The sequence below is a fragment of the Dasypus novemcinctus genome, chromosome 4 (assembly GCF_030445035.2).
Source record: "Dasypus novemcinctus isolate mDasNov1 chromosome 4, mDasNov1.1.hap2, whole genome shotgun sequence".
Classification (NCBI taxonomy): domain Eukaryota; kingdom Metazoa; phylum Chordata; class Mammalia; order Cingulata; family Dasypodidae; genus Dasypus; species Dasypus novemcinctus.
The window spans coordinates 35874057-35946145 of NC_080676.1; the positions used below are offsets into that span (position 1 = coordinate 35874057).

The following is a 72089-nucleotide window of genomic DNA, read 5'->3' on the forward strand; positions in this document are numbered from 1 at the left end:
CTGTTCTCTGTGTCCATTTGCTGCATGTTCTTCTTCATCCGCTTCTGTTGTTGTCAGCAGCACAGGAATCTGTATTTCTTTTTGTTGCATCATCTTGTTGTGTCAGCTCTCCGTGTGTGCAGCTCCATTCTTGGGCAGGCTGCACTTTCTTTCGTCCTGGGTGGCTCTCTTTACGGGGCGCACTCCTTGTGCATGGGGCTCCCCTGCGCATCAGCACTGCACATAGGCCAGCTCCACACAGGTCAAGGAGGCCCAGGGTTTTGAACCGTGGACCTTCCATGTGGTAGATGGATGCCCTATCCATTGGGCCAAGTCCGCTTCCCCCCACTGCCATTTTGTCCTCACTTTTCACCCAGGAACTAAAGCTGTTCACTTTTTGCACCATATGCAAATGATTCCTTTGGGTCAAAGATTATTTTGCAGCTTTATTTTAGCAGTTATTGTTACCTTTTTACACCACCCCCTGCCTTTTGAGTATAAACATACCTGAGAAGAGCAAATGTACATTCTGAAGTTCAGGTATTTATGACTTTTAGAAAAATTCCAAACTTATGCAGCTTATGCAATTTTTTAAACAAAGTTGAAATATTTCCTGGAAGAGTCATTATTACACATAGAAATAAATATCTGGCCATATATGCCACCCATACGTTCCACTTGCCACACTGCCTGTGATTCTGACTCAATCTGCAAAATTATATATATGTTTTTCCATAATCTACATGCTCTCCATTCCTCACCCCTGACATTCACAGCAAATTGTACTATTTTTCTGACAAACATTGGGATTTGTTAGACCTTAAGTTTCATGGACAAAAATTTTTCCTTGAATAATAATTTTTATCATGAATTTCAAATACATCATTATGAAATTTCTTTCATTAAATGTCTACCATTTATATTAAGTGCAGATTACTTAATGTAGCCCTTACAGAAGACCCCCATGTTCAGTTGTATCATTGTGTACCTTAATATGGAATTTGATTGTCATTTATGGCTAAGTTTCCACAAATCTGTCTCCACTACCTGAAAATAACGTAAGAAAGGAGTGGTCACTGGTACAAGTAAAGAAGAAAGCTTAAAACAAATATCATTTTTCCTACCTAACTATAAGTCCTCTCCAGATAATCCTTTATTTATATGACTTAGCTACTGGAGACTTGTTACTTGCTAGACTTGCTAGTGACTTGCTAATCAAAATGCTGCTATGAATGAGCAACCATAGCATCATCAGGGAGTTTTTAGGAAATGCATGTCTCATCCAAGACCTATTTAATTAAAATCTGCATTTTAGTAAAATTGATAGGATATTTTTATGCACTTTAAAGTTTGAGAAACACTAATCTGGTGTAGAAGCACTAGCATAATCATTCACATGCTATTATTACTCATTCAAAATTCAAGGTTTTCTATTTTAAGCAATATATTGCCTGTTCTGTTTCTAAATGACTTTGTCCCTAACTTTTATTTTCTCCTACATTTCACAATACCCTCTGAGATTTACATGTATAATCTAAATTACTTGTTAATAGTATTTGTTATTTATAAATGTCATTGTTTCAATTTAAATCTGGAAAACCTCATTATGGATTTATATTGAACATAATACCACCCGAGTAATTTCCTTCACCATTTCACATTAGTACTTCCAGATTTCCTTCTTTTTCTTAAGTAATTTTTCAAATAAAATATGCTGCATCTTATCAGAGATTCTAATCAAAGAAAATAAGCATAAAATTATCAATATGATCTATTTCACATGTGTTAAAATCTGTATCCATTTCACTCTGAAATATCTTGACTAATTTTTAAGAATTCCTTTGTTCCTTGGACTCCCAGAGTACATAGAAATATATGCATCAGAATTAGACACAACGGGGTGGTGGTTGCCTCAGCTTGAGTATTTTGAAAAGGAAAGAAGGAAAAAGAAGAAAGAAAGAAAGAAGGAAGGAAGGAAGGAAGGAAGGAAGGAAGGAAGGAAGGAAGGAAGGAAGGAAGGAAGGAAGGAAGGAAGGAAGGAAGGAAGGAAGGAAGGAGAGAGAGGGAAGGAGAGAGGGAGGGATGAAACAGAAAATAATCTAATGCTAAAAAAGAAAATTTGTTAAGATCCACACTTTCAAATTAGGACCTAGGAGAGTTCATTTTCTTGTTTTTCTTCTTTAAATCTCCTGGTTTACCTTGCACTTTATTAAGAATTGAAGTATATAATTCATACATAAACATACATAAACAATAAGTGTATAGTAAAAGTTGTGAACTTAACAAAATAAACATGCATAGCATCATACAGGGCTCTCTTACCTCACCTTACCACAACACCTTGCATTGTTGTGGTACATTTGTTACAAACATGCAAGATCATCATCAAAATATTACTACTAACTATAGTCCACATTTTATATTTGGTGTATTTTTCTCCCAATTCACCCTATTTTTTAAACAAATTATTTTATTGATACATATTAATATAACAAAATGTATACAAAGTATATAATCCGTGGCATTTGATATAACACATAGTTGTGCATTCATCATTTCAATCATTATTAAAGCATTTTCTTATTTCAATAATAATAATAAAGAAAGAAAAAAAACAGATAAACAAACAAGAAAATTCCTCCCATCTCAATCTCTCTGTTTCCCCTGCTGTACATAGCTGCTATTTCTGGCTATTCTTGCACAATTATTTATTTGTTTATTAAGCAGCTTTATTGAGATATATTCACATACTACATGATCAATCCAAAGTGTACAATCAATGTTTTTTTAGTTGTTAAAAAGATGTTTATTAAAAAATTGTAAAATAAATTGAAAAATAGTTTGAAAGAAATTACAAATTTTAAAAGAGTGCACAAGACCAGGTTAGATTTAATATAATGGATTACAAGAAATAGAGAGTATAGTAACGAACATTTGTAAATGTAAATAATAATTCTAATATAATAGAAATTATCACATAATTCTAATTTTTATGTTGTACCTCTATCTATTGGACATGATAATCTCTAAGAATGAAATAAATTATTGGTTTAGTTATTTAATTTCCATTTAGGCCATAATTCTTCCTGAATAATCAAATTCCTATTTGGGAATAATTCATACCGTATTGGAATGAATTACAGCAGATAATAATATGCCAACTCATAATTTTATCAGGGAGAAAAACTAAAAATCTTTTTCAACAGTAGTCATGCTAAATCATTATTGATCTAGATGGATTATTTTAATTAACTAGTAGAAAAATAAAATATCCAAAAAAAAAATCTCTTCTCCAGTCGTCCTCAATTAAAAGCAAGTGTTTCTTTTGTTGAAGAAACTTACAGAATACTGACTGACCACAGGAACAATTTGCTAGTTGAACTTCATCATCAGAAATGTATTCAGCTTTGCCCCAGTCTTGGAGTAGTCTTTTGGAGGGAAATGGTGACTGTTTTCTACAGCTCAATGGGTTCTGTTTCTATCCCCTGTTATTGACTTTCATGCCAAATCTTCAGGCTCTCAGTCCTGAATTTTCTGCATTGAACCACAGCCGTCCAGCGTCCAAGTCCCTCCTGCCCATCACTGGCTACCTACCTCATTCTCTACGCTTACCTGTTGTTTGAATCTCCACTGATTTTAGCTACATTTCCCCTAATGCCTGTGTCTCCCTGGTTCTTAGATTTAGCTTGTGTTTTAACTAATTGCCTGGCACACCATCTTTCTCATTTTGCAAAACTAGTTTCTTTATTATAGTATCTACTTTCCATTTTCAAAACCCATCTCTGGCCTACCTCTCAGTAAATGACAGTCATTCTATACCTACTATAAAATGGGCTCTCCCAAATTCCTGTTTTCTCCTTTATCATTTGTGCTTACTCCCCAATTAGCCAGTAAACCCTAGCTTTGAAAATGATAACAAGAGGCATTTCTAGGGGAAGCAGGTAAGGTCTAACATGTAAACATGATGAACCAATTCTACAAATATAAGAAAATGTCTTATCTTGTGTATCACCATTAAAAATGACTCTTTCTCTAGAACAAGGGAACAATACACAAAATACTTCAATTAATGGGAGTTAATAGGCTAATTCACCAAATGTAACTTATTTCAATTTGTTTTCTCTTTGAATTTGCTGTCGTCTCTTCATTATTACTAGGGTGGTCTTGGGTAAATTCATTGTTTCTTTGAGACTCAACTTATCATCTACTATACTGGAATAATAGTAACAAGTAAAAAGGAAAGTTGTGAAGGTTAGTCATAGTTTCCACAATTTTATATTCCAAGAAACCAAAAAATTTCTCAAAAACCTTAAAGGACTATTGTAGAGTTTCTAGATTTTTCCAAGCAAATACAAATAGAAACTCTACTACTACCTTTTTCTATTATATAACAAAATGAAAATATTTTAAGACCATGAGATAAGACCATGAAATAAAAATAAATTCTTTTATGAACTTAACATTTATATCACTGCTTGGTCAAACAGCCTCATGTGAGTGACTTGTGGTGGCTCCAGAAAGTGCACTTAATTGAAGTTGCTTCCTTTTACTATCCAAATTTTATGATTGTTCCCTAGGTCCATATTTTCCTATGAAAAATATAAATTAACTTTATATTTTTTAAAAATAAGATTTACATAATGGTTTTCTCATTTTACTTTCTAATTTTAAACTTTTTTGTCTTGAGCGGTATGTATGTCACATAGTATACATTATAAAACAGGTGCTCAAAGCTTATTAATTCTCCTCCTTTATAATGGAAGAATGATCTAGAAAATTTTAGGAAAAGAAGTATTTTACTTTGGAAAAGATTAAAATTTCTTTAATCACACTTTATACAAGTATACATATAAGCACATTATTATTACTATTGACGACTACTATATTTCTTATACTACATAATGAGACTCAAGGGCGAGTCTTTTATTTTTACCCAGTCTTCTCAAATAAATTTCACTTGAGAAAATATGATTTTCTTTTGAATCTCTATTGCTTGTATTACAAGGAAAAACACAAAGGCTGGAAATCATGACACCTGTGGGATTTCTATGGAACTTTGATATTTGGTGATTATTATTCTTGAATGAAAATGTAGCTTAAAAATTATATAATGACATTTTATTATAGTTTGAACATCTCTTTCAATATGACACATACACTTTTCCTAAATTGTTTCGACATGGACACCTTAAATACTTCGACAAATGACACCCTTGATCTCATTGTAACTGCCTATGAGTCTCTCATTATTTTGCTGCTAGTGTTTTTATTTATAAGAGGTAACCAACTGTTCAATGTTGTCATTCAAAAATACATTCTTATTTTCAGCAACTAAATACTGCATGTTTACTAACAGACTGTGTTCCCTTGGGTAATATAATAATGCACTTCCTTTGATGTATTTATGTTCCCAGCTGTCAATTAACTGAATAGAAACTGCCATAATTTGCAGCATCTTTATATCTATGACTAGAGTTTTAGTGGTTTATCAATTGTCAAATGTCAACAAGAAAAGATATATATTTTTTTAACTTCTGAGAATATTTTCCAGAATTACTATTTTTCATCTGGTATACATTTAAATCAGGTTCTCCTTGAGTAATTTTGTTAGGCCATCAAAACCAAAAGTTCACAAAAAGATGTGAAAAAAAATTTCAGCATATAGAGTTTTTTATTTCCTAGGTAAAACATTTTTATTTAAACAAACAAAAATAAAGCCTGAAGTTTAATTATACAGAAAAAAATTTGCACCTGAAATGGTGACATATAAAAGAATTATACATTTCAAAAGAAAATGAAATAAAACAAAATTACAGAAATTGTCCAACTTACAAATAACTATCTTTGATGGATGGTGTCCCAAAATTATGTAGGTCACTCATTTGTTATCTGAGAAACATTTTTCCATGGCAACAATGTTAGAAATCGTAAGCCAATTTGAAGAATCCAATGTAACTCCAAACAGAGCTATGCATGATATGTTTTTGCAGTTAATTAATGTAATAGAATCTGGTCAAAACTAAATGGAAATATAAAATATAGAGATATTATTAAATGACCATATAAATGAAATACAACTGAATATTTTTAAAAGCTTCTTGAAATCCTATGCCCAAGGAGAAGTGTGCGTTCATGGTGGAAAGAAGAATGAAAAGTGGGAGAGGATTTCAGCTTGTGAGATCTTGCAAGAGTTTTTCTTACTGATGCTACTGGTTCTTACTAATGCTCTCCTTTTTTTCTGATAGAACTACTCCTACCACTATTCAATGGTAAATATGATTAGTAACTTGTAAAGTAAATTAAAAAGAATGAAAAAGGGGAAGCAGCTGTGGCTCAATCAGTTGGGCTCCCGACTACCATATGGGAGGCCCTGGGTTCACATCCAGGGGCCTCCTTGTGAAGGCAGGCTCACCCGCACACTGCAGAGAGCTGCTGGTCCACAAGTGCCGCAGAATGCCACCTGGCGCTTTGTCTGCAAGGGCCATGGAAAGCTGACTCAGCAAGGTGACACAACAAAAAGGGAGACAAGTAAAAACACAGAAGAGCACACAACGAATGGACACAGAGAGCAGACAAGCAAACCACAAAGGAGGGTAAATAAAAAAAAGAATAAAAATGATTTTTCTTTTTCTTTTCCCTGAAAACAGATGAATAAATGGAAAAAAGTAGGGAAGAAGAAACAATGTTAGAGAAGTTTTGTTTTTATGGATATTCATATAGATTCCCTGAATTATAATAAACTGTAAAATTATGTAGAAATGGAGAAGTGCATTAAGAGAAAGTGTGTGTGTGTGTGTGTGTGTGTGTAAAAATACATATATTTCCTTCCATTAGAAAGGAAAGCTGAGTCTGATGTCTGGGTAGTTAACTCTTGAGTCTAGGTTACTAGGAAATTGAATGTAGTTTGAAAACAGGACCTGATGCTTAATGTATGTAGAATGTGGAAATGAGCAGAGTTGATGATAATACGCTATAGTAAATATAATTAACACTGAAGATTTACAGATGTGATTGTGGCTGAAAGGTGTAGCCTGTGGATGTAAAACTTCAACTGAAAGGAAGTTAGAGGATAACGTAGGGACTATATAACATAGTGATTTTGTTGGTGGATGAAGATTGTGATTAATAGTATAAGAATGTTCTTCCTTTACAAAGCGTTGAGTATATGATGATACATGAAAAAATTGCAACTGATGTAAATTATGGATGTAGTTGACAGTAAAATTGTAATATTTTTGCAAAAATAGCAAAGAAGATATATCAATTCTAAGGGACAAGAATTGGAAGGTATAAGGGAGTTTGGGATTTTTCCTTTTGGAGTAATGAAAATGTTCCAAAATTGACTGAGGTGATGAAAGCACAATTCCTTAATGAACATGAGAGGCACTGAGTGTACACTTTATACTAGATTGTATGAACCATGGGACTGTATCACACAATGAATCCTGTCATGGAAGATGGACTGTGGTTAACAGAACTAATATAAGAACATTCTCTTATGAGCTATAACAAATATATGGTACTAATACAAGGTGTCATTTAACAGGTAGGTTGGAGGAAAAATATACCAAGTGTATGATATTGGCTAAAGTTAGTGGCAATGTCTTGATGATGCTTTTTCATAGTTTGTAACAATTGTTTCACAACATGCAAGGTGGTGGTGGTAGAGTAATGTATGGGATCCCTGTGTGATGATATGCATGTTTGTTTTGTTAAGTTCACAACTTATACTATACACTTATTGTTTATGTATGTTCACATATGAATGATACATGACAATAAAAAAGTTTAAGAAGACTCATTTAAAATATGGAAGGGCAAGTGGAAAATTAAAGTATGATAGGAATAGAAAAAACTAAGAGACAGTTTGGAAAGTGAAGGGTTATAGAACTTTCCTAAGAAATAAGAAGGGGAAAAAGACAAAGCCAAAAGATAAATCACTGAATGGAGTTAAAAAAAAAAGTCAGCTCTGCAGTAAACCTAGAAATCATCCCGTTCTGATTGTGCAAGAGGAGTGAGAAGCAGCTCCAGAAAGACATTTGGAGGGGGAGGAAGGGGAAGTGGAAGGCGGGACAACAGAGCAAATAGACAAATGTACTTTTTGCCTAATATTAAAATGTATTGAAAAAGGTATAGGTTTGCTAAAGAGTTTTGGATAAATTAATTATATGTATATTTAGAAAAACTAAAAAAAATTAAATTGGGTCAATTAATAAGCCTAGAAGGAAAAAAAATGTGCAAGATAGAAAATATAATTATGGCACACTATTATTTGATTCAGTTATAGATAATCTTACCTGATTTGGCTTTAACTAAAATTGATGATGCAACTATACTGCAGGTTGAAAGAAAAGTGGGATAAATACACATCTTCTATATAGGATAACAGTAGATAATATAAAAATTGAAAGAAATAGGGAACACCAATATATACTTGTTATTTACAAATATGGAGATATCCAACAGAGTAAAATATAAAATATTGAATTGACATTGGGCATCATAATTTACAAGTCAGTGGAAGTAGGTTTCCTGTTTCTTATTGTAGACTTTGTAGTATAAAGTCTTTCTTTTTCTTTTCTAAGGTATTTGCAATACCAATAGTATATAAATGGGCTATTTATAAAACTCCGGTGGTTTGAAGTTGTACATACCCCTAGAAAAACATACTCTTAAATCTAATCCATACCTGTGGGCATGAACCAATTTTAAGTAGGACTTTTTGATGAGATTGCTTCAATTAAGCTGTGGCCAACATCAATCAAGATGAGTCATAATCCCGTTGCTGGAGTCCTTTACAAGCATAACGAAATTCAAACAGAAAGAAAGGGGAGAAAAGGCCCAAGAAAGCTGGAATACCTGGAAGAGAAGGAAAAGTGCAGAACTGCCTCCATGTGCCTTGCTATGTGACAAGCTAAGAACCAAAAATTGTGAGTAGTCAGCCACAGAACACCACAGTCTTTAGGAAGAAAGCACAGTCTTGATGATTACTTGATTTGGATTTTTCCCAGCCTAAACCCATGAGTGAATAAATTGTTTAGCCCAAACTATTTCATGGTATTTGCTTGAACAGCATAAGAAACGATAACAAAAAAAGCTCCAATAAAATTCTTAGGTATTCTTGACAGTTGTTAGTGTTTGAGAAATGGGTGTTATTAATAGTGTCATAAAAAATGTACATGGAGGAGGAAAAGACCTACCAACTACTAACTGATAATTTGTACAAGATAACCAAATGTAAATATTTGTTTGTAACTTTTATAAATTTATGGAGGGGAATGGATGTAGCTCAAGTGGTTGAGTGCTTGCTTCCCACATACGAGGTCCTAGGTCCCTCCTAACAAAAATAAGGTATGGAATACTACATTTTTAACTCCTTAAATAGATCAAAATATTTTCCATACTACTCATCCAAATCAAATAATTTTTTTTGTTGGGCAACTGAAATAACAGGAGGAATAATACTCAGAAAAATATTGTAGTTAGGTTAGGCATAAATACATTATAATTAATAACCAGAATTATAAAATATATATTATATTTTATTAGTATCCAATTTGACTGCCTGGGATCAAACCCTGATAGTACCAGTTACCATCTGTTTGATCTTATGTAAGTTACTTAACTTCCTCATGGCTCTGTTTTGTTGTTTTTATTTGTTTGTTTAATAAATAAATTTAGAACAATAATAGTATATAGTATGTAGAATTTTGAAAGGATCAAATCAGTTTTTAAATAAAAATTGCTTAGAAAGATATATATATAATAAGAGTTCAAAAGTTTTCACTATCATAAATTATTATTTATTATTACTATATTTTATTTCAATTTAGGAAACTGTTCACACTTAGATAAAAGTCATATGAATTACTTTGAAAAAAATTGTTTTCACAAATATAGGCAACAGTATTATCTACTAGCATTGCTCACTAAACTTGTTGTGGTGGTTTGAAGCTATGTACCTCATATTCTTAAAGTTTATCCATTCCTGTGAATGTGATCCCATTGTAAATAGGAAATTTGATGAGGTCACTTCAGTTACAGTGAGGTCCAGCAAGATGGGTCTTAATCCTATTACTGGAGTCCTTTAAAAGCAGAATGAAATTCAAACAGAGTGACAGCGAGACTTGGGAAGCAAGAAGCTAAAAGTCAACAGAACAAGAAACAGAAAGGAGAAACCAGGAGAGGTTGCCATGCACATTGCTAAATAAAAGAGGAGCCAAAGACCAAGGATCACCAGCAGCCAGCACCATGATGCCAGTCTTGGGGAAGAAAGTGTCATCTTGATGGTGCCTGATGTGAACTTCTTCTAGCCTCAAAACCATGAACCAATAATTTCCCATTATTTAATCCAACTCATTGGATGTTATTTGCTTTGGCAAAGAGATAACTAAAACATTAAAATGTATGAGCAAATAGTACATAAACATTTCTAATGATCCCATAGCTATTATATTTGCATATATCACAATAATAAAAATGAATTTTGCAAACATTTCCCTCCCTGAGATGTCTGTCTCCCTAGTCTGTTTGCTTGTTGTTTTTGCTGGGTGTTTGCACTCAGTGTCTGCTCATTGTTGGTTTTGTTTGTTTTATTTTTTTGCTTGTTGTCAGCTTGTTGTTTGTCTTCTTTAGGAGGCACCTGGACCAAACCTGGGAACTCCCATCTGGGAGGTGGGCATTCAACTACTTGAGCCACATCCAGTCCCCCAAACATTTTAATAGAAAGCATAAGCTCTCATACATATTATTTAAGCTACTACACAATTTTCATAACGTTCTTTTTAAAGATTGATGCTGTTCCAAATAATTGATGATTTAAATTACTTTGTGTTGTTAAGAATTTGTATGATTGAAGATTTGTGTTGTTCTCATTTTTTACATTTATCAATTATACTACTGTGAGCATTGATGTCTACTTTGGCTTAGGTGGTCAGGAAGATTAAGATCTGCCTGAGAACACAATATTTTGGCTAAGACGTGAATAACAAGAGAGATATAGTAATATGAAATTAGCAGAAGCTCATTTCAAAGAGTGGAAATAACTATAGTAAAAGCCTTAAATTGGGAGCCATCTGAGAATTCTTAGGACTGTCAGGCAATGACCAGGGAGCAGATCATGTTGGGCTTTGGAAGAAGTGATAAAGAGTTGGATTTTATGCAAAATGTTAAAGGAAGTCATAGAGATTTTAAGTAGTGCAGAGTGTGGTCAAGTTAATATTTTAAATATTATTCCTGTATTCACTTAGAATGGCTTGTGTAAAAAGTTAAAACCGAGAGGTTAAGTGTGCTTAAGTATGGGAAACGGACTTTGGCCCAGTGGTTAGGGCGTCCGTCTACCACATGGGAGGTCCGCGGTTCAAACCCCGGGCCTCCTTGACCCGGGTGGAGCTGGCCATGCGCAGTGCTGATGCGCGCAAGGAGTGCCGTGCCACGCAAGGGTGTCCCCCGCGTGGGGGAGCCCCACGCGCAAGGAGTGCGCCCGTGAGGAAAGCCGCCCAGCGTGAAAAGAAAGAGCAGCCTGCCTAGGAATGGCGCCACCCACACTTCCCATGCCGCTGACGACAACAGAAGCGGACAAAGAAACAAGACGCAGCAAATAGACACCAAGAACAGACAACCAGGGGAGGGGGGGAAATTAAATAAATAAATAAATCTTTAAAAAAAAAAAAAAAAAAAAAAAAGTGTGCTTAAGTGTGAGGATGAACATGGTTGAAACGGGAAGCTTTGGGCCATGCAAAATGCTAGTAGAAAAGCTAGAGGATAAAACAGGCAACTGTAGAACTCAGTGAAACTTGGGTGGCTGAAGATTGTAGTTAATACAAATATAAGAATGTTCTTTCAGGATCTATAACAAAGGTACATCACTAGTATGGGTGTTGATAGTGGAGTGTTATATGGGGAAAAATGCATCTAAAGCATACTTTTATGGGATATGAATATATTTGTATTGTCATAGGTATGTTTCCTCAATAGATAGAGGGCCACACAGTAGCTAACAAAATATTAATTGTCCATCCTGGGGAAGTCCTGTTACTTTCTCAAATAAAATGGCAAAAATCTAAAAATCTTTGGAATATATAAGCATGACTAAAAAAGAAAACAGGCCAATATGTCATCTTAGATTTTTAAAAAATTATTATTTATTTTTTCTTCCTTTTTTTACTATTTTATTTTTTTGTTTTTTTCTTTTGTTTTGTTTTTTAGTTTTTTAAAAATTTTATTTAAAGCACTAGATCTTATGGCTTGCACTTATGAAGCTTATTCCAGTAAAAATGAAATTCTGCCTAATTATAATTAATGCCTGAAAATCTCATTGTTACTCAAATGTGGCCTCCCTTTAAGCCAAATTTATCAAATAAACTCACTACCTTCTCCCAATATGAGGCATGTCACCCAGAGATAAGTTTCCCTGCCACCAATGGATTATCCTGCAGTACTAACCAGCAAAGCATTTGGAAAAGACCTCTACCAAAGGAAGGAAGCATTAAATAAAAAAGAGTTTTTATAGCTAAGAGAATTCAAAGGGAGTCAGGAGGTTAGTGCAAAAGTTACGCTTAAGCAAGTCTCGGGCAGATTTCACTAACTGCTACAGTAATCAAAGCCTCAAGCAAGAGTGCTCCCAAGGGCCCTAGGTATATCCAGACACAAGATAAAAGGCACACAACCACACAAAATCAACACCCCACCGGCAGGCCCTATATGGGAATATATGACAATCTATTTCCCCAATATAACATTGTTACACTCAATTAAAATTCCTCTATTCATGATTCTTCTACTCCTTTTATGTTAACCTATATTTTTCAATATACTCATTAAACGTATTTCTTAGACACTTAAATCTTTGACTCATTCAGGTGCCAGTTGAGCCCGGAATCCCAGGAGAGTTGTGGCCAAATCTTATTCTCTGGTTCTTTGGGCCTGCCCTGGACAAGTAACACAATAATGATGATGGAAAGACCCATCTCAAAGAATAAGAAGTTCCTACAACTGCAAGCGAAACAATTGTTTTCATCTAGCGCATATTATCTAAGTCCCCTCTCAACTTGAAGCAGGCAAAGCAGACATCACCCCAAATCCCTCAAGACTGAGGAATGAACAAACATAAAGGCTGTGTAAAGATGAACCAAAATAGATATTTTGTTCTTGTAGTTTCTTATCCTGTGTTAATGGAGGAACTTGTAACATATGTAGGATGCTGAGAATGGGGGAAATTGTGTGTGGGTGTGGGTGTTGGGATTATATGGAAATTCCCCATACTTTCTGTGTAATTTTTCTGTAATACTAAAACTTCTCTAAAAATAAAGTTTATTATTACTGAATTAAAAAATAATATGCCCTCTTTTGAGCTAGGATTACAGTGGTCGAGATGGAGAGAAGTAAATTGATGTGGGACTTGTTTTGGAGTGTTTGAAATAAAAGAGTCTAGAACAAATTGTGGAATTTTTATTGAAGTAACTGAATGGGAGGCAATGCTTTTTATTGAGAAGAAGAAATTTAGAAAAAAAATAGGGAGGAAAATCAAGATTTCTTGTCTAGATATATTTTCTACCCCCTATTAGCTTTTTAACATTAGAAGCATTATCAAGTCACAATATTGTCAGCTGTGAAAGGGAGTTACTTGTTGCTTCAAATGATAATCTTGATTGTCCCAGATCAGAGCTACCAAAGCAAAATAAATATTCTCTCTTGTAACCATTAGCACATTTATTATTGATGTGTTCTTTTTATCTCAACTAGACTTTACGGACATTCCTTTACTCTTATTATTTAGCACATTGCTAGCATGTATTGCAATGATTGTATTTTTTGAATCAGCAAGAATGAATTAATGCTTCAATGAAATTTTTAATTGGTTGCTAAGATTTTGATTTTTTTCATTCTCATTTTAGCCTTTTAAAAATAGTAATCTTATTTAATTAAAAGAGCATCTTCTTTTACCTTATTACCATCTTAATATTTGTCATTAATTCACCTTTGGTTTGAGATTTCTTGGTATTTTTCCTATTTTTCATGAAGAACTATATTTAAAAATTTCACACATCTATCTATCTCATTAGATTGCACCATGCCTAGCATATATTATGTTCAATATCCTGTTGCTACTTCTATTATCCCAAATAATTAATATGAACAGAATTTACATTCCCACATCATTATGTAATAACTTTCTTTCTTTTTCAGTCCTTTAAAAGAAATCTATTATTCCTTAGTTCTGTTTTTTCTCTCTCATTTATTTTTACATCAGGGGGAAAAGAGTTTCTTCTTCATCATAAGAAAACGAAGACTGAGAGAAATCCCACACAATTTAGTGCTTTGCTCCACAACCCTCTCTAAAATATAGAATTGATAGTTGATGCTCAATGTCTATTTAGCTCCTCTTATATCAATCTTTCCCAATTTGGCTTTATTAATTTCCCTCATATATTGAATTTAGAAAAGATGATGAGAATGTAAATAGACTCCTATGTTTAAGGGCATGTCTGAGAATCTCGCATCCTCAAATGTTTGAATCCCAGGATACCATGTAATTTCCCCCTATTAAAAAGAAAACACGCAATCATACTGAGTAGAGAGCAAAAAGAATTGCCTTGAGATGCAGATGCTGAACCCACTGCTAATCTCAATCAATCCAACCCCTATTATAAATTCTGCCTTTATTCCAGTCCCCCAATTTCATACCTCAGTAAAATGAGAAATGACTGTACGGTTCCTTAAGCTCACTTGTAACTAGTCAAATCTGTGAATGCTAAATCTGAAAATGCTAAAGGTCTGCAGTATCAAAACATTTTGCACAGTCAATAGCATTTTAGGCTTTATTCATTGTTCCTCCCATGCTCTCCCCCATTAGGTAGTAACAGTTCATCCATAGCTCATCTTATTATAGAAAGCATTCAGCTATAATTAAAGAATGACTCAACCTCACACGCCTAAATAAAATACATATGTTTATAAAGGCCAGAAATTGTACAGTGCATGATTTATGCACAAGACTACATAATGTAATTTGGGAACCTTGACCAGAAGTGAAATCATCATATTGAAAGTGACTTTCAAGATAGAGTCTTGCCATTTCCCACCAAGTAAAACTTTTTATAAAATTATTTTTACTATGTCTATTTAACAATATCATTTGTATTTTTAAAAATCTTTTCTTTGGAATTTCTGTCTTTAGAGCAAATTTTGTCCTTTGGAGGTAAAAATTCATGTAATAAACAACTTCCTAAATGACTATATCTCTGAACAATTACATAATTCATACATGCATGTTTTCAGGGAAAACTCTTATCACTAATTACTTGTTTTTTATGTGTTTTTGAATTCTAAATACAATTATTCTACTTTCCTTGTTATGATGGGCTAGATGTTGTTGCTGCTAAAAATCAGAGCATGAAACTTGGGTGTCATATCCACTGCATTATATTGAATGATAATAGGATTCTAAATACATATTTGCCAAAATTCAAGTGACAATGAGGGCAGAAACTCAATTTTCAGATTAGATACATAGAAATAGGTAAGATAGGAAGTCCAGGCAATAGCTTTGCTGAAGAAACTCTGCCAATACATAGGGAAAACATAACATCGGCAGCAACCTTGTCATTTCATTTGGCCATCTGGACTTGGTTTCACCTAGTATAAATTCTTTCTCAAGTTCTAATTTGAAAAATTCTGTATGATGAATGGATTGGTATCAAGCCTATGAAAAAAATAACTTTATCATTAGGTTACCAAATAATGCTAATGCCGGACAAGGGTAGCATTTGAAGAGATCAGGAAGAAACATAAAATAAATTGGGGAGTTCATTTTATGGACACTGAGAAAATAAATTCAAATTAAGAGAGCAATAGATTCATACAATTGATTAGATTATCGAAGTCATCAGAAACTCAAAATAGATTAATAATCACCTGCAGGTTCCAGAGAGACAGGAGAATAATTTGAATATTCAAGGATTTGAATCAAATACAAGGGAATAAAAGATTCTGAACAAAGAGACAAAAGACAACATCTCAGAATCTACTCTTAACTAAGGACACATAACTAATTCAAGCCATAGCTCTAAATGTAACCACCATGGTATGAATAGAAAAGATCTTTTCTGAAAGCAACTTTAAACATTAGTTCTATAGCATTTTTTAATATAAGTGTGTATTGTATAACCTATTTAGAGAGGGTATTTTTAATCTGGATAATAATTATTATTTTTTAAGTCAGTCAACCTAAACACTTTAACCTTTGCATATTTATTGGCAATGAAAAGACTTAATGTTCAATTTTTTCAACTTCACAAGCGTATATTTTAATTATGATTTATTTTATGATCATAATATATACTGTACTGTAGTTGATATTTTATAATATAGGAAATGATAAGGAACAAACTTTACCAAAAGAGAAGTTGTTTTCTTTTTTTATTTAAGTACAAAAACAACTGTACTAAAAGGAAGGTTAATATAAGGGTAATGGAGTGGACCCTTACAGGTTCACTGGTTCTTTTGCCTGGCACAGAGAATAGAAGTAAACACCAAGGTTAATCAGTCAAGGTAAAAAGCTTTATTAAGCCAGCCTACACCAGGAAGTAAGTTTCACACCTGCCTCCTGAAACAGTGGGAGTAGCAGTGTTATATTGGTTTGTATTAGGGAGGGGTTTTGTGGTTTGGGAGGAAAGAATGACAGGTAGATGTTTTTTCAGGTGGGTTTTTAACTGTGCAAGCTCTACGCTCTAACATGCTCTAACATACTTGGTCATATATTGCATGTACTGAAATTTGTGTCTAAATCCCACCCAGAGGAGGATAATGAGTGAAGGTTTAGCAAAAGTCCCTTAACTATAGTACCGAGTTTGTACTAAAAGCTGCAAAGTCCCAGTTTGTTGTTGACTAAGTTCTGCAGTCACCTTCTGACCACAGCTTTAAGCTGTACTTCACCTCAGTTGTCTGTTTCCTTAGTGGGTTATGAGCAGGAGAAGACAGGATTCAGGTGGGTAGGATTTGGCACCAGTTCCTATGCAAGACCCATCCTTGCAAAGGAATTAGCAGGGCTTTCTTATAGGAAGGGTGGGGTCCCTTCAATTCACAGGGCACATAGAAATACTCTGGACTTTCAAGGTGAAGAGCCTCACTCCTGGGTCAAATTTTAAGAATATCTTCATGGAGAACTTGGCATTTAAAATAAAATTTAAAGGATCTATCTATCTATCTATCTATCTATCTATCTATCTATCTATCTATCTATCCCATATATATATGGGTAGAGCTCAACAGAGGCAGATATGGTGGAAGAAGATCTATAATTATTATATTTATAAATATATCTTTCATCCAAATTATATTAAAAATATATTAAACTGATTAATATATGTCAAACGATGGTAGTTATATATTTGCCATACAATTTGAGATTACCCATCTAGAATGTTTGTGGTACTCTGTCATAAAGTAATCCATTAAAATCATTTTCCTTTTAAATTATTAGGAAGGTAAAATTGTTCTTCTGATGGAAATAGTATTTCATGCTAATCTGAAATTTATCTTCCACCAGAATAAGAGTTTATGAAACATTCTCTCCAATTAGGTATTCTCATTGTGACGGGAACATTAGAAAATATTCAAAGTGTTTTTATTTATTATTTTAAAAAGTAGGGCATGGCTTAGAACTTCTCTTCCCAGGAACTATGTAGCTCATTGGAAAAGACAAATTTATCTTTTAACTCTGAGAGTTAATTCACAAGAGTTGGAAATAAGTGATCCTTAATAGGATATTGGATAATATCCTAGATGTTCCTTTATATTATATCAGGCTGTTTTCTAATTACTACTAAGCTTTAAGAAAAAATCAACTATTAATTGAAATTAATGCCTACATACTCACATTTATTTTTGTTGATATTTCCTTCTGATGGAAAGAAGAAAACGTCCTCTTAGTTTTAGGTTTAGATGGAGGAAATAATAAAAATAGTATGGGAGATATATATATATATATCTTTTTTTGTTTTAACATAACCTTGTTTTAACATAACCAGTCCCTCCTTTCTCTTTGTATAAATGAGGTCTCTACCAATTAATTTTATTTCTCAAAGGCCAGTAAAAGATATGCTATAGTCCTCTGATATTTTTATATTCAAAGTTGATGAGTAGAAAATTTATAATAAATAGGTGATCATTAAACAGATGAAAAAATAACCGCCAGCTAAAGATGGTAGGCAAAACACGTGCATTTCCCTGAAATTCTATTAATGTAATTTGTATCAAAAGAAAAAGTAAATCCCACAAAAATCTCTGAAAATGTAGAGGAACTGGCACCAGAAGAAACAGAAATTTGCTGAATTCCTGCTAGCTGGAACACAAAAGTGGCTATATCAATGAATCCAGAGCAGAGGAAATCAGAATGCAGAGCCTGTGCAAGAAAAAGCTGAATCACAGGTAAACCTTGTCAGAGGTGGAAAGGAGGAGTTAATGTCATGTATAGTAATCAGAGCAATTAGAAGACTGTCTGCACAAATAAAGGACCTATGTATTTCCTCCAACTCCATGCCCTCTCACTCATAGGAGCAATTTGCAGGGACAAGTGAAATTTCTCAGACAAATCTAAGATCCTTGATATTGTTTATATCAGGGATATGAGGTGGATGGTGGGGTGCTTTGAATAGGGAGCTGTCCTCAAAAGGATATTGCATGATAACTTAGCACCCACCACCCCTAACCCCACCCTCCATGAGGTGAGGTGACACGGAAACAAGAGTTAACCCTTCTATTTCAGAAACATACCCGTTTAAGAAAGGGAAGTACAAACCTACAGGGCAAACTTACTATAATTACATATATTATTCAACTTAATTATTTATAAATATGTTTGGAAAATCATGGAATCTGATCACTGGAGAAAATCAACAGCTTATAAAGAACTGAAATAAATGATAAATGGCCAATGGATCTGATGACATAGCAACAAAGTATTTTAAATGTTAGGTGGGGGTGATGTGAGCTGATAGTACCCATTTTCAAGTCCAAGGTTTGGGCTCCTACAACTGGAGTCTTCATGGGTAACAGCTTGCTGAGTCTTCCATACATTAGGTCCAGTCCCATGAGATGTTCCTCAAGGAAGTCAAGGATTAGCCATTCATCACTGATCATGTATGCATCCTTTGCCTTAATTACTAGAAAAAAATACAGCAAAACCTGCACCAAACCTCATGATCTTGTTAGCTCCTGCACCAACTTAAATATTGGTGTCAGAAAAAAATACACAATTCAGGAAAGGATGACTTTTAAATTAGAGTCTCCAGAGATATTTTAACAATTTTAAGTCTATTAGACAATTGTTGTGCAGTTTGGTGATTTCTTAGAAAGCTAAATATATTGCTACCATATGATCCAGCAATCCCAAAAGAATTGAAAGCAGGGCCTAGAACAAATATTTTCATACTGATGTATATAGTGGCATTATTCACAGTTGCCAAAAGATGGAAGCAATCCAAGTGTCCATCAACTGATGAATGGATAAACAAAATGTATTATAAATATACAATGAAATATTATTCAGCTATAAAAAGGAATGCAATCCTGATACAAGTGACAACATGAATGAACCTAGAAGACATCTTTTTGAGTGAAATGAGTCAGACACAAAAGGACAAATATTGTGTGATTTCACTGATTTGGAACAATCAGAATAAGCAAAACCATTGAATCAGAATCTGGAATATAAGTTACCAGGGGACATGAGATGGAGTGGAAATAGGGAATAGGAAGTTCTGACTTAAAATGTACAGGGTTCCAATTTGGAAAGGTGGAAATATTCTAGTAATGAATGATGGTGATGTTAGCACAAAATTGTTAAAGCAAATAAACTGAAGTATATATCTGAATCTGAATAAAGGGTAAAAGGTTAGATTGTATTAAAAATCCATGGAGATACACTACACAGTGAACCCTAAGTTAAACCATGAACTTTAATTAATAGTACAATAATGAAAAAGTGCTGTCATCAATTGTAACAAATGTTCCACACCAATGCAAGGTGTTGATAGTAGGGTGGTATATGGGAATACTGTATTTTATTCATGATTGTTGTGTAAACCCACAACTTCTCTAATAAAAAATGATTTAAAAAATTGTTACGAAAAAAGAAGAATTCAAATAAAACTAAAGACCTCTTGGCAAGTATATATTGGAAATTCAAAAATTACATCTAAGATTGTGAAAATAATAGCTAAAATCTAAAATGACGTGGAAGAAAACAAAATCTCAGATCTCCTAGAATTTTATTCCTAAATTAAAATGTTAGAAAAATCAAAAGACATAGAACATAAAGCTAAATAGTTTAACATTACACTAAAAGCAGTTTTTAAAGGAAAGGAATCCACAATGGGAGAAAATAAAAATGTAATAGAAGAAAACTTCCTAGAAGTGGAGGAAGATGAAACATTGAGATAAAAAGACAGATGGAAACATAAAATAAAATAAAAAAATAAAAAAGACAAGCTACGTACTGATTAAGATGAGTATAGATAGATCTATATATAGTTACATACATATCATTAGAAATTTCAAGCTACAGGAATAAAAATAATATCCTAAAATAATGAAAAAGTAGTAAATAATAAACTAATTATAGTAAACTATAGGAAACAATGCAAACTGACATCTAAATTATCACCAGCAAAATTTTTATCTAGAAAGAAATAAAGATATTTTATTTAAAGGGATAATATTTTTGCACCAGTAGAGTTAGGCCAAAATAAGACAATTACTTGTAAGTATTAGAAATATTATGCTCCACTCACCCATTGGTGTGGGTGTGTATCTTACGTTTGCCTGTTACTTCATTTCTACATCAATCACCTTAGTCTTGGCTTTTCTTCCCTTATACTAGAGCCTATTTTGTTTTCTAGATGTGGCTCTTTCACTTGAAAGCATGTTAAAATGTGATTTTAGTTTTAATCATTTTAATCCATTCTGACCAGAACATATACTTTTGATTTTTAGCTAAACACAATAATCCACACTGTTCTTTCATTTAGCTTGTTTTCCAGTCAAACTTCCATCAATTTTTAGATTTTTAACTTTTAAGGTACTGACATCTTTCAGGCAGATTATTGGTATTATCATGCATTTGCACAGGTTCACCTCAAAGTTTGGGGTGATAACATAGTAGAAAAAAGATTTGTAGACAAGAAACGGTTTCATATTTATCAATGCTTTCATGAGAAATGCCCACAACTGCCCACTCCAATTTGCCTATACTAATACTTCTTTCAGGTAAACTATTTTTTTATCTTACAGTCTGCAGGCCCATGAAGGGACTTCATAGGAGATGCATATTTCTTACTGTATGCATGCAACTTCTTACTATATTTCTGTAGTTTTCTTTCTTCTTTTTTTCCCCCTCCTGAGGAGAAACTCTAAAATTTCTATCACAGATTTATGAACGTTGGATCCAGTTAACATAGGCCTATGATCCAAATTGCTTCTAGGATATAGATATCAAGTGTCTGATTTCATAAAAAGAGAAAAAAGAAATCATTTAAACCATGAACAATCAATAGAAAGTGATTGTGTAAAGTTCACAAAAACAGAACAAGCATTTTGTGATCTCAAAATTTTGCTAATTGAAATTTACTGATCTTTCGTAATGGGTATACTTTGTGTAATTTTTCAAATAAAATAAAATTCAGGAAAATGATTATCCTATATAATGACTTTCCACTTAGTTTGAGTTGACAATTTAAAGTTTGTTTTTAGAGTAGTGATATTTTACAGTTTGTGAATTTTCAAAAGTCTAATAAATTCAGGTGATTTTAATAAATATATAAAATACATAGTAATGAGGATTCCAAATTCATGAACCACAAAAATCTCTAAACACAGTATCAATATTTACATATAAAATAAAACCAAATCTTCATGTCCTGAACTTCTGACAATCTGGTCTTGCCTTCTTCATGCAACTTCCCTGTTTTTGACATACAAATTAAACATCACTATCTCACAGAGTCCTTTATCTGATTCTATTAAATGATGTCAGTTTTAAAACTTCTCTTTCACACTCTCCTGTGGTTTTTTTTTCACTAAGCAGAATTTCCATATTTGATCATTTATTTATTTATTTTGCAAGGGAGTAAAGAGTTTATCAAGAAACAAGAAAACGAGAAGAGTACACGGTCTGAGGCATGGATTGTGGCCCTACTGTAGGGTAAGGTGCCCCTGTTTATTTTTTATATTCAATATTAGACTGAACACTCCATAAGGGTAGGGATCTTATTTCTTTTGTCACTAGTGTATTCCCAGAATATACACAGTGCTTGACAGATGTTTTAGTCAGTCAAAGGGGTACTGATACAAAATACGAGAAAATGGTTGGTTTTTATAAAGGGTATTTATTTGGGGTAGGAGCTTATAGATTCCAGGCCATAAAGCAAAATTTACTTCCCTCACCAAAGTCTACTTGGGGCAAGATGGCTGCCAACGTCTGCGAGGTTCAGTCATCCTGGGTTCCTACGTTCCTGGCGCTTGCTTTTCTCTGGGTTCAAGATTCCTTCCTTCTTGGGCCTGGCTTCTCTTTCCTCTGGGTGCTGACTTCCTGGGTTTTCAGCATCAAACTTTAACATCAGAAATCCTCAACTCTGTTCTTCACAATGCCTTTAATCTGCCCATTGGTGGGTGGGGACACAATGCCCTAATCACAACTCAATCATGCCCAGGTACAGAGCAGATTACAAGCATAATCCAATATTTCTTTTTGAAATTCATCAATTATATCAAACTGCTACAACAGATCTTGAACAGTCAAAAATTTTTTTTTCTTTTAATGAATGAATAAAAGAATTATTTTGCAAGTTTACTATCATGGTGGCCAAATTTTTCTTAATTCTGGCTTTCACAGCTTCTGCTTTCTTTTACAGGACCTTTTCAGCTTGTCTCTCCAAGGATGGATTACCTCTTCAATTCATTTTTCTCTGATATTGGTGTTTTGTGTATCCTTTATAATTGAGAATCAGCCACAGACTCTCATCCCCAGGCTTGGTATTTTAGGGTATTATTACTTTCACAAAAGTTTAGTATGCTGCTGGTAAATGTCAAGTCTTTTGTGTTTAGGTACTCCCAAACTTTGGTAATTGCCACATCCCTTTCTGTTATGGTGTTACCTTCAACTACTTTTGATTAATAAGGAGATTCTGCCCATTCTTTGTGTTACCTGCATTAGCCTGGAACCATCACTTGGAGTGCCTGGGGTCATGCTTCTCTAAATTACCTGGGCTTGTCATAATTACCTGGGCTTTTCATATCTTATGTATATTTCCTAAAGTCCTAGATTAGGATGTCCTTTAGAGCATCCCAGGAGACTGGAGTTGTAAAATTGTTATGATTTATCTCAGAAATTTCTGTTCCCAAATCCATAATCCCACTTTATATAAATACTAGTTAGAAATACAGTGAAATTGGTCACTGAAGTTCATCAAGATCTGTCATTAATGCATTAATCTGGACCAATCACCAATTGCAATTCCTTAGACTTGATTCTCAGTGTCTATTTCCCACTCGTTACCCTGAACTTCAGCATTTCTCTTACTGTGTCCTATTATAGATATTGAAAAATAGGGTTATGATGTGGACCATTGACTATGGGGTGCAGTGATGCTCAGAGATGAACTTACCAGGTGCAATGGATGTGTCATGATGATGGGAGAGAGTGTTGCTGTGGGGGGAGTGGGGGGCGGGGGCGGTGGGGTTGAATGGGACCTCATATTTTTCATAATGTAATTTAAAAAAATAAATAAATAAATAATTAAAAAAAAAAAAGAAAAAGAAATTAAAATTTAGTTTTCCTTGGTCTTTTTGCTACCAAGTCACCTAAACTTCCTCTTGATATGAGTATGGCCAGAGTCCCAAAGAGAAAAGAGTGGATAGTTTAAAATGTGGCTTTATAGCCATCTGCCCATTCAACAAGATGTTAATACTTATTACTCCTTGTCGTATCAGTCAGTTCTCATGTATTTTCTATAGGTTAGTTACTTTCATACAAATTCCACTATACTCTTCCTACCTCAACTGATCCAGCAAAATAAACATCAGCATGAATATTCAAGTAATTTAAAAATTAGTCCATATATATTTTTTAATTAGGAGATTAGAACATAGTATGATATTAAGGTCAGGACTTAACTCACTTTTATTTTTTAAAACTACAAGGTTGAGTTCAATGTAATTGGGCGGTGGAATTATTTATGTTTTAAGTCACTTTATTAAATTGTGGGAAAAAATAACAACGATATAGGCAAATATTTCTAGGCAGTCAACTATCACTCTAGTTAGTACTTCAAATTATCCACCTGACCTAGTTTATACACAAGTTCTGAATTGCTATTAAATGTGTTTCCACATGCATAAACAACACATTTGTGTATTGGTTATGTATTTTTACAAACCTTATTGTCTCTTAGTCTATTGACTATTTGGAAGAGAACATGAAATAGTTGGAATTTGTATAAATATGATATAATCATACTTGATAATATGATATAACATGGTCAGCATCCTTTTTACAATTGGTTCACATTTTTCTAGTTATATTATTCATATTCCACAGTCATTAAAATATGACTTTTCTGCTACTTGACCAACATAATGGTGTAAAAAACTCCAAGGTACTATTTTCCCACAGAATCTTAAAATGACTAGCAAAAATTGGCAGAATCATCCTCCTCAGCACTCTGGAAAATAGATAGTGTTATAGTAACTGTGTGGGTGTTGAATCAAGAGAAAGTAGCTTTAAATAATGGTAGGAAAATTTCATGGTACACTTGCTGACCCCTTTCCTGGCAGTGTGGAACCCTGTGTACCAATTATGAGTACCTACTCTTTTATGGGAGGAGCAGAGTAACCTCTCTGTGCATACTCCTGTGCCTGTGTGTCAATGCCAACTTACTGGATGGTAGCCTGAATGACTGAACTAGAAAACTATTCTCTGGCTTACCCTGCCAGAGCTTGGCATGCAGGAAGAAGCAGCAGTGAAAGAAACAAGTAAAAGTGAATTTGGACTAAGGATTACCTGCTGTAAGTCATACAGTAGAGCACAAGTGAAGGAGAAAAATCTATTTCATAGGGAGTAGAGGGGCCATTCAAATTGCTATAAATGGAGGAATTCCTAAAAGCAGGAGCAAGCAAAAACTCAGAACAAGACACAGCTCAGAAAAGAAGGAGAGGATGCTGCACTTTACATTTACCTGTGGCTGATATTTTTGATAGAAAGGCTAAACTCTGAAGGAGAGCCAATGCAAATCAATTTGTGAATGCTGTGAAAGTACATTTTGTGCATTGGTTTGTTTGCTTTTGTTAGCTCCTAATACTCAGGAAAGTCTTTATCATAACAGTAGCTGGTACAAATTTACAGAATGAACAACTGAGTAAATGCCAGAAAGAACACTTTAAAATACTAAAATGTACAGAGTGCAACAAATGATTAGTAAGCACAGTCTTAAACAACCAGTGGGTCAATGGAGAAATCACAAGGGCAATTGGAATTATTTTGAGGCAAATGGAAATGAAAACACAACAAACCAAAACTTATGGAATGCATCAAAGGCAGAACTGAGAGGTAAATTCACACCATAAGTACTTATAATTAAAAAGAAGAAAGATTGCAAATCAGGTCCATAACCTCACAATGGAAGGATCTAAATCCAAAATGAGAAGGAAGGGAATAACAAAGAGTAGAACAGTGTAATAGAGAGAATAAAGAACAATAGAAAGAATCCACAAAATCAAAATCAACTTGACAAACCTGGACTAAGAAAGAAAGAAAGAGAGAGGACACACAAAAAAATACGATTAGAAAAGAAAGGGAGGACATTAATACAAATCACACAGAAATAAAAAGGATTATAAAAGGATATTATTAACAACTGTACATTAAAACATTAGATAACCTAGATGAAATCTTCAAATTCTTAGAAACACACAAACTGCTTTCACTGATTCAAGAAGTAATAGAATATCTCAACAGACCAATATCGAGTCAAGAGATTGAGTCAAAAATAAAAACCTTACCAACAAATATTTTTAAAGCCTCAGACCAGACGACTTCACTAGTGAATTTTACCAAAGATTACAAGAAGAATTAAGAGCAATCCTGTCCAAATTTATCCAAAAAAGTTGAAGAGGAGGGTAAACTCCCTAACATTCTATGAGGGTAACACCACCCTAATACCAAAGTCAGATAAAAATACCAAAAGAACAAAGAAAAGAATAAAATCACCAATAGCCTTTATGAATGTAGATGCAAAAATTCTCAACAAAACCCTAGCAAGCCAAATCCAACAGCACATTAAAATAACTCTTCATCATGACCAGGTGAAATTTTTTCCTGGGTATTCAGGTTGGTTCAACAGAAGAAAATCAATTAATGTAATATAATACATTAAATGAATGAAGAACAAAAAGAAAACATGATCATCTGAAGTGACATAGACAAGGTATTTGGAAAAATCCAGCACCTCTTTTGAGAAAAACTCTTAGAAAACTGAATAGAAGTAAACTTCCTCAACATGAAAAGGGCAAAAAGGGAAACTAATAGCTAACTTGATAATCATAGGTGAAAGACTGAAATCTTTCCCCTAAAATTGGGAACAAGGTATGGATTTTCACTGTCACCACAGTTATTCAACATTGTACTAGAAGTTCTTGCCAAGAAATTATGCAAGAAAAAGGAATAAAAGGCATCCAAATTGGAAAGGAAGAAGTAAAAACTTTCCCTATTAGCAGAAGGCATCATCCTCTATATAGAAAATCTTGAAAAATCCACAACCCAATTGCTAGAGCTGGTATATGAACTCTGCAATGTGGTAAGGTGGAAGATCAACATGCAAAAGACAGTAGTGTTTCTATAGAGAACTGATGAACAATCTTAAGAGGAAATCAAGAAAAAAATTTGAATTGACAAAATCAACTGAAGAATTAAACATCTAGGAATGGATTTAACAAAGGATGTAATGGACTTATATTTAGAAAACTATAAAACATTGATAAGATAAAGCAAAGAACACATAAATAAATGGAGGGACATTCCATGTTCAGAGATTAGAAGACTAAATTTTAAGATGTCAATTCCACCCAAAGCAATCTATAGTTTCAAATAATTCCAATCAAAATTTTAACAGCCTTCTTTGCAGAAATGGAAAAGCCAATCATTGAATTTATATGGAAGGGTAAGTGATCTCAAATAGCCAAAACCATCTTAAAAATGAATAACAAAGTCAGAGGACTCACATTTCCAGATTTTAAAACTTATTAAAAAATGACAGTAATCAAATCAGCATAGTATTGGTGTGAATACAGAAATATATATCAATGGAATAAAATTGAAGGTTCAGAAAAGGAGGAACCTTTACTTATATGGACAATTGAATTTTGACAAGAGTTCCACATTCACTTAATGGGGAAAGAATAGTCTCTTCAACAAAATGTTGTTGGGAAAACTGGATGTCCTTATGCAAAAGAATTAAAATGGACCCTTCTACATACCATATACAAAAATTAACTAAAAAATGAATCCAAGACCTAAATATAAGAACCAAAGTTATAAAATTCCTAGAAGAAAATGTAGGAAGGTATCTTCAGGACTTTGTGTTAGGCAATAGTTTCTTAGACTTTGCAACAAAACTAAGTATCAAAAGAGAAAAAAGTAGATAAATGGAACTTCATCAAAATTAAGAATGCCTTTGCATGAAAGGACTATTGCAAAAATAAAAAGACAATCTACAGAATGGGATAAAACATTTGGTAACCACATGTCTAACAAAGTTTTAATATCCATAATATAAAAGGAAATCTTACAGCTCTACAACAAAAAGAAAAACAACAGTTAAAATATGGGCAAAAGACTTGAATAGAAATTCCTCAATGAAGATACACAAATGACCAATAAGCACATGAAAAGATGCTCAACATCATTAGCCGTTAATGAAAGGCAGATCAAAAACAATGAGATACCATTTCACACCCACTAGAACTGGGGTTCTTAACCAGGGTTCTGCAAGCTTGAATTGAAATTAAAAAAACATTATTCTTGTGGAGATATGTTGGTGTAAGTATGATATATTTAGTAAATAATGCACAGTATAGTGTGGACTTAATAAGGGGTCTGTGATATTTACATGACTGGTGAAGGTGTCTGTGGAAAAAAAAGGTTAAGAACCCCTGCACTAGAAAGAATACTATTAAAAAATGGAAGATAACAAGTATCGTAGAGGATGCAGAGGAATAGAAGCACTTGTTCATTGTTGGTGGGAATTGTAAAACAGTGTGCCACTGTGAAAAACAGTTTAGTGTTTCCTCAGAAAATTAAGTTTAGATTTACCATATGACCCAGCAATTCCACTTATAGGTATAAACCCAAAAGAATTTTAAGCAGAGACTTGGAAAGATATTTGCCCATCAATGTTCATAGCGGCATTATTCACAACTGGAAGCAACCCAAGTTTCCAGCAGTAGATAATGGATTAACAAAAAGTGCACTATACATACAATGGAATATTAGTCAGCCATAAAAAAGAATCAAGTTCTGATACATGCAACTATATGGATGAACCTTGATGACATCATGTTGTATATAGACAGAGAAGGACAAATATTGTGTGATCTCACTGAAGAGAAATAATTAGAATAAGCAAAGTAATAGATTCCAAAACTAGAATATAGGTTACTAGGGTGGAGGAAAGAAATAGAGAGTTAACAATTAATAGGTACAGAGTTTCTGTTTGTGTTGATGGAAAAGTTTTGGTAATTGATGATGGTGATGGTAGCACAACATATTGGATGTATTTAACAAAACTGAATTATATATTTGAATATGGTTAAATGGGGAAATTTTAGGTGGTATATAGTTTTCTAGAAAAATTTTAAAACATAGGATTGTACACTACAGTGATCCCTAATGTAAACTTTGTTAATAGTATAATTTTAATATTATTTAATCAATTTAAATAAAGTACCAATCTTTTGCAAAGTGTTAATAACAATGAAAACTCTGTGTGAGGTAGGTATATAGGAACCCTGTGTTTTCTGCATGATTTTTCCATATACCTACAATACCTCCCTCTCTTACGCTTACTCTACACACACAAACACACACACACACTTCTGCATTTAAAAATTTAATTAATACATAGTGATAAATCATCTACTAGGTTCATTGAAAATTATTCTCCTTGTTTCAGCTTCAGTAAAAATTTCATAAAAGTTTTCCTTAAATCTGATGTTTACTAAATTAATTAAAATTCCACATAATAGTATATATTCTCAATAACTATGCTTCTTTATATGAACTCTAAAAACTTGCACTTCTGCTACATCTGGTCGTTTGTTTTCTGTTTTCTCTGGCAAAAACAGTACATGTCATAGGGAGTAGACGTGCTGTTTAATTCCAACAATCAGTGAAGATCTGTACCAGCCATCTGTGATGTTGTAATAAGAGTTCATCCATGCAGTCAATGGCCACTGAGTTGCAATTTCCCAATAGATTGTCTGAACCTGGCTAAAACTGCAATACCTAAGGTGACAGATTTTGGCACTGTGTGATTAAAAAGCAAGCTTCCTCAAATGGGAAATGTCTGTGGATACACTAAGAAACCAGTCTGTATACCAGGATGCAAAAAAAGCAAATGTTCGGTAGAAACAATATTTAAATGAAACGGTCCTGGTTTAACTACAAGAATGAAGAAAAAACTGGAAACTTGATTCTAGTAAGTGTTACAGAGGATGTTTAATAAGAAAAACAAGACAGGACATGAAATTAGTTTTTGACAAGTCTTTTTAAAAAAATTTAAAGAGGTCTTTAGCAGTTTTTGTACTATATACTGCCAGAAGGGATGAATCCTTTTTTAAAATAACTTACTCATTTGCATTCTGAGGATTAACAATATAATTTTATGTCTGTGCTTTGTTACAAAGAGAATAATTTTATATATTTAATATAGATTTGTTAAAATTATCAAATTTACTTATCCATTAAAATACAGGCAATTAAATTTAAAAAGGCTAATAAGGAAAATGCATGGGGCATTGTGGAAACACTAGATTAATTCTAGCTAACTTCAATTTATACTAGACCCAACTAATGGTCCTTCTAATGTAATTGCATGTGCCTGAGAGATAGTAACCGGTCGATCTAGTCAAAGGGTTCATGATAGAAATCCAAGTTGGATTGCATACTGAAATTCCCTAATTTATGAAACATGTATTATAGCATCAATATTCATGAATAGATGAAAACACTTTAAGGAGGTAAATTAATATAGTCACGATCAAATGTACAGATCAAATTGACCTTTGAGAGGGTAGAAACTTGTGGGAAGAGAAAGGCAAACACACAGAGAAAACTGACAAAACAGTGTTTTCTGGCCCACAGTACTGAAAAATGGCTAAGTTTTATCAAGGCTTCATGGCACATAATTCTCTCCTAGTTACATAGCAATAGGACCCCTATTTGAGTTAATTCATTATAATTATTAGTATGTATATATTGATTAGGTTAGAGGCCACATGTAATCTAGTTTATTCCATTTCAGGGGAAGGTTTAGGTTAGGAATTTAGTGGGAACACATTATACAGCAGGAAAAAATGCTAGTAAGGAGAAAAATAAGAAATATGTGTAAGAGTTAACTTAATCCTGCAGATTAAAGACCTTCTGTGAGTCTCTGATCCCTTGCTTCTTCCACTGTCTCTGTTAAGAATTTGTATTAGATAATGGATGAGTCATATAGTTGTATAGTCTCATTGTTTTGCCTGGACTGCCCCAGCTTTCCTCCTTGGAGAAAGTAGGTACCCAGTTCTCCTAAGGCTCTAAAGATGGATTTAGATAATCCTTACTTTTAACCAAATATATGTGCCTTGCCAGGAAGATATAAATATGTTCAGAGAAATCACTTTCAATTTTTTAGGGAATCAAATCAGGAAGAATCCCTACTTAATTTGCTCAGGAGCTTAACGCAATCCTTCTGCAATTGATAGAGATAGTGGCAATCAACCATGCTTACCTAAGTGAATCATTTTGTTTCCCTAACAATAAAGAGTGCAGAACTAGGATATGAGGAGATGACAACACAAAATATACAGATTTTTTCTTCTATATAAGCATACCTTATGCCTTTTTTGAGAATGTATAAGTTAGAAACCAAATATAGCTTGTTAGATATAAACTCTTTGTTATAGCTTTTTCCTGTCCGTGTGTGTATATGTTGTTCTGAGGGTGAGTAATATAAATATAAATATTTGGTAAAGGTTCTTTATAAGAGAGTCACAGTATTATTTAGCATATTAAAGTCCTGTGCTGTCCTATAATAAATTAAGTAATCTAACATTGAATTAACTGGTATTTTCTTAACATATTTCAGCAGAGAAATTTTTAACACCTGACAGACAACCATGTTTCACAAACCACCAGTCTGTTAAATATGCTTGCAAATTCTTGATGTACAGTATAATTTCCCCATATTACTTCTTCAACAGAATAAAGGGAATATCAATTTTGGGCAGTATGTTGACATTTATAAGCAGCATAGAGGTCTGCAGGAACTGCTCATGGCAGTGACTGCTAGAAGAATGTGAAGATTGTCACAAGAAACAACTCTTGCAAGGAATGTCTCTAGAAATATTTAAGTCAGATTGAAATAGGTAGATATCATTACTCTCACAAGAAAAGGTTATTATATTGTATATGCCTCACTTTACATATGTTTTAGGGTATTTAGAAATGATGTTGCACATAAAATATAGGACCTGATGCAAATTAACTGCCTTTTTTGAACTGTAATGTATTTTGGTGAAGCAAATTTTTCTTATATCTAGGGACAATTGGATCTAGAACAGCAAAAGTCAGTTAAAAAGAAAAAGAAAATTAAGAAAATGGCAAAAGAGAAAACTGATATGCCAACCAGTGTTTATTATTAGTTTAAAATTAAGCTACTTGACCTTATAAAAGGAGTAATTCTCAGTTTTCATTAGAAAATATGTGTATATAGGGAAATTAATAAACTGCAAAATATATTACCAAAATTTATGAATATGAAATAAGACTCCATTTAGCAATATCTATCAATAATTTAAAGCAAGGTTTTTCAACTCCAACAGCACAGTATCACCCTCTGAGGAGCTTTAAAATATTATTGCTGGGATTGTGGGAAGACAGTGAGAGACAAGAAGGCAGAGCTGAATGCTCTCACAAAAACAACAGAGAAAGAGCCAAAAGCTGCTGAAGGGACCTGCTTTGGGGTCAGCAGACCAGGACAGTGATTCACAACTCCCAGGAGGGTAAGGGACAGAGAGACAAAGAAGTTGAAATGAGAAAGTGAGTTACCAAGCACCTGTGGCAGCCAAGAATGGCTACCATGCCCCCACCCCCAAGATATTAAGCTGGGGTAAAACTCCTTGCTCACTGTAGCTGACTGAGAGGGGAGAGATCTTCCTGTCAGCTGCTTCATGGGAAAAGCAGGAGGGAGGTCAGGGTGCTTTCCTTCAGTGAATTCGGCCAGCAGAGACTGCTTTGAATGTATGATCCAGAGTTTCGACATAGGCACATAGGAAAGCCAAGACCTGAAATACCTCCCTGGAAATGTATGTTGACTAGGGTCATCCACTGGACAGATTGGAAATTGCATAGAAAAAAAAAAACTTGTTCACCCACACTGTACCCAAGCCCTGGGAGAAAATCTGAGCCCTGCTATTGAGTCTCTGGTATAATTTTTGAAAACATAAGCTGAGCAATTTTAAAGAATGGGAATAAGTTGAACCAAGTATCAAAGAAGAGCTATGGGGAAAAAAAAACAATAGACAAGAGAGAGAAATTAACCATCAGAGTAAATTCACCAACATATTCAGATGCCCACACATCAACAAAAAAATTACAAGCCAACTAGGAAACAGGAAGATATGGCTCAGACAAAAGAACAAACCAAATATCCTGAGGAGATACAGGATTTAAGAAAATTAACCAGTGATAATCATACAACTCTCCTAAATCACCTCAAAGAATTTAAAGAAATAAAGAATATTAAGAAGACACTGAGAGAGCATAAAGAACAAGTTGAAATCCTGCAAAGAAAAGCAACAGACCTTATGGGAATGAAAGACTCAATGGATGAGAAAAAAGTGGCCACAGTAGTTGCTGAGGGCAGGGAGAGGGAAGAAAATATGTGATGTGGGGGCATTTTTGAAACTTTGAGTTGTCCTAAATGATATTGCAGAGTCAGATGCTGGACTTCATATACCCTGCCATAACCTACTGAATATACTGGGGGAGAGTGTGAACTGCAGGGTAAACTTTTATCTATGTGGTACAGCAGTGCTCCAAAATGAGTTTACCGAATGCGATGACTGTGCCACAATGATGGGGGAGGTTGTTTGTGTGGGAGGAGTGGGATGCAGGGGTGGGGGGTATATGGGAACCTCATACTTTTTAATGTAACATATTTTTGGTGATGTATATATCTTCAAAAAATACTATTTACAAAAATGATGGGGTGGGGAGTGGAGTATATGGGAATCTCTTATGTTTTTTATGTTTTTTTAATGTAGCATTCTTTGTGATCTATTAACTTTAATTTTAAAAAGTGTAAAAATATATTAGAGACATATAAAAGCAGATAGGAATTGCTTGAAGACAGAATTAGTGATTTCAAACACAAAAGAACTGGAAAAGACAGGAGAATAGAAAGAGAATGGAAAAATTATAACAGAGTTTCAGGGAATTGAATGATAATGCAAAATGCACAAACATTTGCATTATTAGTGTCCCAGAAGGAGAAGAGACTAGGAAAGTATTAGAAAGAATATTTGAGGAAATAATGGCTGAAAACTTCACAACCCTTATGAAGGACATAAAAATATCAATATCCAGCAAGGACAACACACCCCAAACAGAATAAATCCAAATAGATTTAACCTGAAACACCTATTATTCAGAATGACAACTGACAGAGATAAAGAAAGAACTTTGAAAGCAGCAAGAGTGAAACAAAACATCACATATAAGGGAAATTTAAAAAGATTAAGTGCTGGCCTCTCTTCAGAAACCATGGAGGATAGAAGAAAGTTGTTTGATGTATTTAAGGCACTGAAAGAGAAAAACTGCTAGCCAAGAATTCTGTATCCAGCAAAACTGTCCTTCAGAAATGAAGGGAAGTTCAAAGTCTTCACAGACAAAAAATATCTAATATGATATATTACCAACAAATCATATTGGCAAGAGATACTAAAGGGGGTGCGGCAGCCTGAAAGGAAAATACAAGGGTGAGAGATTTGGAGAAGAGTTTAGAAACAATTATTAAGAAGGGTAAACAAAAGGATAAGAAGACAGACAGTAGAATGATGTGACAACTGATGGATAAAATGGATGAAATAAAAAGTGCCTTTTCAGTAATAACACTGAATGTTAATGGATTCAATTCCACAATCAAAAGACAGAAACTGATAGAATGGATAAATATTTATGAACTGTCTACATGTTGTCTAAAAGAGACCCACCTCAGACACAAGAACACAATCAGATTAAAAATGAAAGGCTGGAAAAAGTTATTCCATGCCAAGAGTAGTCAAAACAGAGCTGGACTAGACCAGATAAATGTAAAATAACAACATTATAGTATATGAACATTAATTACTCAGTGCACCTAGCAAATAGTTCCTGTGATCAGTATTCTGTGATTTTTTTCATACAAAAATAACACTTGTTTCTAATTGAGGAGGACTGGAGGAGAGATATGTTTTTGGATCCTTCATTTTTCTGTAACACATTCTTTTTCATATGCTTTGATTAAAATAATCTATCTGGATCAATAATGATTTAGCATGACTACCGTTGAACAAGATTTTGAGTTTTTCTACCTCATAAAAGTTGGTGTTGGCAAATTGATTTCAGCTGTAATTCATTCCAATGTTAAGTATTCCCAAATAGGAATTGATCATCTAGAAAGAACTATGTCCTAATTGGAAATAAAGTAATTAAACCAATAATTTTATTTTATTCTTGGAGATTATTATGTCCAATAGTTATAGATGTAATATAAAAATTTGAATGATGTTGCAATTTATTTTACATTTGAATTGTTATTTATATTTTTGCTTCCTTTTTTTATAATTGATTATACTAAATCTAACCTAGCTTTGCCCTCTCATTTAAAATTTGTAATTTCTTTCAATCAATTTTTCTATTTATTTTATAATTTTGCAATAAAGGGCTTTTTAACAGCTAAAAAAAGCCATTGATTACACTCTTTGGATCGATCATGTGGTATTTGAATGTATCTCAATAAAACTGCTTAATGAAGAAATAAATAACTATGCAAGAAGAGCCAGAAATGGCAGCTATGTAAAGAGAGATTGAGAGGTGATGAATCTTCTTATTTGTTTGTTTATCTGGATTTTTAAATTATTATTATTGAAATAATGAATGTTTTAATAATGAATGAAGTGATGAATGCACAACTATGTGATTATACCAAATACCATTGATTGCACACTTTGGATAAATTGTATTCTTTATTAATAGGTATCAACAAAATTGATTTGTTTAAAAAAATGATATCCCTGAAGCCCCAGTCCAGTCATTCTTATTTAATTGGGCTGATTGGCACCCCTGCAATGTCAATGTTTAAAAGCTCCGTAAGAAATCAGAAATTCAACTAAGGATGAGAACCACTGCTTGGATTTAATAGTTTGGATTATCAGGTACCATTAGCACATATATAAATGTATAAACAGATATCATTTTATGTATTAAAAATGTATAAATTAGTTGTGGATGGACTTACCTGTCCCCTATCATATTCTTGCTTCTGCTTTGGAAGCAAAGCAGGGAACTCACTATAATGTGTTCTTATCATATCTATTCATTTTCAAGCATTTATAATTAATCTTATTAAAAATTCTGCAAATATTAAGCATTAGTTCCCCTTTCTCAATCCTCATTTTATCTCCTAGTAACCTATATTCTAAGTTTTTTTTTTTTTTTTTTTTTTTTTTTTTTAATTTTTTTATTTTTTATTGACTTTGTAATAATATTACATTAAAAATATATATGTGAGGTCCCATTCAACCCCACCCCCCCACCCCCCCTCTCCCCCCCCCCAACAACACTCGTTCCCATCATCATGACACATCCATTGGATTTGGTAAGTACATCTTTGGGCACCTCTGCACCTCATATACATTGGTTCACATCATGTCCCATACTCTCCTCTATTCCATCATGTAGGCCCTGTGAGGATTTACAATGTCCGGTGATTACCTCTGAAGCACCATCCAGGGCAGCTCCATGTCCCGAAGATGCCTCCACCTCTCATCTCTTCCTGCCTTTCCCCATACCCTTTGTCCATTATGTCCACTTTTCCCAATCCAATGCCACCTCTTCTATGTGGACACTGGATTGGTTGTATATTCTAAGTTTTAACTCCATGAGTTTATTCATTGTGTTTAGTCCACATTTGTGAGACCATACAATATTGCCCTTTTATGTCTGACTTATTTCACTTAAGATATTTTCCTTAAGGTTTATCCATGTTTTCATATGCATACCAATTTTATTTCTTCTTACAGATGAATAGTATTCCATTATCCATTCATTAGTTGATGGGCCCTAGGTTTATTTCCATCTTTTGGCAGTTGTCAGTAATGTTGCTATGACCACTGCTGTGCAAATGTCAGTTTGCATCCCAGCTTTCAGTTCTTCTAAATATAGAAGGATTACAGGTTGATAAATAAGTGCCATATTTAGATTCCCGATGAACTGTTGAACTGTCTTCCACAGAAACTGCACCACTCTACATCCCCACCAGCAGTGAAGGTGTGTTCCAATTTCTCCCCGTCATCTCCAGAACTTGTAGTTTTCTATTGTTTTTTTTAAAATAATGACCATTATATAAGTTGTGTAATGACATCTCATAGTATTTTTGATCTTCATTTCCTTAATAGCTAGAGATGCTGAACATCTTTTTCATGTGCCTTTTGGCCACTTCTGTTTCCTCTAAGAAAAATGTCTGTTCAAGTATTTTGACCATTTTTAAATAGGGTTTTTTTCTTTTTATCGTTGAGTTGTATTATCTCTTTATATGACAAGGAAAACAAGCCCTTATCAGATAAGAGTTTCCAAATATTTTATCTCTTTATTAGGCTGCATTTTCATCTTTTTGACAAAGTCATTTGAAGCCTAAAAATAATATTTAATTTGGGGAGGTCCCATTTATCTATTTTTTCTTTCATTGCTTATGCTTTGGATGTAAGGTTTCAGGAATCACCACCTACCACAAGATCTTGAAGTTTTAGGGTTCTAGTTTTTATATTGTTCCATTGTGAGTTAATTTTTGTATAGTGTGAGATAGGTTTCACTGTTCTTTTGGATTGGATATACAGTTCTCCCAGAATCACTTATTGAATAGATTGTTCTGACCCAGATGTATGGACTTGAAAGCCTTTTCAAAAATCACTTGACCATAGATGTCAGTGTCTATTTCTGAACTTTCAATTCTGTAATTGATCAATATGTCTATGTTTATGCCAGTATCATGGTGTTTTTTTATCACTGTACCAAAGTAATATACTTTAAAATCAGGAAGTGAGAGTCCTCCAACTTCGTTCTTTTGGTTATTAAAGTCACTATTCTTCTAGATGAATTTAATAATTGTCATTTCTATTTCTGCAAAAAAGGCTGTTGGAATCAGGATTGCATTGAAACTGTAAATCCATTTGGGCTAATCCATGAACACAGAATGTTATTCCATTTATTTAGGTCTTCTTTGACTTCTTTTAGCAAATTTTGTAGTTTTCTGAATACAGATCCTTTAAATTCTTGGCTAAGTTTATTCCTAAATATTTTACTCTCTTAGTTGTTATTTTATTAAACTGATGAGAACAGATACTACACTTGATCTTAGCCAAAAGGCCAAGAAGTGATCTAGTTGCTATTTTCAATGGAATATTTTTCATGACTTCCTCCTCAGATTGCTCATTATTTGTGTATAGAAACACTCTGGGATTTTGCATATTATTCTTGTATCCTACCACTTTGGTGAGGTTTTTGATGACTGTTTAAATCTCTTACTTATGATTGATTTGTTGAGGTCTTCTATTTTTGCTAAGGTCAGTGTAGGTTTTTCATGTGTTTCTAGGAATTTGTCCTTTTCGTCTACATTTCCTAGTTCGTTGGTGTACCGTTGTTCATAGTATCTTCTTATGATCTATTTTATTTCTGTGAGGTTAGTAATAATTACCCCACTCACATCTGATTTTATTTATTTGCATCTTCTTTCTATTTTTCTTTGCTAGTCTAGCTAAGACTTTGCCAACTTTGATGATCCTTCTCAAAGAACCAATTTTTAGTTTTGTTGATGCTAATTCTTTATTGTTGTTGTTCTCAGTTCATTCACTTCTAATCTTTGTTACTGCTTTCTTTCTGCTAGCATTGAGAAAAGTTTTCTATTCTTGTTCTATTTCTTTCAGGTGCATAATTTGGTCTTTAAATTTAAATCTTTCTTTTTTTTTAATGCAGGTATTTAGAACTATATAAATGTTCCTCTTAGTACAGCCTTGCTGCATCCAATGAGGTTTGCTATGTTGTGTCCTTGTTTTCATTCATCTTGAGATCCTTTCTGATTTCTGTTGCAAATTCTTTTTGACCTACTGATTGTTCAACAGTGTGTTGTTGGTCAACCTACACACATTTCTGCATTTTCTTGGCCTCCACATTTTATCAATTTCCAGCTGCATTCCATTATGATCAAAGAATGTGTTTTGTATAATTTTAATATTAAAAGTTATTGAGACTTGTTTTGTTACCCAACGTATGGTCTATCCTGGAGAATGATCCATGAAAATGTGAGAAGAAAATTTGTCCTGCTGTTTTGGGATGCATTGTTCTGTATATGTCTGTTAGGTTTAGGTCATTTTTCAAAGTATTTATCTTCTCTATTTCCTTATTGACCTTCTGTCTAGATGTTCTAGCTCTTGATGTGAATGATGTATTGAAATCTCCTACTATTATTGTAGAGATGTCTATTTCTCCCTTCAATTTTGCTAGAGTTTGTCTCACATATTTGGGGGCACACTTCTTAGGTGCACAAATATTTATGATTTCTTTTTCTTAGTGAATTTCCCCTTTTATTAATAAATAATGTTCTTGTTTGTCTCTCATAACAGCTTTGCATTTAAAGTCTGCTTTGTTGATGTTAGTATAGCTAGCCAAGATTTTTTTGGGTATTTTGCATGTATGGGATATCTTTTATCAGGCTTTCACTTTCAACCTATTTGTATCTTTGGGTCTAAGGTGAGTGTCTTGTATACAAGACTATGTATGGCTCATATTTTTTATACATTAAATCAGTCTGTGTCTTTTAATTGCTGAATTTAATCCATTATTATTCAGTATTATTACTGTAAAGACAACAGTTACATCATTCATTTTTGTCCTTTGGCTTTATATGCAATATCTTATTTTCATCATTTTTCCACTCTTTGAGCTACTTTTACTGATAATCTCCATTTCTGAACTTCTTTTTAAGCCTCTCTCTCTCCTGTCTTCTTTTCAGGTTGCAGCACTCCTTTTAGTATTTCTTATAGGATCTCACTTGGTAACAAATTCTCAGTTTCTGTTTAACTGCAAATACTCTAAACTTCTCCTCATTTTTGAAGGACAGTATTGCCAGATAGAGAATTCTTGGTTAGCAGTTTTTTCTTTCAGTACCTTAAATATATTGTACCACTGCTTTCTTGCTTCCATGGTTTCAGATATAAAAAGTAACAGTTGGTCTTATTCAGTGTCCCTGTATGTGTGTATCACTATTCTCTTGCTGCTTTAACAATTCTTACTTTATTTTTGGCATTTGACTTTCTTATTAGTATGTGTCATGGAGTAGGTCCATTTGAATTTATTCAGATTGAAATATGTTGTGCTTCTTGGACATGTGTGTCTGTGTCTTTCAAAAGCATTAGGAAATTTTGAACCAATATTTTTTCAAATATTATTTCTGCCCCTATTCTCTTCTCTTTTCCTTCTGGGACATCCATGATGTATATGTTTATATGTCTCATGCTGTCATTCTGTTCCTGAGACCCTGCTCAGATTTTCTCTATCTGTTCTTCTGTTGTTCAGTTTTGGAAGCCCTATCTTCTAACTTATCTTTTCTTCTGACTCTTCAAATTTGCTTTAGTATGCCTCCAGTGTATTTTTTTACATTAGTATTTACATTTATTTCACGTATGCATTTTATACACTCATTATTGAAAAAGAATTGGAATGCAAACAAATATAAAAATACCATATAAAGCATTATCAAATAAAATAACTGTCACTAGTGTTATAAGCATATTAATGGACGTGGTGAAGAAAAGTGATGGAAGAAGACTGCAGTCCATGACATTTTTCTTTCTGTCAAAAGAAAATACTCAGTATCACCGTAAAGGCAATACTTAAACACATAAGATAGAGCATTTTAACTGCTGTCATTGCAGTTAACCTGCTTTATTTTAGTCAATTATACAGGAAGTTAACAATACGGCAGTATTTTGGCCTACTTCTTCTTCTGTTAGCTAAACATCTTCCATAAAAAAAAGCAAATGTAAAGAGTGCCAGCTGTCTGGTCTGTGGAATCCTCCCATTTTGTACTTGTACAAACTATGCACCATGCTTTGATTTCATGATTGGAGAAGAAACACATGTATTTAAAAACTGAGGTTATGTAAAGTAATTCACTAAAGCCTGAATGTGTCTTTAGTAGGTTAATACTTTTTCAGCATTGTTACTAATCACGTTCATGTTTATCTATTTACTCTACTTCTCTACACAATCCAAGGTGGCTAGAGAGGACAATTTGGAAAATACAGAAAATCCTCAAATGGCTAGGTCCTTAAAACCCAGTCTATTCCAAATGTACCAAGAACCATCAAGGTTCTTTCTTTGGTAAAAGAAAGGTAATTTAAAAATAATACTTACAAGTGAATGGAATTTTATCCTGCAGTTTTAAATATCTTATTTGCTGCTGTCAGTATACTTCATTGCCTGCCATTATCCTCCAGTATATTTTTTATTTATTTTATTGTGACATTAATTCTCATAAGATCTGTTATTTTTCTTTACTTGCTTTCAAGTTCTTCTTTCTGTTCAGTCATTGTCTTCTTAATATCCTTACTCTCATTGACTATCTCATTGAATGTATTAAGGAGATTTGTGTGACATCTTCAAATCTTGTATTTCAATTAAAGGTTTAATTTGTTCCTTATGGGCCTCATCTTCCTTTTCTAAGTATGGTTTGTAATTTTTTGCTGGTGCCTCAGCATCTGATTTTCTTGATGTGTTTTAACAGGGTTTAGTTTAACTCTTTAGCCTATGGCTTTCTTATTGGTTGGCTTTTTTCTAAAGATCCTCTCTGACATTTGGTTCAACTTATTTTGAAACTTTATAAAAGCTTATATTTAACAACTCAAAAATTTTCAGCTCTTATTCATCTTATTCTTACCCTAAATATACTGTACAATTGTTGAGATTCCACTATATGTGCTCTTACTTTCTCCTCAGTAGAAAGTCTCTTTCCCTTATTCCTCCTCCAGGAATGTTAATCTATTCTGTTTGTTTTTTATTCACCCATATGTATGTGTGAGTGTGTGTATGTGTGTGTGTGTGTGTGCATGTATGAAGGTACCAAGGGTTGTACCCAGGGCATTGTACACAGGAAGCAGGTGCTCAATCACTTGAGCTACATTCATTCCCTTCCTCTTTACAGTCTTAATATTTCTTTAGTTTTCCCTATTTGTTCTCTGGAGGTCTTATTTTGTTAAGTGTGTCCCTCCAGAGACATTCCCAGATCAGAGTTCCGGCCAATACAGACCCAGAGACCCATGAAGGGAGTGTAGATTGATTCCATTGTGCCCTAGGGAAATCACCAAAGATGAACATTAGAGGAATCTATTTAGACAAAGATTTGTTTTCTCACTGTTTGTAAAGTTATACTTGTAAAAAGCTAAATAACCAATAATTTCCATAAGTTCTGTTTCTTTATTTAACTAGAAACATGGTCAATATTGTAAAAAACCTTGTAATAGTTCAGGTTATTTATGTAATAAATAAAATTGTAAGGCAAAAATTGTTAGTCTAATTGAGTTACAGAGACAGAAGGCAGAGAGCTAGTTTCGGATTTAAAGAGAAAATTAACTCTCTCCCAGGAAATGAACTGGTCTTGGACAATTCTACTACAAGTCATGGTATGTGACTTAGATATGAACTTCCTTATAGCTGTCATTAGAAATTTCCTTATGAAATATTCAGTGCTCACAGAAGATGATAAAATCTGTTAAAAACAAATTATTCTTTGTGACCTCAAAGACCATCTAAATGATGACTATGCCACCTTCTTTTTGAATAATGGTTTGTACGTTCTTGATTTAGGTGTTTTCTTGGGTTGTTTGTTCAGTTCAGAAAATACAGGCCACGCAAAGCCAGGAAGAGGCTTTTGCTGTATGAAAAGCACTATGGACAGGACATACTCTTGTGGACCACCAGGAATAGGTGTCAAGTCCTGAGAAAATGGCAATGGACAAAAGCTCAAGCTGTCAGAAAGTTACAGAAGGAATATCAAGGGTCATGCTGTCTGGCATCTGGAGTAGGCCTTAGGACTTGGTAGGTGCCAGCTGGTAGATCTATGACTCTTACAAATGCCAGAAGGAATAGAAGCATTTACTTCTCCATGAGAAAGGCATATTGTTTTCACTGAAAGCCAGCAATGAATCTAAATAAGAAAAAAAGAAAATAAGAAGCAGTCTCCAGACTTCCTGGGTTCAAATATTGGCTCTACTTCTTACTAATTATATATAGAGTGATAAATATAATAACCTCTCTGTAGCAGTTTCCCTATCTGTAAAATCAGAAAATAATTCATCTACTTCATAAGGTCGTAGTGAGTATCAAAAGACTTAATATATACAATTATATCATATGACATGCTAGCTACTAACATGGGAAACAATTTCACCTCAGATATTAGCATCTAAAATTAAAGAATAAAATATGATTTGATTTTCACAAATATGTTCATATTTCAGGTAAGAATACTCAATAAAAGTACTCTTTAGTATTTTTTAATCAAGGAAATTTACTAAGAGTTATTAGTCTCAATAGTTGTTTTTCTGCAGTGAAAATGAGCTAGGGTTCAGGCTTAATCACATCTCAAATAGGGATGGCCTAATTAATGTAGACAAGAATCTTGAAAGTAGAGATACATTGGATGTGAAGGTAATTTCTAAATCACAGTATTCAGGTATAAAGACCCTTGTTTTGAGATTCATTGGGGAAAATAAAAGGATCCCAATGTTCGGTGTTTTTGTGGATAACATTCAGAAGTGGTTAGGGATAAAATTCTAAATAGCTGAAGAAGAATTGATAGATAATAAATAATACCTCAAGGGAATTATGGACATTAGATTACAAAATTACATTTTAGGATTTTTTTTTTTAGAATTGCTCTAAAGGAAATGATAATTCTCTTCCCAAAGGAATATTTATTACTATTGCTAGAGACAAGATATTAGCCCAGCTGGATTATTTTAAATTATCAAGATTATTATCACATGCAGAAATTAATAGTGAATATTAGTTCCTGTGGTATAATAGAAAAAATGGTAAATTTTAATAAGAACTGGAGTGCACAGTTTGCTTCCTTACAATTATTTGGCTAGTAAATTCATTTCTTGTCCAAACCGGTGGGGGCGGATTCCAGGGGCCTGTGGGAAGAAGTGGAGGCAGGGGATGAGAAAGAATGGCGGCAAGACAGGATTCTGATCAAGCCTCGTTTATTGGGGGTAAAACACGGGGATATAGAGAGAGGGAAGGGAACGTGTACATAGGTGATAGGCTGGTTTTGTGGGTGGCAGATGTCCAAGGAGGGGATTGGCTGAAAGTTCGTGCCGGGTCTGCAGAGTTTCGCGCCTTGCGCATGCGTATTGCTGTGGTCACCTGAGTTGCAGCAGGAAGGGGAGAACAAAGAAGCAGGGAGGAAGAAGAATAAGGAAATGACAGGGCAGATTTGTGAACTCCGCCATGTTGTGAGATCCGCCATGTTGTGAGAGGCTGTAAATAGGTCTCACAGCGGGTGCTCCCTACAATTTCTCTGAGCATTTTCAGATGTAAAGTGAATAGTTATTACTACCTGTACTTCACAATTTTAATTAAGATCAGATGGAAATATTTTTAGAGATCTTTGTAAACATTAAAATACCACAAAATAAGTCTTTCCAGGCACTTCTATCGTATCCAATCCCAACCACAAACTCAATTGTTTCACTTTGTTCAGAAAGATACCGAGATGAACATAGTTTAGTTAAATGACATAGTCATGGTCTCTTTATTACTGAAAAAAAGAAGAGAAAAAATATGTAATCATATTCATATCACACAAAATCAAATTCCATATTCTTTTTTTAGACCTTTAGCATTAGCATGATACCAACTTTACTATTGCTACAAAAAATATACAATATTGTTGTTAACTATAGTATATCTTAATAAATTACATTAGTTATATTTTTCTATGTATGGCCACATTCTTAACACATTGTAGTAGAACATTCTTGTATTTATATTATTAACCACAACCGTCATCTACTGCCAAAATCATTTTGTTTACATTCCCTATATTGTCCTCCAACTATCATTGATCTACCTAGACTACTCGCTTCAATCACAATCACATTCATAAATCAACTATGTTTGTTACATTCATTATGATGTGTTACCATCAAGTCCAACAATTACCACATACTTATATTCGACCTTAATGAATATTATACATACATCCAGCATCATCTCCCCATTCTCATGGCACATTCAATTTCCCACCAACCTACACTTCATATTACCTCTCCATGAGTCTAGTCATTGTATTTAGTTCAAATTAGTGAGACCACACAATATTCATCCTTTTGTGTTTGGCTTGTTTCGATCAGCATAATATCCTTATGGTTCCTCCATGTTGTCATGTGCTTCCCTGATTGATTGTTTCTCACAGGAGAATAATATTCAATCATATGTATATACCACATCTTGTTTATCCATTCATCAGTTCACAGCCATTTAGGTTGTTTCTATCTTTCAGCAAGTGTGAATAATGCCACTATGAACATCAGTGTGCAACTATCCATTCACATCCTTGCTTTAAGGTCTGAACATATTACTAGTAGCAGAATTGCCAGATAATAAGGAATTTCTATATTTAACTTCCTGAGGAACTGCCAAACTATGTTCCACAAAGGCTACACTGTTATACTCCTGTCAACAGTGAAGGAGTGTTCCTATTTCTCCACATCCTTTCCAGAACTTGTAGTTTTCTGTTTTTTAATAATGGCCATTCTGTATGGTATGAGACGATATCTCATTGTAGTTTTGATCTGCATTTCCCTAATAGCTAGTGACGCTGAGTATATTTTCATGTGTCTTTCGATCATTTGTATTTTGGAAAAATGTCTTTTCAATTCCTTTGTCCATTTTTAAATTGGTCATTGTGATTGGTCATTGCATAATCTCTTTATATAGCATGAAGATTAATCCCTTATCAGATATATGGTTTCTAAAGATTTTTCCCATTGAATTGGCTGTCTTTTCACTTTCTTAACAAACTCATTTGAAATACAAATGTTTAATTTTGAGGCAGTCCCAATTATGTATTTTTTCCCTTTGTTGTTTGTGTTTTGGATGTAAGGTCCAAGAAACCACCACCAACCACAAGACCTTTAAAATATTTTCCAATATTTTCTTCTAGGAGTTTTATGGTTCTAGGTTTTATGTTTAAGTCCTTCATCCACTTGTAATTAATTTTTGTATAAGGTGTTAGATAAAAGTTCTCTTTTAGACATGGATACCCAGTTTTCCAAGAACCATTTGTTGAATAGACTGAGTGGGTTTGACAATCTTGTCAAAAATGACTTTATCAAAGACATGGAGGTCTATTTCTGAACTCTCAGTTGGATTCCATTGGTCCATCTGTCTATCTTTATGCAAGTGCCATGCTGTTTTCACCACTATGGCTTGATAATATGCTTTAATGTCTGGAAGTTAGAGCCTTCCAACTTCCTTCTTTTTTAAGATATTTTTTTGGTTATTCAGGGACTCATACCCTTCCAAATAATTTTTTAGAAGTGATGCTTCCATAACTTGTTGAGTGGCCTTTTACTTTTATTTTATTTTTTTGAATTTGAAATAAAGATTTTTTTAAATCATAAAATATAAGTAATAACAATATTATTATATTTTTAATAAACCAGATAACTCAGCAGAGTCATTTTTAAATGAAGCACATCTGTTCCACAATATTTACTGATAATTTTTAAATATTAACAGCTGAAAGAGTTATCTAACTGAGTTTATAAAGCTCAAGTTTTAAAAGAATTTCAGTTACATGAGAAACAATCTCTTTGAAAATTTGAAAATACTAAATACTTCAATTTTTAAAAGTTCCTTCAAACCCTGAAAATGTATAATTCAAATTTCAGGTCTTTTAGTATAGCATCAGTTAGCTGAGGAATAATAACAACTTAACAGAAAATTGAGGTTTCTTAAGCCTACAGATCGTTTTTGAAATGAAGACCCACAGTCCACTGAGATTAACATTTAATGGATATAAATTCTTCAGTTTTCTAAACATTTTCCAATGATTTGGATAAGGTTATTTTATTTCCTTTTATATGACTATTTCTCAGGAAAGGGCAATTGTAACTGAAAAAAAAAAGAAGAAAATGCCTAAAAATTCCCTTAGAAATTAAGGTCAGGAGAGGAGCAGTTTGTATTAGAAATTCGAAAGTAAGACAATGCTATAATAATTTTTAGGTGAAATGTGCAAGATTATGTACATATATTATTTCATGGCAATTTAAAACATGAGCAATGACTTAGGCTACAAAATCTATGCATAATCTCCATTTTATGACCCTGATATAATCTAAATATATACATTTATATGCATATGCAAGTTTTATTTAGAATGAATCATTTTATTGTTGCATACTATTATAAAAGAAGGTAGTTTTATTTTGCCACTCCAAAATTTCATACTAGTCTCTTCCTAAGTAAGTTTGAGATGTCATTCAATTCCCTTGTTTTATTCCTTCAGTGCTTTTCTCATTGTGACCAGGATCTCTGCTAAGTATACAGTTGCCCATTTGACCCCATCCCTAAACTCAAGTTAATTCAAAAGGGGCAGATTCTCATTACCCCAGTACCAAAGCCAAACAAGGACACCACAAGAAAGAAAAATTACAGACCAATTTCTCTAAGGAACCTAGACACTAAAATCCTCAACAAAATACTTTCTAACCTTATTCAACAACACATTATGTCAATTATACACCATTACCAAGTGGGATTCATTCCAGGTATGTAAGGATGGTTCAACATAAGAAAATCAATCAATGTAATATACCATATAAACAGACTAAAGAAAAAACACATGATTATATCTATAGATGGAGAAAAAGCATTTGACAAAACACAGTACCCTTTCTTGATAAAAACACTGCAAAAGATTGGAATACAAGGAAATTGTCTGAACATGATAAAGAGTATATATGAAAAACCCACAGCCAACATTGTTTACAATGGTGAAATCCTAAAATCTTTCCCTCTAAGATCAGGAGCAAGACAAGGATGCCCACTATCACCTCCTCTATTTAATTTTGTCTTAGAAGTACTTGCTCGAGCACTGAGGCAAGAACCAGACATAAAAGGCATTCAAACTGGAAAGGAAGAAGTAAAAATTTCATTATTTGCAGATGACATGATCCTATACATAGAAAACCCTGAGAAGTATACAAGAAAGGTTCTAGAACTCATAAATGAGTTTAGTAAAATCGCAGGTTATAAGACCAATGTGCAAAAATCAGTAGCATTTCTGTACACTAATAATGAGCAAGCTCAGGAGGAAATCAAGAAATAAATACCATTTACAATAGTAAATAAAAAATCAAATATTTAGGAATAAATTTAAGTAAAGATGTAAAAAACTTATACAGAGAACTACACAACACTGTTCAAGGAAATCAAAGAATACCTAAATAAATGGAAGAATATTCCTTGTTCATGGATAGGAAGACTAAATATTATTAAGATGTCTATACTACCAAAACTGATCTACACATTCAATGCAATCCCAATAAAAATCAACACAGCATTCTTTAATGAACTAGAAAAGCTAGAGATGAAATTTATTTGGAAAGGAAAAAGGCTCTGAATAGCCAAAGACATATTGAAAAAGAAAAATGAAATTGGAGGAATCACACTACCTGACTTCAAAACATACTACAAAGCTACAGTAGTGAAAACAGCATGGTATTGGCACAAGGAAAGACACACTAACCAATGGAACTGAATCGAGAGTTCTGATATAGATCCTCATATATACAGTGATATAACAAATAGTGCCTGGAGAACTGGATATCCATATGTAAAAGAATGAAAGAGGATTACCAACTCACACCTTATACAAAAATCAACTCAAGATGGATCAAAGACCTAAATAAAAGAGCTAAGACCATAAAGACTTTGGAAAGCAGTGTAGGGAAGCATCTACAGGACCTTGTAATAGGAAACGGCTCCATGAATTTCACACCAAAAGCACGAGCAGCAAAAGAACAAATAGATAAATGGGACTTCCTCAAAATTAAAGCCTTCTGCACCACAAAGGAGTTTGTCAAGAAAGTGAAAAGAGAGCCTACACAATGGGAGAAAATATTTGGTAACCATATATCTCATAGGAGAATTATATCCTGCATATATAAAGAACTCCTATATCTTGAAAATAAAAAGACAAACAACGCATTTAAAAAAAGGGAAAATGATTTAAACAGACACTTCTCCAAAGAAGAAATACAAATGGCTAAAAAGCACATGAAAAAAATGTTCCAAATCTCTAGCTATTAGGGAAATGCAAATCAAAACTACAATGAGATACCATCTTACTCCATAAGATTGGCAGCTATGAGAAAAACAGAAGACTACAAATGCTGGAGAGGATGTGGAGGAATGGGAACACTCATCCACTGCTGGTGGGAATGCAGAAGGATCCAACCATTCTGGAGGACAGTTTGGCGGTTTCTCAAAAGCTAGCTATAGATTTGTCATATGACCCAGCAATTCCACTGCTGGGTATATACCCAGTAGAACTGAAAACAGTGACACAAACGGATATATGCACACCAATGTTCATAGCAGCATTATAAACCATTGCCAAAAGTTGGAATTAACCCAAATGCCCATCAACAGATGAATGGGGGCGGCGGACTTGGCCCAGTGGTTAGGGTGTCCGTCTACCTTGTGGGAGGTCCGCAGTTCAAACCCTGGGCCTCCTTGACCCGTGTGGAGCTGGCCCATGTGCAGTGCTGACGCACACAAGGAGTGCCGTGCCACGCAGAGGTGTCCCCCGTGTAGGGGAGCCCCACGCTCAAGGAGTGTCCCCCGTAAGGAGAGCCGCCCAGCGCGAAACAAAGTGCAGCCTGCCCAGGAATGGTGCTGCACACATGGAGAGCTGACACAACAAGATGATGCAACAACAACAACAAACAAAAAAAACACAAAGATTCCCGTACCACTAACAACAACAGAAGCAGGCAAAGAAGACTCAGCAAAGAGACACAGAGAACAGACAACCAGGGTGAGGGGGGAAGGGGAGAGAAATAAATCTTTAAAAAATAAATACATAAAAGATTAAAAAAACCCAGATGAATGGATATATAAAATGTGGTATACATATACAATGGAATACTACTCAGCTTTAAGGACAAATATGCTACAAACACATGTGATAACATGGATGAATCTTGAGAGCCTTATGTTGAGTGAAGCAATCCAGGCTTTGAAGGATAAAGGTTACATGACCTCAATGATATGAAATAAGTAAACCAACCTACCTCAGAGAGTTAGAGACGGAATGATAGGCTTAAAGGAATTTGGGGGGTAGAGGAAGAATGCAAGCTGACACCTACATGGGTGAAATCTATGATAAGCTGGAGGCTATGTATTTGTACAAGGAAGGGATAAAATGGGGGCATGGGGATACCTTTGGGTGGGACTTTGTGGCCTTGAGAGGGGCTAGGGATGGGAGGATGGATAATATTGCCCAAGAAATCGGGGGGAGGATTGTGGAACATATGAACATAGGAAATTGTCAGGTATTTGGGTGAGAATACAATATTGAGAAAACTTTTTCAAAAGTAAGGAAGGTTACCTGTTTAAGATGCTTAAAGTGGAGAATTGGACACAGGACAAGCTTCTAGGGAGTGTGTGAGTGCTCATTTTGTCATAGTGGGTTATATCATTGGATGGAGACCTATATAAAAAGAGTGAAGATATACCCACATCCTGGGGAGGACTGATGTTCTCAAATAGAGGGAATTGTATCTCTCAAGAGAAATGGTGGCTCCCAATGTGTTAGATCAGTCAAGCATGCCAATCCTTCAACATTGTTGCAAGTATCTCTGAACATGGCCCTTCAAGCAATGAAGATTGATTGTCACCATGGGCTCTGAGGGGAGGGGGAAAGAGGTATCGAATAGATGGAATCTTATGTAACTGTAGGACAATGGAAGTGTTCCACAAGATTATGCATGGATGTATATAGTGCGGTCACCCCTCGGGCTGAAGTGTGGTTTGCTGGCCTGGCAGGGGAGCGGCCGCGGTAGGCCTAATTCCGCTGCCCCCATAATAGGGTGGCTGGTCGGACTCACCACCACCCCTGAAGGAAGCTCAGCATGGGCGCAGAGTACCCTCGGGTCTCCCCTTCTCGGCAGCCATGCTTCCGCGGCCGCCCCTCCTCCCAGATGGCGCCACCCGATGCCTTGTGGGGTGGCACCCTTCTTCTTCCTTCTCCCTAGGGCAGAAAATTCCAGTCTGCCCTTTTCCCCTCCCCCGACAGCAGCAACAGCCAGGTGTGGGCGGAAAAATCCAGCCCGCCCTTTTCCCCTCCCCCGACAGCAGCAACAGCCAGGTGTGGGCGGAAAAATCCAGCCCGCCCTTTTCCCTTCCCCTGACAGCAGCAACAGCCAGGCGTGGGCGGGAAACTCAAGTCTGCCCTCCACCCCAGCAACAGCAGCCACCAATCCCTAAACCCTGCCCCTTCCCCCAGCAACAGCGACAGCCAATCCCTAACCACCACCCCTCCCCTGTCCAGTACCGCCCACTGACCTTTTGCCAGCAACCAATCAGAACAGGGCGTGGCTTCGACCAATCAGCCTTCCCCAGCCCCTATAAAACTGTTGCCTCTCCCTCAGTAAAGTGGACTTGCGTGTTTACCTTGTCTCCGCGGTAGTTCTTCTGCCGTGCGCCCTCCAGTCCTGAGAGCCCCCGACAAGGGCCTGGCCTCCCTTGTCCCCAGTTCCTCGCCTGCTTCTCCGGGCGACCCCTTCGTCGCCGGCTTCTCCGGGCGACCCCTTCGTCGCCGGCTTCGCCGGGCGACCCCGTCAGCCGAACCGCGCAACCCCTTGTGAGACCGATCCCTCGTCTGCTGTGGGACCGACCCCTCGTCCCAAGTGGGACCAACCCCTCGTCCAGAGCTGGACCGACCCCTCGTCCGCAGCCAGACCCCACCTCTACCGACCGAGCAAGCCGCCGCATATAGGACATGTTAAATTACACCAAAAATGTATAGGGACCTATAAGCTAAAATGTAAATCATAATGTAAAACATAATAACTAAAAATTTAGAAAATTATATAGTCTAAATATAAACCACAATGTAAACCCAAGTGTTACCTTTTTGAAAGCTATTATCTCAATATCTGTACATCAGTTTCAGTAAATATAGTATGAACATGTAAAAAGATTATTGCTGTAGAAGGGAAATGGATTTTATATTGGATATGTGGGAGTACTGTATATTGTATATGTGAATTACTGTGATCTAAAACTTTTGTGAAGACAAGCTTAATAATTAGGAAAGAAAAAGAAAAAGAAAAAGAAAGGACATAGACACTGAGGAAAAGATGGAAGAAGTTGCCTTGCCAATTTGCATGCAGGGCAACACTTATTGCAGTGATGGAGGCAAAAATCAAAAACAAAGCTTTTGCCTTTTTAATTTTTTGATACCCCAATTTATTTTTACCTTAATTTCTCTAAATTAATATATATTCTATATCTAACCTTTAAACTCATCACTATATTCCATTTTACTATTAATGGAACCTGGCAATATATTGGGCTTCATTTTCTAAGAAGTTTTGGATCACAGAGAGTTTCAACAATGGCAGGGAAGGAATACTGGTGTGGGATGTTATTGACGGGGACACATGTTTGGCAGGGAGTTCTCCAGGGCATATATCCAGGGTACATAAAAATGTTTGGATATTCTCAAAGCGGTTACAGTTAAAAATGACAACTGAGGGAGTGCTGAATTCCTAGTCAGGGGAGCTCTATCACATTCCCTAATGGAGTAGCAACAATTCCCCAAGTGCACTGGCAAAGACCAAAAAAGAAGGAAGGTCCAAAAATGAGCCCTTGATACTAATGACTAAGCTTGTGAGCCTGTGCACCTGAAATAAGAACAAGGCCTAGAGCTGCAGGGTGCCTGAGAGTTACCTCCTGAGAGCCTCGTGTTGCTCAAATGTGGCCAGTCTCAAAACAAAACTCAGCATGTAAATGCATTGCCTTCCCCTCAGCATGGGACATGACTCCCAGGGATAAGCCTCCCTAGCACCAAGGGGTTACTACCAAGTGCCAGCTGATGATGAAACTAGAAAATGATCTTGAATAAAAGGGTCAACTCAGACCAGCAAAATATCTCAGCTTACATATAATATCAGGAGTTAAAAATGCTTTTGACCTGAATAAAAGGGGGAAATGGAAAGGACAAATGAGTTTATATGGCTGTGAGTCTCAAAAAAAAAGCCAGGAGGTTATCAGAGGGGTCGCCCTTATGCACACCTCAGCAGAGGCCCAGAGACAGATAAAGCAGATACAACCCCAGGTATTGGTTCTTCTTAGGGCTACAGAAACCCACACATTCTATGACCATGGCAGATGGAGTTCAGTGCCATGTCATTTGGCCCTACTTTGGAGTTTGTGTTTCCGTGTAATGGAGCTGGACTCAGATGTGATCTTTGTTCACAAGCCTCTCCTATTACTTTTACTGGACCTGTGGTTGGCACTGGGGTTTAGTGTATACCAGGGGACCTGAATCTCTGGACTGTCCATGTGATAGCCAGGCCCTGAGCCTCAACAGACTAGCAAGTCCTACACTCTGGATTATTAGACTTACCCCACTCATCTAACACGGAGATGAAGAAGATCAACCACCACACCAGAGTGCCAAGAGTGCCTACAACTGAAAGCAGGAGAATTGCATCCATCATCTATGTGGAATCTAAGCCTCCTCTTGTTATAGATGTGGAGTGGACACAACCATTCCAGGGTCCACAAGAGGGAGGAATAGAGTATGGATTAGAGGGAACTTACTGATATTCTATTCATGAACTACTGTGATTACTAATTGAAGAAAATGTAGCATTGAAAGTGGCCATGGTAGCTGCTGAGGGTAGGGAGTGGGAAGAAGAGATGTGCTGTGGGGGCATTCTCAAGACTTGGAGCTGTCTTGGGTGATACTGCAGGGACAGTTATCAGACATTTTATGTCCTCCCATGGCCCACTGGGTCGACTGGGGTATAGTGTAAACTAAAATGTGGACCATTGACCATGTAATGCAGCAGTGCTCAGAGATGTATTCACCAAGTGCAATGAATGTCCCATGATGATGGAGGAGGTTGTTGTTATGGGAGGAGTGGGGTGAAGGGGGTGGGGGGTATATGGGGACCTCATATTTTTTTAATGTAACATTAAAAAAATAAAGACAAAAAAAATAAAAGGAAAAAAGGCGGGGGGGGGGGAGATTTTGATTCACACTTGTCCAATCTTATTTCTGTCTATAATTTTTTAAATTGTATTGAGGAGAAATGAATTCTATTGGGACTGTATTGGCAATAGATTTGGAAGGACCTGTCCAGAGAGGCAGAGAAAGAAAATAAACACAGGAAAGAAAAGAAAAAGTATGCTGCTGAACTCAGCACTTCAGGTGAAGAAACCAGGTAACTCTTAAGGAGAGGAGTGTTGTCTTAGTAGATTTCCCACCCTAAATCCCATCAACACCTGTTCTCAGTTTCATTAAGCCACACCCTTTTTGCTTATACTGTATTCCACTTTTTTGCTTAAACCAATCTGAGCAAATTTTGGTCACTTTCAACAAAATTACTTGCCTCAGGAATAAAAAGTCACTATCTTGCCAAATCTGTAATTGTGCAGTAGAAGAAAATTGACCTTCTTCAGTATCTAACAGGCAGACTAACAGGTCACACTATTTCTCAGTGACCAAGCTGGATTAAGACTCAGTTATTCCATTGTAACTTCCTTGTTCAGTGTTCTTTTCAAAGAGTTCAATCTATTTGCTTTCATATTTTCCTTATTATAGATTACCCCAATTATTTTTGCCCTGCCACCTCGCTATATCTCATAAAGTTTAAATCTAGAGCTATATTATATATGCTTTAGCAAACACAGATTCCTGCAATTTGATGGGAGGAAAATAAACCCAATGCCAAACACTGCAAACATTTTACAAGTTTTCAATGACAAGAATACAGCTTTCGGAGCATGTATTTTTAAAGTATAGGGATGTTAATTGACCACAAGTAATAGAACCTCTCTGGATTATGTAATATTGCATCCTATCCATTATTCTCAGGCAGGAGGAACCCTTTGAAATGCATGAAATTATATACCATGTGTAGTTTATTATGCTCTAACAGAAAGAAGGGAGTAAAGAGATAAGGATTCACTCATTCATTCATGAACAGTTCCTACCAATTTTCTTACAAGAGAAGACTACAGATTCAGGGTATAAGGGACAAAATCCAACCAACAAGCATTTTTAGCACCTTGCAATTATGAGCAAAGCCTTCAAAAAGCCCAGCTGTGCGTTTCTTTTAATTAGCTCTCTACTCAGAGTAACACGTATTGCAAGCATTCCTCCTTGAATAACATCCTTGAATAATGCAGCTGGGAGTATAGTCAGTTGAGCATTGATGCAGCTGGATAGCTGAAAAGATGAAAATCAAATATGAATTCTGATGAAGTAATTTCATTTTGATCCTTTCATATTTCTTCCCCCCTAAATTAAAAAAAAAAAAAGAAACCTCAAGTTCAGCTGGTTCACTGCCTATTCCATCTCAATTCACATTTCCAGATAATGAAAGTTTTTTGCCCAAAATGAATACTAAATACAAAATTCTATTTTCTTACCTAATGGTGAGAATATTTTTATACATGGAATCTACAGTTATTTGATCTGATAATGTAATAACTGACCTGTTTTGTAAAGTGAGGTGAACATGCTATTATTGGTAACATAATGTTGCTGTGAATGTTCATTGTGAAATGTTGTCTTGTCCCAAAACATTCATTTATGATATGTTCACCTTTAATAAATAATTCTACTTTGAAATAATCAAAATGATTACCCCAGGATGATCATTTCATTGTAAAATAATATCAGTAAATTTTCAAGGCCATTTTGATAACACATATGTATAATGAAAGGAATGCCCTCAGGAATTAAATCAGCAGATAACATCATACTTTCAAACACTAAACCCATGAAATTCAATTAATATAATGGAAATATCTCCTTGTTCTAATTACACATATTGCAAACTATTTTAATTATAGTACACAACTTATTTTTAGCTCTTTTGTGTTAACATGTAAATATATAGAACTTTTAAATTTTAGAGTATAAAGGTTATTTTTCAGTGGTTAATTATTTATCTAATAAATACTTATTGAGGGCTGATTATGTGCCTGGTGGTATACTAGACACTGGAGATACAAAAATGAATAAAACAAGTTTTGGTTTTTAAATATAGTTTTTAGAGAAAGAGATTATTTTATAAACAGAAAGAATCTACACACCAGTCAGAGGGATTGAATTTTTTTAAAATAGTGACAATAGCAAATGCTGGCAAGAATTTGGAGAAACTAGATCACTCATGTCTTACTGGTGAGAGGACAAAACGGTGCAGCCATTGTGGAAAATAGTTTGGCAGTTTCTTATAAAACTAAACCTGCAACTGCATTTGACCCAGCAATTGCACTTCTGGGAATTTATCACAGATAAATGAAAATTTGTGCTCACATAAAAATCTGTGCATGAATGTTCATAGAAGCTTTATTCATAATAGTCCCAAACTGGAAACAGTCCAGATGTCCTTCAAAAGCTGGATCATTAAACATACTGTGGTACTAAATGCTACAGATATTCTCAGCAGTATAAAGAAACAAAGTATTGACACAATGCATCATCCTGCATTAATCTCTAGGGAATTATGCTGAGCGAGAAAAGCCAATTCTCAAATGCTACATACCACATTATTCCATTTATATATTTTTAAAAATAACAAAATATTATAAATGGAGAATGGATTAGTGAGTATGGGGTAGGGGACAGGGGAAGGATGTGAGTGTGGTTATAAACGGGCAGCATTAGGGGTCCTTGTGGTGATGGAACACTTCAGTACCTTGACTGTGGTGGTGGACAAATGAAAGTGAACATGTGATAGAATTGTATAGAACAAAATACATCCACATGTACTAAAATGAGTACAAATAAAAGTTGGGAAATCAGAATAATTTCAGTGGATCATGTCAATTTCAATATCCTGTTTATAATATTGCATTATAGTTCTGCAAAAGTTTACCATTTGTGGTAACTGGGGAAACTGTACATAGGCCCTCTCTGTATTATTTCTCACACCTGCATATGAACATACAATTACCTAAAAATTTTTCAATTAATAAAGCGCAATGACCCACTGAATGTAACACTGGAGAGTATCAATTATACAGTAAACTATTATCCACGTGGTGCAGCAGTGCTCCAAAATGTGTTCGCTAAGTGCAATGAGTGTGCCACAATGATGGGGGAGGTTGTTAGTGTGGGAGGAATGGGGTGGGGGGATGGGGGTATAGGGGAACCGCTTATGTTTATTGATAATGTAACCTTTTGTGATGTATGTATCTTCAAAAGAAATACAATTTACAAAAATGATGGGGGTGGGGGGTGGGGGGTGGGTTATGTGGGAACCTCATTTTTTTTAATGTAACATTCTATGTGATCTATTAACTTTAATAAAAATTTTTTGAAAAGTGCAATGAAATGTGAATTGCTTTCACAGAAGTCTGCATAGAATATAGTAGAACTAGAATGAGGAAAATAGGCACTTTATGGATATATGCCATTGATAGAGTGATTCATTCATTCATTCATTTATTCAGTAAGCACTTATTTATTCAACACATTATGTACCTCCCATGGAGACTGTAACAGTGAACAAAACACGCAAAATTTCCTACACTCGTGTTGCTTCTATTTTAGTGGGGCGATAGAAATTTTTAAAATGGAGTAAAATGTGTAGTATATTAGATTGTGAAAAGTGATATGAGGAAAAATAAAGCAGGGAATGGGGAAAGGAAAGTGGGTGGGTGGGTAGGGTGGAATGGGATGGATTAGGAGCTAGATGATATTGTGCCTTGTCGAGCATTTTGATTAGAGGAAAAATTAGAAGAAAACCATTTTACTCTTTTATTTTGTTTATCTTTTCACTTTTTAAAGTACAATATAATTACATAAAAGTGCTGTGTAGTTCATAAGTGTAAAGCTTTCCTGAACACATTATGCCCATCAGCACCTAGATAAGAAGCAAAACCCCTGTATCCATAAAGCCAACCTCATTTTCGCATTTCTTCTCAGCAAATGTAGTAGAGGAATGTATGGGCAGATATAAAAAAAATTAACTCTTCATATTTGGAAGCTGTGTTGTGGATCTGGAGCCAAAGATATGTTTTGGAATCTCAGCTCTACCTCTAGTTATTCATATAACTTTCTAGTTTCTCCTTTATTATATGGAAATGATTAGTTCACTGAATGGTATGCAAGTTGTAGGAGATATTGTACTAAAAGTGCCTTAAAGTTACTAAGGCACCAATATATTAAAGTTATTAGAACAAATAGAAAACTTGATTTATTTAACAGATACAAGTCTAATTATTTTTAAGGAGCTTTAACATTGAACGTTATATTGAAGTATTCCAAATTCCTTATTTAATCCTTACATTCTCTTGGTAATTCTAGTATCTATTGATTTGTTTGTCATTAACATTTTTCAACAAATAACAATTTAATAGCATGTCTTCCCATAAATATGCTATTGTAATTGACATATTTTGAATAATATGCCTGTTTTAAAAATATACTTATTATATGTGACTAAACTTTTTATAAAGTTATACATTTTTTTCCAAATGACAAGAAACTATTTCCAACATTTGATTTTTCAAATAAAATATGCCATTTTAATGTTGTTTCCATAGTTCATTGTTTTTCTCCCTTAGGTGGTTTGGTTTCCCATTACAAGGATGAATGACAATATTTGTTACAATCGAGTTAAAAAATTCAGAAAATCATTAGCCTTTCCTAAGTCATTTCAATTTCATTTACATTATATGATTACTTTGTTATTCCCTTCTGCAGGTGTTATTCTTTTCACAATTTTTCTGCAGAACAATTTTAAAAGCCAAGTTTTACCTCTAATTTATGCTTTGTCAAAACTTTCTCCCTTTTGATCTAATAATTTAATATTTTATGTCAGTGTTTCATTCAAACTGAAGAGAATAACATAACAAATGACCTGCAATGTGTATTATATTTAACTTTGAAATGATATTTTGCAATCAACTTTACATATAAATTTTTCAATATTCCTAGAATTTAATTAAAGAGTCAAGTCACTCTCTCAAGATCATGGCTAAATATTAAGTTGCCCAAATGTGCGTAGTGAGTTCCTCCATGCTAAAGAACTTTTAAAATATGTATTTTTTTTAATTGAAAAAGCACACTTGGTGGTACCAGTAACAATTTAAAACACAGACTAGTGGGGCACAAGTAAGAGACTGTAGTGGTAGAGAATAAATGGATTCTGATACATTAGCACACAATTATCAAGTTACTACTACGTGTTGGGGATAGGTAAGTAATAAGATACAAATATGTTGTTCTACAGGCACAATTAGCCATAATTGAGCCTAGACTGTCTTAATCCAAATATGCACCTTCTCATAATTTTATGTTCTATGCGAAATCAATTTAAACAAACACCTTATGTCAGTTGCTTTCCCATGAATTATTAAGGGCAAAGAAATTAGGTAAAGAATTTTAAATATACTCTCAATTTCTTTATCTGCTTGATTAATTCCCTCATGATAATTCTGTGCATAAAGTAAAAGAAAAATGAATAGTTCCTTTCCTATTTAAAACAGCAATAATTTTATTTCCATAAATTATATACGTTTTAACTATTTATTCCTGATAAATGACTTTAAGCAGAACTTAAGAGATGAAAAAAAAATTCCAAAATTAGATTAATTTTTTTTCAATAACTGGTGAAATTTTGCACCTGATAAAGATGTATTCAGATAATTTCAGACAATATTAACAACACAATTTAGGCTCTTACTTAAATAGTGATGGAATTTCTTTTCAATCTAAGAGCATACTTATTAAAATATTAAGCTATTTTTTTTAATTCCCTCCCCCCTGCCTTGGGCTTGCTTGTTGTCTGTTCTCTGTGTCCATTTGCTGTGCGCTCTTCTGTGTTGTTACTTGTCTCCCTTTTAGTTGTGTCACCTTTCTGAGTTGGCTCTCCAGGGTGCTTGCAGGCCAGCAGCATTCCGTGGCACTTGCAGGCTGGGGGACTCTCTGCAGCCTGTGGGCAAGACTGACTTCACAAGGACGCCCGGGCCGTGAACCCAGGGCCTCCCATATGGTAGATGGGAGCCCAACTGATTGAGCCACAGCCGCTTCCTGACTAAATTATTTTTTATATTCATCATATTGAGATAAGAGGATTATGTACTTCAGGACAGACATTCTATTTGAAAAAATAAATTTTGCATCAAGATATTTAATTTACATATATGTATGTGAACATTTCTTTCGAATATTGCAGAAAGACTGCCAAGCAAAGGAACTTCCTCCCCTCTGGATAGCCTTAGAATTGCAGGCACACACATAGGCCTCTTTTGATGGAAATTTCTGAGTCTAAACAAGTAATTGACAATGTAAGTTTATTTACATTTAGATCATCACGTTTGTATTATAATTTAGTTCACTCAGTCACAGGGATAACTTCCTTTCTCAAAGATAGCCAATATGTGATCTAGAGTCCACAGTCTAGACAGCAATCTATGAGATGGTCTATGGGGAGATCCCACTCAATAATATTTACCTGTAGGGTTTACAAACCGAAATGACTATAATGGCCAAATAAGTGATGAGTGCAGCAAGCGTGGTGAAATAAATAAGGAATAGTAAGTAGCACGACCCAAACACCTTTGCAATTTTGTTCATACTCTGAGTCCCATACTTTAGAGGGCTTGCCCTGTCTTCTTCCAGCTAACCCCTCTACAAGGGACAAGAAATCTCTGGTATTAATTGAATGTACTTGCTTTGAGCCACCACCTTCTTCATGTTTTAAATAGTGGGACTCTAATTTCCTCTCAACATTATCCCAAATCCATTTCCAGGGTCTGTTGAAATGCTATTGGGCATGAGTGTTCTTAGTTAATTTTCCATCCATACACTCTTTCTGCAAAAATGAAAGAAATGAATAGGAGGTTATGGATTCCAACATATAGGATGAAAAAATATATATTGCCACAAAGAAATCAGTAATATTTAGGGTTAATTCTAAATCATTAATAATGCTGAAAGTAAACAACAAATAAACCAAATCCTAATCATCCATTATTCTACCAGTCACAAATAATCACAGTTAATATTTTATTCTCTCAACTTCTCTCCCTACACACACACACACAAACATGCACATATGTGTGTGTACTCATAGATCTAGACATAATTATAGACATACTTATACATAGATGTAAGTAATACCTATAAACATGCATAGGAACTATAGCTTACATATATTTATGGCTTACTCCATCATTATGCTTCCACTTTTATTCATATATTCATTCATATCTATGTACACACTCATTAAATAAGCTCTTAATTAAAAAAAAAATCATGGTTTAATAATATTAAATACATTTCCAAACGTATTCTTTCAACTAAAGATGTTAAAATATACTATAGAAAATATCCATTTCTTGTATCCATTTCCTTGCACAAAGGTTAACATTGGTGGACACTTGAAAAAATCAGGTGCTGAAATGAATTACGTCTATAATGTGAAGGAAATTTGAGCCATCTGAAAGGAGAAACATTTTTAAAAATAAGCAAAATACTTTGACTTAACTCTTGACAAACACAAACTTGAGCATCTTTTCAGAGAAAATTCCATTCGAAATACTTGAAAAAATTGTCATCTTAAATTCTCCAGCTTGCACATTAGACAAATTATTAAGTAATATACAGATGTATAATTATAGTTTAAAATTAAAAAAATAAACTTGTATTTCTTTTTATGTTTTCATTGCTTTATACTGCAAATTTTATATTATTATGAAAACTGACTCTCTGAAATTACAATTAAGATGAAATACATGTCTCAGGATAAAGAAGCACTGGAAAAAATGATATAAATAACAATGGTCTTATTAGTATTGCATGTTAATTTTAATTAGGATATGAAGAAAATTTCAGAGGTCATATTCTACCAGAGAATAATACTCCTCAAAATATAAAATAAAATGAAGCAAAGCATAAAGCCATAATTAAATAAATGATCTACATTTTAGCAGTACTTGCTATGCTAAATGGTACTGCTAGTGCAACTTTGCACTATGTTAACCTATTCGCTCAAAGTTCATTTATAGTTTTAATGCATTTGATACAATTGCCTAATAGAATGCAATATCACTTGGATTAAAGGTCCTGGAAGAATTGTTACATCAGAGCTTATGTATAATATTTATTTTTAAATGATAGCAGTAAACAAAATCTTTATATGTTAAGTATTGCATAAAAGATAATACACAACAACCCTAAAAGGTTTTAGCATTGTGAAAGGTTAATTATATCTGCAAAGTGTTTTTTATATGTAAGGAAGTATATTCATAAATAGGGATTAGGATCATCTTGGCAGGTAAGGGTTAGAGGCATTATTCTGACTGCCACACTTTTTCAACATGTATTTTGTGCAAATCATAATATGACACTACACTATTTACTGAAAATACAGAGGAATCTCAGAAGAACTAATGCTGGAAAAATGTCTATCATGAATATAATGACACAAAATACTTATTAATTAATTGTAATTATTTCTAAAATTTTAGTATATGTTCCGATTCTAATAATAAAAATAAACATTTATTTAATTATTGCTGTATATAGTCACAATATGTAATCCTTTTTCAAATACAGAATAATCACACTTAATTCTCTGCATCCCATGTGGTAAACACTAATATAATATCTGTTTATATGTATTATATGCATTGTTACATGTAGATTGTATTATATACTATTTCATCTATCTGTCTATTTTTTATCTAACAATCCACCCATCTATCCATCTCTGGATTCTCTTTATTCATCTATAATAAAGAAAATATTACTAACTGGAAATAATTTAGGGTTGTTTTTCCATTCCATTTATACCTCCAATAATAGACAAAAAAAATTCTATATATCAAAGATACCTTTGGGGCCATTTGACTCAACCCCTACTTTTGGTATATGAGTAAAAGAAGACTAAAAATAAATAAATAATTTGCTAAGAGCGCTATAGCTACTGAGTTGATGCTCCTTAAGGTTATCTTATATAACTTTAAAGACATGGTCGAGATCTCTAAAATTATACTTAATAAGGGTCTTGAATTATAAGTAAAATTTCAATAAGTAGATACACCAGAAAATGAGTTATGTTAACTAAAAGAATTAGAATTTAAAAAATAATATGAGTTTTGGATACACTCTCAACTTTGGCTTAAACTGATAGTTTATATAATCGGTAGTAGAAAACAAGTTAGACATTGTAGATTTGACTATATACCACATGGACAGAGGCTAAATTAGGCTTCAACAATAGTCCTCTACTGAGTCAAAGATCATCCTGATTTAACCCTTCAACAAGAACAAACCTCAGAATCTAATTAACCTATGTAAACATTATATCTGACACAGCTCATTTCACAAGTTAGAATTAGTAAAAAATCTGTTCAGTCTTAGTGTTCAGATTTATAGTGTGAAGATAATAATGTCTCTTTTAAAATATTTTATACATATTGAATAGTATAAGTATTATGCAGTATCTGACATAAATAAATAATATATATAGTACGTATTAACTACAGCTGTTACCTCACCAAAAACTTACTAAATAGTTAGCTGAACAAATAATAGATAATGAATTAGTTTGCTCCTAGCACAGGTAATGGAGACTCTTGTATTCCATGTTAATACAGTTAAATTTTTATATTTAGACATTTAACTTCCACGTTAGATTTTTAATAAAATGAATGATTTTACTAATTTAGTATCTTAGAAAAATGTATCTAATGATTGAATATGGATCACAGAGATTTATTAAAAAGTCCTTGGCAAATTCTGGGAGTGGTGTAGTAATAACAGTAAGAGGATTGAAAGAAAAGATAAATAATTAGAAAAACAGGTAGTGTAGGTGGCTCAAGTGAATAGGCACCTCCCTCCCACATGGGAGGTCCAGGGTTAGTTTCCAGTGCCTAATGAAAAGAAGATAAGCAGACACAGAGAACAGACAACAAAGGAGAGTGGTGGAATAAATAAATAAATCTTAAAAAAAAAAAGAAAGACAATTGAATTAGAATTGTGAAAAAGTGATTCGAATATTCTTAATGTGCCTGTTTAAGCAATAAATATTTATAACACAGGATTATATTATGTATATAACATATCTAACTTCTTTTTGCTTACCTTATCCACATCATGAAAATTGAAAGATGGAGCAGGCAGGTTTACTTGAGTATTCTCTTTCACTGTATTGATGTAGGTTGGTCTGTGATTGGGTACAAGCCAATGCTAAGAGATTCTGAAAGAGGAAACCAATTTTAAATATTAGTTATTAGTTTATCTATTTGGAATAAAAGCATAAACATAACTGAAGGAGTATTGTTGTCACAATCTAGCGAAGCCACACTTAAAACACTCCTTGGGAGAAGAGTGTAACTGAACATGGCACATCTTTTCTCAATATCTCATGGGAATTCATAATGGAAAGAAATAGTATGACAGTCAAGGTATGTTAATGTCCTTATAGAAATCATAAATTACAAGTTGCCATAAATTTATTTGTTTTAAGATGCTGCAAAATTCCACATTTAATCTAGATAAAATCACTTTATAAACAATGAGCTATTCAATTATCCCGTTTCAATGAGAAAGTGGTTACACAACACAGAAATCAACTGTGCTATTATAAATATGCTAGTCAAACTATTTACCTATCCAATTTCTTGAGAACAAAGCTAAAGAATTCTATAATCATTTATTTCAGCTCTCCCTCAGTAAAGATAAAAGGAGTTAATCATTATATATTATTTTAAACAATCATTGAGACAGTTTGTATATATGTCTGTAAGTTTCTTAAGTATATTTCTTTAATAGTTCATCACAGGCCTTTATTTTACCTTTTTTTAATAATCGGCTTATCACAACTCAATTGCCTAAGAACTCATCTTTTACTAAATATTAAGCTCTAAATACACATTGATTTAAGGGAATATATGAAGTCTGTTCATGAGTGAAATAATGAAAAAAATTTATTTTTTAAATTTGAAGAAATATAAGAAACTCACCATAACATTTAGTTTATTTTATGTGAAAACTTGAAAGAAAAATACAGCATATTTTTAATGACAAGCCACAAATTTCAGGAAATAGAAAACATTTTCATTAGAAAGTCACATAAGAAATGTTTTAGCTAAAGAAAATTCTAACACTAGAGAGTGAAAATTCATAGGAAATGTAGTTGCATTTTTCTACATTATCTCAAATGAAGCAAAAGAACCAAAAGATATTCCAAAGTAGGACTAAAGAATGGCTAGAAAAATATTTCAATTTTTAATTATTAGGAGATTAATCATTTAAAGGGGTAAGTTAACTGAAATAAGCTATGGAAAGTTTTAAAAGTGGATAGGTTAGTCCAAAACAAACAAACAAACAAATTTGCTGAATTGTCATCTACAACAATTATGAGACCTATGGGAGTCTTAATCTAAATAAACTAACACTTCTTTATATTTTTTTTCTTTTCTCCTCAAGCCAAAATATAATGTGTAGGAGGGAAAGAAAAGACTCTCCCTCTTTTTCTCTCCCCTTCTTCTCCACTCTACCTTCCTCACTCTCACTCTCTCTTTTCACAGCAATAGCTAAGATTCAAACATACAATACTTACTATGCTGTTTCATTCACCCAAAATACCCTATAGCCTCAATTCACCATTTACTATGATGATGCTATTAATAATGGTTATAACTATGATTTCAAATATAAATACTACCTATGCTAAATGCATTTGTGTTTTTTTACAATTAGATAAGTTGTAAGTTTATAGAACAACCAGGCATAAAATAAGGATTTCCATATACCACTCTAGTATTAACACCTTGCATTGAGGTGGAATATTTGTTACAATTGATTAAAGAATGTTTACATAATTGTACATTAACTAGGGTCCTTTGTTCAATTTAGGGTTCACTGCTTGTGTAGTGCAGTTCCATGACTTTTTTATTCTGTTATCATGTATACAACGTAACATTTCCCCCTTTCTAAAAAATATATTTTTATTTATTTTTAAAAGACACATTGATCACACAAAATGTTACATTAAAAAATACAGGAGGTTCCCATATGCCCCTCTTCCCATACCCCCCGCTTTTCCCATATCAACAGCTTCTTTTATTAATGTGGTACATTCTTTGCAATTGATGAATACATTTTGGAGCTCCTTTTCCCTCTCCCTGCCTTCAGCAACTCCCGTGGCCACTGTCTCCACATCATTGATATAATTTCTTCCATTGATAGAGTCACAATAATTCTACAGTAGAATACCAGTAAGTCCACTCTAATCCATATTTTATTCCTCCATCCAGAGGACCCTGGGGTGGCAATGCCCACTCCACGTCTCAATTCAGAGGGGACTTCAATCCCACACAGCTGGTGAGTGGAACTCTTGTGGCCATAACTGTAGACTCTCTTGGTTTCTTGGTGTGGTGGGTGTCCATCCTCACTTCCCTGTCAGCTGACCTGGGTAAGTCCAATGAACTGGAGAATAGGTGCTGCAAAGCCACTGAGGCTGAGGTGCCAGCTGGCACATTTCCCCTTTTGAACATATTTGTATTTATATTTCAGTACTGTTAATCACATTCACACTGTCATGCTACCAACACCACCATCCATTACCAAAACATTTCCATTATTCAAAATAGGAACATTTTAAACTTTAATTTCAATCCCTATCCCCATTCCTGTGCCCTGGTAAACAATAGTCTAGATTCAGACTCTATGAGTTTGTTGATTCTATTAGTTCATACAACTGAGATGACACATATTTCTCCTTTTTTTTAAGATTTATTAATTTATTTATTTCTCTCCCTTTTCCCCTCCACCTCAGTTGTCTGTTCTCTGTATCTATTTGCTGCGTCATCTTCTTTGTCTGCTTCTTTTTGTTGTCAGCGGCACGGGAATCTGTGTTTCTTTTTGTTGCATCATCTTGTTGTGTCAGCTGTTCGTGTGTGTGGCACCATTCCTGGGCAGGTGGCACTTTCTTTCGTGCTGGGTGGCTCTCCTTACAGGGTGCACTCCTTGTGTGTGGGACTCCCCTATGTGGGGGACACCCCTGCATGGCACGGCGCTCCTTGCACGCATCAGCACTGTGCATGGGCCAGTTCCACATGGGTCAAGGAGGCCCAGGGTTTGAACCACAGACCTTCCATGTGGTAGACGGACACCCTATCCATTGGGCCAAGTCTGCCACCATATTTCTCCTTTTGAGTCTCACTTACTTCACACAACATGATGTAAAGAAAGAGTTGGTCATAAATGTGAGGGTTGATTTCTGAGCTCTCAACAGATTGCATTGGTCTATATGTCTGTCCTTTTGCCAATCTAATGTTATTTCGATTACTGTGGCTTTGTAATAAGATTTAAGATCAGGAAGTGTTAGTCCTCCACCTTCATTATTCTTTTTCAAGGTGACTGGCTATCTGTGACCACTTACCCTTCCATATAAATTTGATGATTGGCTATTCCATTTCTGCAAAGAAGGTTATTGAAATTTTGATTGGGATTGTGTTGAATCTATAAATTGCTTTGGTTTTGACAGAGGGCCTAAAACCACCCAACTGAATGAATAAACTTTTTAACAAATAATCCTGGGGAAACAAGATCTCCTTATGCCAAAAAAGAAAAAAGAAAAAAAGGATTACCTTCTTTCACATCTTATATAAAAATTAACTCAAAAACAAACCAAAGATCCAAATATAAGGCCAGAAATATCAAACTCCTCCAAGAAAATATAAGGAAGCATGGTTTGGACCTTGTGCTATGCAATGGTTTCTTAGAATTTATACCCAAAACCCAAGGAACAAAGGAAAAACAGATAAATGGAACCTCAACAAAATTAAAAACAGTTATGTCTCAAAAGACCTTAACGTGAAAATAAAATGATAACTTCTACAATGGGAAAAATATTTGGAAATCATATATCTGATAAAAGTTTAATATCAAGAATATATAAGACATCCTTGAACTTAACACAAAAAGAAAAACAACCCAATTAAAACGTGGGCAAAAGACTTAAAAAGATATTTCTTCGAAGAAGATATTTAAATGGTCTAAAAGCACATGAAAATATCCTCAACATCAGTAGCCATCTGATAAATGCATATCAAAACCACAATGAGATATTTCATACCTATCAGAATGGATGCTATTTAAAAGTAATAACAAGTGTTAGAGAGGATGCTGAAAATTAGGAGTACTCAATCATTGCTTGTGCCCATGTAAAATGGTGCTGTCACTGTGCAAGACTGTTTTGCAGTTCCTCAGAAAATGAAGTATAGAACTGCCATATGACCTGGCAATCCCACTACTAGGTATATACACTGTTTTTTGTGAGGTTTCTGAAAGTAGATACCATGAATTGTGTTGGCTTAGTAATGAAAATTTATTAGCTTACAGTTAGAGTCCAGAAAGTGTGTGAATCAAGGCATCATCAAGGTGGTACTTTCTTCTTAATGATTGGCTACTGGAGATTCTGGACTACTCTGCCACATGGCAAGCCACATAGTGACATCTGCTGAGCTCTCCCTTTTTTTCTGTGCTTTGTTGACTTCACCTTTTAGCATTCATGACCTTCTCTCTGTATATAGGTATTCTTCCTGTTTATGAAAGAGGATTAAGGCCTATCCCAAATAAGCAAGGAACACTTTAACTGAATTGGTCCCATCAAATGACCCTGTGTACAGTGGGTCCTCACCCACAGAAATAGATTCACTCTAAAAACATGTACATACAGTTTCAAACCTCCATTTAAGTTAAATAAGCCAGACACAAAAGCACAAATATTGTGTGATCTCATTGATTTGAATTATGAGAATGAGCAAATTCAAAGACTCAGAACATAGAATGTAGTTTACTAGGGGAGAGGTTATGGTTATCAGAAAGAATGGAAAATTAAGGCTTAAAAAGTACAGAGTTCCTATTTGGAATGGTAATATTTTGGTAATGGATGGTGGTGATGGTCACACATTGTGAATGTAAGTAACAGTAATGAAATGTATATTGGAATGTGATTAAAAGGGGAAATGTTAGAATGTATATATGGTAACAGAATAAATTTTAAAAATAATAATCCATAGAAATGCATTACACAATGAAACTTAAGTTGAACCATGTAATATAGTTAATAATAAAATTATAAAAATGTACAATCATCAGTTGTAACAAATATTCCACACCAATGCAAGTTATCCTATATTTTATGCATGATTTTTCCATAAACCACAGCATCTTCAATAAAGAAAAAGAATTGTTTTGAGTAGGATTGACATCCTAACATTATTTATTCTTCTAATAAATGAAGATGGAATGTACTTCAGTTTTATTTAGATCTTCTTCAATTAGTTATTTTCTGGGTACAAGTCCTTTTCATCTTTGGTTAGATTTATTCCTAGATATCTGAGTATTTTAGTTGCTATTGTAAAATGGAAGTTTTTCCTTAAATTTGTTCATTCAATTGTTTCTTGCTTGTATCTAGAAATACTACTGATTTTTGGGTGCTGACTTGTACTCTGTCACTTTGCTAAATTCATTTCTTAGCTCTGGGAGCTTTCTTGTATATTTTTCAGGGCTTTCTGTATATAGGACCACGTCATTTACAAATATAGAAAGTTTTACTTCTTCCTTTCCAATGCAGATGTGTTTTATTTATTTTTCTTTCCTAATTGCTCTGGCAAGAACATCCAGTACAATGTGGTATAACAGTGATGCCAATGGAGATATTTGTCTTGTTTCTAGGAAAGCTTTCAACCTTTCACAATCAAGTATGATGTTAGCTCTAGCCTTTTAATATGTTTCCCTTATCATATTGAGTACATTTCCTTCTATCCTATTGTTTTAATTTTTTTTAATCAAGAAGAGAAGCTGTATTTTGTTAAATGCCATATCTGCATCAATTGGGATGATGGTGGTTTTTTTCTTCATTCTGTAAATATGGCATTTTACATGAATTGATTTTGTTATGTTGAGCCATTCTTGCATACCATGGATAAATCCCATTTGATCATGGTATATAATTTTCTTAATGTGCAATTGGATTTGATTTGCTAGTATTTTGATGAGGACTTTCGCATCTATATTCATAAGAGATACAGGTCTTCATTTTCTTTTCTTGTGGTATCTTTATCTGCCTTTGGTATAGGGTGATATTGGTCTTCTAGAATGAATTAGGTAGTGTTTCCCCCTCTTCAAATTTGGGAAGAGTTCAACAGAATTGATGTTAAATCTTTTTGGAAAATTTGCTAGAATTCCGCAGTGAAACCATCTGATCTCAGGGTTTTTCTTTGTTGGAAAGTTTTGCTCACTGATTCAATCTTATTACTAGTAATTAGTTTGTTGAGATCTTCTATTTCTTCCTGTTTTTTTTTTTTTTGAAGATAATGCCAGCCTCTTTTACTATAAATCCTACATATAACAAATGACCCATGACTCCACTTGTATATATTTACGGAAGAGAACAGAAATTATTTCCACAAAATATGTTGACAAATATTTAAGCAGCTGTGTTTTTGGTCACCAAAAACTGGAAAAAATAAAAATGGTCATTCATAGGGTAAAGAAAAAGAGGGTGAGAATAGAAAGGGCAGACTCATTTCTAAGAGTAATATGGGACCTCAGTGGCCCCTCTAATCCCAGAAAACAAAGACAGAGAAAGAGAGGTAAATGACAAGTAACAGGAAAGTCTCTGAGCCTTTGTTTCCCTGCCAAAGGAGGGAGACAGGTCTCTCCAGAGCTGGCAGGTAGCCAAGACAGACAACCAATTGAAAAGGGCAGGTTTTTACTTGAGAAGTTCGAGAGGATTCAATGGAAAGAACATTTCTTTGACCACTGCCATAGGAGAGACCTTGAGTTCATCTCTGGCCCTAGGTAGGCCCCTTTGACACAGTCATGGAACATTATTTTACAAGGAATCCCCTTTTAAATGTTACCTGGAAGCCTGTCCCAATCTAGACTCTTACTATCGGCATGACTTGTGCCAGGTGAGCTATCAGATGGAGATAGGGTCTCACACCAGTCACAGATCTAGCCCAGCATCCAGCTTACAGGGGCTCACACTGCCCCTATCATGAAGGGTCCCTGACCTATTGTCCTGCTTTAAATCCATGCCCTGTGGCCTGTCCATTTTTTAAATAAAACTTTTAAAAAAAAGTTAATAGATCACAAAAAATGTTACATTAAAAAAACATGAGGTTCCCATATAAACCCACACCCCACTCCCCCACTCCCATCATTTTTGTAAATTGTATTTTTGAAGATATATCACAAAATAGGTTATATTATTAAAAACATAAGATATTCCCGTATACCCCCATCCTCCCACCCCACTCCTCCCAAACCAACAAAGCCCCCCCCCATCCTTGTTGCACACTCATCGCACTCCTCAAACACATTTTGGAGCACTGCTATACCATGTGGATAATAGTTCACTCTGTAGTTTACACCCTTTCCCAGTACATTCAGTGGGTTATGGCAGGATATATAAAGTCCAGCATCTGAACCTGCATATCATTTAGGACAACCCCAAAGTCCCAAAAACGTCCCCTCATCACATTTCTTCTTCCCACTCCCTGCCCTCAGCAACCACTGTGGCCACTTTCTCCCCATCAATGATATAATTTCTTCTATTAGTAGTCACAAAAGTTTTATAGTAGAATATCAGTAAGTCCTGTCTAATTAATATTTTATTCCTCCATTCTGTGGGCCCTGGGATGGTGATGTCCACTCCACCTCTATATTGAGAGGGGGCTTAGATTCCACATGGATGATGGATGCAATTCTGCTTGCAGTTGTAGGCACTCTCAGTTCCTTTTCTATTTCTTCTTGAATCAATTTAGGTATTTCTGTGTTTGAAGGAATTTGTCCATTTTTCTAGGTTATCAAAATTATTGGTATATGGTTGCGTATAGTTTATTCTTAGAGTCCTTTTTATTTCAGTGGGATCAGTAGTAATGCCCTCTTTTCATTTCTGGTTTTCATTATTTGTATCCTCTATCTTCTTGTCTTCACAAATATAGCTAAAGGTTTGTCAAATTTAGTGATGTTTTCAAAGAACCAACTTTTTATTTTGTTAATTCTCTTTATTGTTTTCTGTTTTTGTGTTATTGTTCTCTATTTCATTATCTCCATTCTAATCTTTGTTATTTCCTTCCTTCTGTCCATTTTGGTTTTAGTTTGCTATTCTTTTTCTAGTCTCTTCAGCTGTGAGATTAGGTCTGTGATTTGAAGTCTTTCTGGTTTTTAATATAATTATTTAGGAATATAAAT

General features: G+C 34.3%; 1 pseudogene; it reads right to left on the reverse strand.

The window, feature by feature from the left end:
- Nucleotides 1-37827: 37827 nt before the first annotated feature.
- LOC111760631 (U2 spliceosomal RNA) lies at nucleotides 37828-37927 on the reverse strand (annotated as a pseudogene).
- Between the last annotated feature and the right edge of the window lie 34162 nt (nucleotides 37928-72089).